Raw genomic sequence first — 63359 nt, 5'->3', positions numbered from 1 at the left:
TAAATTACTGAACTCTCCTTGTATCCCTCATTTTTTCCTTCAACAGAATAACAGATGCTAGTTTACTATATGCAGATAACTCACGTGTTCTCATGTTTTTGTTTCATACATTTCGTTTTTTCGTTTCTCGACCACAAATGTACAGAAAGGTACTTAGATATCAGGTCGTTAGATAAATACTAGGTTCCTTGTTTAGTCTTGTTTGTTTATTTGAGGGACTATATTGTTCTCTGCATTCTATTTATTGACTATATTTACCTTGTTTATTGACTACAGTTCATGTTCACTTATTCTGATTTATCACTTCCAAGTGTCTGCTATATGGTTAAATTCTAAATTGTAATTGAATTGGACATTGTTCTTAAAACCTGAAATAGTTTCCGTAATAACATAATACTGACTGATTGAAGTGACTTTCTATTCAGTAAAAATGCATAAAGCTCAGATGATCTAAAGTTATTTACTATTAATAGCAGACAAAACATCCACTGGAACAAAATCAGTGATTTCTCTTTTCCATTTCTGGGTTCAAATCCTTCTACATAATGTTGAGCATGTAGACATGTGAGCCAGCAGATGGCGATACAGGCCACACTGAGGAAATTGACAATCTGCAATGTTTTATTATGACTCTATACACATTCATAATCACTGGTGGAAGGTAACTAAGTACAGTTACTCAACTACTGTATTTAAGTATCTTTCTGATGAATTGAAAATGGAGGACCCACAAGTCGTACTGTAGCAGTTCTTGTATTGACTTAAAATAGAAAAAAATAGAGTTCTCAACAGAGAAATTAAGGCCCGGCCTTACCTTGGCCCTCATCAAACCCTATACAGTCAAGAGAATGTGCCCGCTACCACCCTTAGATCTCCATATACTGTATGGATCTGACCTGTTCTCTATGTTGATCTGACCTCATCAAATAGTGTACACTCATATGCTCCTTATATGGCCAGTACAGAATTCATTCCATGTTGTTCTGACCCCGGGCCCATGCCAAAGCGCCAGCGCTCGCTCGTCAACAAGGCGGATGCGTGCACGCGACCTCGCCCTTCTCGCCCTCAGGCGTCTTACTGGTAGCTTACAGGTATGCTATGTTCACTATTTTATTTTTATTCGTTTTTAAATGATAAAAAGTAAATGTGTTGGACATACAGTAGCAGGTTTCTATCAGTAAATGTGTTGGACATACAGTAGCAGGTTTCTACCAGTAAATGTGTTGGACATACAGTAGCAGGTTTCTACCAGTAAATGTGTTGGACATACAGTAGGAGGTTTCTACCAGTAAATGTGTTGGACATACAGTAGCAGGTTTCTACCAGTAAATGTGTTGGACATAGCAGGTTTCTACCAGAGTAAATGTGTTGGACATAGTAGCAGGTTTCTACCAGTAAATGTGTTGGACATACAGTAGCAGGTTTCTACCAGAGTAAATGTGTTGGACATACAGTAGCAGGTTTCTATCAGTAAATGTGTTGGACATACAGTAGCAGGTTTCTACCATTAAATGTGTTGGACATACAGTAGCAGGTTTCTATCAGTAAATGTGTTGGACATACAGTAGCAGGTTTCTACCATTAAATGTGTTGGACATACAGTAGCAGGTTTCTATCAGTAAATGTGTTGGACATACAGTAGCAGGTTTCTACCAGTAAATGTGTTGGACATACAGTAGCAGGTTTCTATCAGAGTAAATGTGTTGGACATACAGTAGCAGGTTTCTAACTAGAGTAAATGTGTTGGACATACAGTAGCAGGTTTCTACCAGAGTAAATGTGTTGGACATAGCAGGTTTCTTTATTTATATATTTTTTTATCCCATGATTTTGTAACCCATTTTTCACCCCTGTGTCAATTATCTAATGTGATCCTGGGCTCTACACACCCTCCACCAACCTAGTCCCCATATATGGGGGACATGGGGAGAGCAACGGACTTGAACTCATGCTTCCTTCATGCCTGAGTGTCCAAGTTGCTCCTTTGCACCTGACAGGGGGGAGTTTCCCTGGTTGGATGTAGCGTGTGGAAGGAACACGTTATTCCAACCAGTTCCTTTCCCCTCCATCAGGCGCCCCGGCTGGCCATGGGGAGGCAGTTTAGAGACCAGGATTACTGCCTTTTTTTTGTAAGGGTACCTACCCTAGGGGACACGGGGAGAACATGCAAACTCCACACAGAAAGGCCTTTTCGCCAAATAGCAGGTTTCTAACTAGAGTAAATGTGTTGGACATACAGACAGCGTTCATATTTAATGTAGAACATAATGACACACAGTGTTTCCCAAAAAGTGGGTCGGGACCCATTTGTGGGTCAGAGACACATTTCTATGGGCCACGACTTGAGTAAAAATCCCATCTTCTTTTCCTACATTCAAATACAAAATACATTTTTTAATGTAATAAAATATACATTTTAGAACAAGCAATAATGTATAATTAAGAACTAGTGAAAAGGCCTGAGCGGTCCAGGCGGTCCGGCAATCCAGCCTGACGGCGTGTCACGGGTTCGAGCCCGTCAGCCTTTGCCACATGTCCTCCCCTCATCTCTCTCCCCCTTTCCTGTCACGTTACTGTACCCTATCAAATAAAGGCAAAAAAGCCATACAAAATATTCTAAGAACTAGTGAAAATAGCTGATCTACAAGCTTGCAACACGGCGCAAAGCAACGTGTTGCGTGCTTGTAGATCTGCTATTTTCACTAGTTGGGGTCCCGGGACAAACATCTGATCTCTCCTTTCTCTCGACCTGAAAAGTTTGTGAACCTCTGAGAGATATCTGTACACAACGTTAGTTATATTTTATATCATTCTGCTCTGCATGACTGAGAGATATCTGTACACAACGTTAGTTATATTTTATATCATTCTGCTCTGCATGACAGAGAGATATCTGTACACAGCGTTAGTTATATTTTATATCATTCTTTATTTAATTCAGTGTTACATACAGTAAATTTGCTACTTGTATACATTATAAAACAAAAACAAATGGAATCGAGGAATTAAGGCACAAAATAGTACAGAAATGATGTTTTGGCATCATTTGGCATCCATGCGTTTTCTCTCGTATGCTATTGGTCAATATCTCTGAATAACATCAATAGAGACACACAGAGACTACACATTTCAGTCCCCACTTCTGGTCCGTTTCAACTGTGTACTGCAGCTGCCAATGCAATCCCTATGAGAGGCATCATAAAATACCCTAATTTCACTGGTTCATTACTGAGGCTGTAGCGATTTTTTTCTGTTCTAATAAAGTGTCCCATATGTTTGATTTGTCCTTTTCAATGTCACATACCTGCCATCTCAATATACATCCTACAATGTACTATAATATACTCCACCAGTTTGTAAAAAGTGCTAGCATTGTAAATCTCAAAGTCAATATAATATACCGTGCAACGACTTTGACTTTGAGATTTACAACCGTGACATATTATGTCACGTTGCATCCCTTGAGGTTTTCAATACCCAGATATATTTGTTGTATTTTGTTTTATATGCTTGTATTTGTTGAAAATGATCTAAACAGCATCTTGCAAGACTATTATTAATACTCATCTGGAGAATTCACTAGGTAGTTGAAAATGTCAGGATGTCACTCCTCCATTTAGCTGTGTTATTTTCCAATGCAACTATTCAGCAAAGTTAATTACACAAGTTGACAGCGGTAAAACACACCGTCGGAGCTCCGCGGTAGGTAGAACATATATAGTAAGCCCGTGACATGTTCAAAATATAGACATGAATAACAAAGTCAGTCGGGATCGGGATGTATATTGAGAATTCCACTCTTCAAAGTCGGCGCTCGTAGCCTCGTAAAGGCAGTGACGTCCCTTAAAAGCGACAGGTTCTCTGTCTGCCGTCTCCCCTCTGCTCCGTTAACATTATGGGTAACTCAATCAAGTGGTAAATTAAATGTGAAATACATCCTCTATTGAGAAGACAACAATATATGTTGACAAAGACACTTCATACATTTGGAAACATATTTGTATTCAAATCAATAGTCTTCAGTTAATTTCATATTCTTTTAAAAGTAGGCTAACTACAGTTGAATTTCAATGGACTTCTATGGGCTGGCCTGCAGTACACCGTGCCAACGGATCAGAAGTGGGGACGCTGTCTCATTTGGGGGCGTGAAACTTGTAGTCCCTGTGTGTCTCTATAGAATGCTGCTCTTTTAGTAACATCTGGTTTTAGCCGCAAAGCATTGTGGGACATGCAGTTTCTTGAGTTATAACCCTTTGGTTGGGGGCAATACAAAAATAAAAGTCTCAATTCAATGTCAATCTACGTTGTACAAATTAAATCAATATCAATAGACTGTATTAAATTAAATCAATCTCTTCATCTGTAAACAATCATATATGAATTTAGCAGCTTTCAATCAATCATATAATTATCTCCAGGGGTGCCCTGCACACTTTTTTGACTTGAGATCTACTTTTAAAATGACCAGTCCAGCTCTTCAAGATCTACCCAACAAAAATGTACTATCCCATTGCTAAAAATATGTAAAAAAAAATATATAACTGACGGAAATATACCTGAAAGACGGAGCTGGGGTTACACTGAATAATGCATTTTATTAACTGTACAATAATGTGAAGACATTGAGAGCTGGATAATGAGCCTATAGACCCAAGGAAGAGTACATGAATAGTCTGTGTGGAGGCAAGTGGAGTGCTGGTCCATCCTAGCAAACACACACCACGTCCACCCTATTCTGATTCTGGTTTAGTGGGATGAGGAGTTTTGTGATTTTTGTTATATATTTCGGGGAATGTCAAGTGTTCTACCTGCACAGCCTTTGTGATCTACTGGTAGATCGCGATCTACCTTTTGGGCAACCCATTAAGTTACAACAGGGAGAGTTTGCCCAGGGTGTCGTCCAAGCTGTGATTTGTTGACTTTGCTGGATAGAAATCTTCCAGGGTGATCCGTGTGTTCCAGCCTTGGTTCAGAGTGAACTTGTAGACACTTACGATGAGAGCAGGAAACATCTCCATCAGGTCAATGTCAGCAGCAGCCTCAGCACTGTAAACACACACAGCAGTGACCACTACATGTTATGATGAACACCCTGAACACTACATGTTATGATGGACACCCTGAACACTACATGTTATGATGGACACCCTGAACACTACATGGTATGATGGACACCCTGAACACTACATGTTATGATGAACACCCTGAACACTACATGTTATGATGGACACCCTGAGCACTACATGTTATGATGAACACCCTGAACACTACATGTTATGATGGACACCCTGAACACTACATGTTATGATGGACACCCTGAACACTACATGTTATGATGGACACCCTGAACACTACATGTTATGATGGACACCCTGAACAGTGCACTACATGTTATGATGGACACCCTGAACACTACATGTTATGATGGACACCCTGAACACTACATGTTATGATGGACACCCTGAACACTACATGTTATGATGGACACCCTGAACACTACATGTTATGATGGACACCCTGAACACTACATGTTATGATGGACACCCTGAACACTACATGTTATGATGAACACCCTGACATCTGTCTATACTGTAGTGTAACTGCTGCTTTATAAATGAGATCTGTCTGACTGGATCCACACCCAGAGAAGTGATCACACTGTAGGTAATAGAAATGGAAAATAGAATTTGACTGATCGTGCCCCTTTAAAGAGGTGATCACCACCGCTTCCTTTTTCCCCACTCTGTACATACTTTATTGATTTGTTTTTTCTGAAATGATATAGATTTTCGTTTGGTTATTTAATTGTTGTCATGTCTATGAAGTGATTGCATAGGGACTAAATGGAAACAAGACCGCAATAACTTTTTTCGAATAATCCCTTTTGGAATAAGTGTTTGACTGAACTCTGTTGCTGTTTTTACAGTTATGTCTAATTCAATCAATCAAAAAACTTAAAGAACCACTTTTTGTAACTATACCTTTCAAGACGGGAACCCATTTTTGGGTTTCTGTTGCTGTACACTTTGTACAGTATATATAACAACATACATTCATGGTAATTTTTTTAATAAACATTTGAACGTTTTCATTAAACTTTAGGTCAAGATTTAGAGGTTTTTAGAATCGGCCTCAGGTCTAAATGGGTTAAGAGAATGATTTTTAGCTGCACCACTTTGTGTTTTGTTGTGATCAAACTCAACGTACTGGTGCTGATGGAGATTGCGTATGAAGCGCAGCAGTCCAAACACATCATCATGGTAGGGAAACCTCTTCCTCCTGTTGTCCATCTCCTCAAACACCTCCTGTTGCAACTGGAAAAACACACAACTTCAACATGAAACGGACCTGTTGTCTAATATACACCTGAACCCTACATTATTTACTCTAATGGACACACCTGAACCCTACATGATTTAGTCTAATGGCCTACAGTATACATATGATTTAATCTGAAAACACTCCTCTTCAGACTCCATTTTAGCCCGTGACACTTGCCGTAGCACTTGCACTAGCCCCGATGACCTTACAGGCGTATACGCAAAGGCTAAACTTATGTAACTTAGATAGCATTTTATGTATGCATATTGTTTAATTAGATAGATATTAGCTTACATATGATTCTTGATGACTATTTTTATATAGGATGCATTACCATGTGTTGTTCTTGCTTAATGTATGTCGCTCTGGATTAAGAGCGCCTGATAAATGCCTGAAGTGTGAAGGACATATATATGTATATTATATAGATGATTTAGTCAACTGGACATATATGTGTATATTATAAACATGATTTCGTCTACTGGACATATGTGTATATTATAAACATGATTTAGTCACCTTGTGTTTCATGGTGTGTTTCCATGTGCTGAACAGTCCCTCCTCAGCACACTGGTTCCACACAGCCATGACGTTGTGGCGCCCAGGGTTTTCATAGTGCTTGTCGATTTCCTTCTCATTCGCAACCTTTTGCAGGAAATCAATTCTCCTAAGAATTCACAAAACAAAGACATATTGTGCAAAAAAGAAAACATCATGTTGGTAGAACACTTACTGTTGGATCAAATGGTTTACTTTAAAAATGGCATCCATGTTTTGGGCATGATATAAGTTACTGGCAGAACAAATAAATAAATAAACAAATTAACTGATCTACAAGCTCCCAACATGTCATAATGTGACACGTTGTGAGCTTGTAGATCGGCTATTTGCACTGTTGAAACTATAGAGCTTAAGATGTTAAAATGAGCTGTGGAGTCGTTGTGACTATAAGCTATGATATTAACTACAGATAACACACTACTACTACTACTACTACTACTACTATTGTATGTGTAATGGAAAACATTTACTTATTTCTTGTACGTTTTGTTTGTCCAGAAGTAGGGATGAGCCAAGCATTCCTCTACTTTAGGTCTTTCCTTTGGGTCTTCATGGATCATCCTCTCGATGAGATCCTTGGCAACCACATCCTGAACGTGATCCAGGTTGTAGAATCCTTTGTAGATGTTATATTCACATTCAACGCTGGTGCCAAATGGATGGTGACCTCCAGAAAGGATGTAATACGTCAACATCCCAGCCACCTAAAAAGGAGCATGACAATGAGTAAGATTATCATGGTTTCCGTTTTATTTATTACACTTTTTTCTCACACCCGCTCACAAAAAAAATACCTGGATATCAGTGCTTCTTTTATATGCAATATCACTGTCTTCATTCAAGGTCTCTTTTGCCTTCCAGCATTTCGTTCCTGCACTGCTTGTTCGTAGGGTTGTTTGTCCTTTGGGTAACCGGCGGCTTATTCCAAAATCTGCTAATCTTGCCCTTTTTTTAACATCTGCAGAGCAAATTGGGTAGATCAATATAATAAACAGTGTTTATTATAGATGGGAATTAAATTACATGTATTGTATGTCTTAATTCCGTCTGTATCTTACCAATCAAGACATTCTGGGGCTTGATATCTCGGTGGAGAATATGAGGATTCTGACAATGAAGAACACTTAAGCTATTGAGAACCTGCTTTGCAAGATCCCTCCTCATTTCACTAAGGATCTCTTCAGGAAAGTTATTGATTGATTCATTGATGTATTCTTCCAGTGTGTATTCACATAACTGAAGACCAAGGTATCCAAAGTCCCACTCCTCATGCTCTGCAAAGTCGACATATCGTACAATCGAAGGATCATCAAGCTCAGGAAGACGTAAAAAGCCTTCCTCATTCTTCAGCACATCGTAGTTGGATTTGGGAATTCTCTTAACTGCAACTTCAGTGCCGTCATCTCTTAACCCCAAGAAGACCACGGTTCCATCACTTCCCTTTGCGATGCGGAATTCATTATCTTTCACAAACACAAGACTCCCAACTTTGATCACTTTACTTTCATCTATGTCTGCAAGCTTCTCTAACTGTTGCTTCCATCTTTGACTGATTTGGAGCCATTTCCGTGGCTTTGGTGACACACTGGCTACGGGGTGGATAGGTTGTGGTTTTGGTGACACACTGGCTACGGGGTGGATAGGTTGCACATGTGAACATTCAGTCGGACCAGATTCTTCAACAGGAACAGTTGTTGGCTTATCTGCATCAACATGAACTTCATCTTTCAGCTCCTCTTGCTTTCCTGACTTTTTTCTCCTCCTGCTCTTCTTTTTGGATCCTGATGGCTCTGTGTTGGCAGTTGTGGAACCATCACGCTCTGAGATTGGCTTGTTTACATACTTTTCCAGTTCTCTAAGCTCTTCTTTTAGGATATTATCCATCCTCATTTCTGCATATGCAATAATATCCTCAGGCACATGATCTATTCCCACTGAGGCAAAGATGTCAGCAGCATGTTCACATGGAAGCAGGTTTGCCAGTATGCCATATGTATACATTCTCCCTTCAGGGGGGTGCTCTTTCTTCACAAAAGGAACAATCGTTTTGCATAATGTATGCATGAGGTTCCGATTCCAGTCATCTTTGAGTTTTGCTTTTTGTGCAATCACATATAGAGTTATCAATAAGTAATGCTTTGAAAGAAACGGTTGAGTGCTTGTGATCTTTCTGGAAAGGAGTTTCAGCAGCTTGGGGATAATAGACAGTGATACCTCACTGGGTATCTCTTTCATTGTGCAGAACATTGCTTGTAGACTATTCAAAACTAAAGTCTGCAGGGTGTTACTGCGTATTTTTGAGAGCCGCTTGGCTGCATTTTCAACATAGCAGTTCATTTTGTCATTGTCCTTCAACCATTTAATAGTTCCCTGACGATATTCTTCTGCTGAAGCTGAAGAACAGTCTTCTTCTGGGAGATTAAAGAGTACGTCAATCATGGTCAGATGGGTCTGAGGATTCTCCTCCAGCATGTAACGATCAAACATGCTGAACACTTCCTTTGGTGTTTTCTGTTGTACAGCAATGGCCAGATCTATAAAATGTTTAATTTTAGAATAAAACTCACCACCGCTCAATGCAAGCTTATGCATTGTTTCAGATATTCTTTCATTTAAATCATCATGTAGATAGATTATGCATCCGGCTTCGATTAGGACTTCAACAATATCATCCCTTTGCATGAAGACAGCAGCGTGAAGTGGCCGACTATGACTATCGTTGGGACCATTTGGATTTGCTCCTGCTTCAATCAGTCTCTGCACAAAATAAAGTGGCGTTTCTTTAAAGGAAGCATAATGCAGAGGGGTGAAGTCATTTGTGGATAACCGATTTGGTTTTGCACCCATACTCAGAAGAAACACACAGATGTCCTCCTTGTGAAATGCCACAGCAGCAGTCAAAGCACATATATGATCGTTGAGCTCCATGCATGGGTAACAGCGATTGATGTCTTTGCCTTTGATTGATTTCTTGAGCTTCTTTAGCTTGTCATCAATAATGAACTGTATTATAGGATGTGTTGTTTGGACATAGGGTATGGGCTCTGGTGGAGCCCTTTGCATCATGTACTGCACAACCAGATCCATTTCTTTGCTTCAGAGTAACTGCAGGGTGACAAAGGTTTTGTGTTTAATACATTTGAACAATGGCCTCTATTTTAGCAATTCTTCCAGGAATAGAAAGCCCACAGTTTATTATTATTAGCTTGGATTCCCCATCAATGATGTCATGTTTCTGAACTGTCCACAGCCCTCCTCTGAGATATAGATTGAGTAGACAGGTTTCTGAACTTCAATATAATTACTTTCTCTAGTAACTAGTAGTGTAACTCAGGTGTCGGCAACCTTTTTGACATTAAGTGCCAAGTTTTATTATGACACCATATCCAAATTAAATATTAATAATAGTTTGAATGAATGTATTATGTGCAGCGTGTAATTTGCATAGATACAGATGTGAGGGGACTTAATTTATATTTATATTTAATTTGTAAAGAAGACAAACTCTCACACATGTGACATGTATACCAGTGTGCCAGTTATCACCCTCCCCTGTGCCAATGTGGCACCCGTGCCTAAGGTTGCCTACCCCCAACTGTAACTTATTACAATTGCCAAAACAGTTATATTACAGTTATATATTTACATACTTCTTTCTTTCTTTCTTTCTTTTTGTAAACAAAAATATGATATGTTTATGTGACAGGGTCGGTTTTGATAGGCTAGTGCCTGAATGGTTTCTGAGGCCCAATCCCAATCCACTCCCTTGCTGACTCAATGAGCCCTCACTGACTTAGCTGCGCGTTCATGTGAAGTCTGCGAGGGCTTGAGGGATGTCCCATTTGAAATCGGTAAGTCAGTGAGGGCTCAGCCCGCCCCTTTGCCAAAGTCAGCATTGATACTGACATTGGCTGACTTTGGCAAAGAAATTACCCACAGTTCATAGCATTAACAGGGGAATGAGGGGGATCCTTAGAGTATATATGAATAGAGACGGCACCCGGAGGAAACCCTGAGGAGAAATGGACATAGTGGCCAAATTTGGTATTGCTGGGCCAAGCTCATGAACGCGCTGGTCCGTTGACTATCATTGTGCACGTTCACGATGACACGTGAACGCAGTTTCATACGTGAACGCTGCTGTTTCATACGTGAACGCGTGCAATGATAGTCAACGGCCAGCGCGTTCATGAGTTTGGGGCAAATCCATCCCAGAATGCACTCTGTTCCTTAGTGAAATCGCCTCATGCGCTTTTGAGCAACTTAATGCAAGTGGATGGGAGGAGATATCCGGTGCCGTCTCTATTCATATATACTCTAAGGGGGGATCCTCCGAACGTCAATCATTTAAGTATGCAAATTAGTTATGTACGGTTAGAATGTGCTTTCTCACTGTTCTCAAAGGGAGACGGAATGGAAGTGTAACGAAGACTCTGACTAGGACGTTGGGCTATATGATATATGACATGTTTAGTATGACAATCCCTATATTTGGGCCTGAGCCGACCTAGTGCTGATATCGATAGATATGGTAGAACCATATATGGATAGAACCATATATGGATAGATCTAACTGGCTTAGTCATCGTGACAAGCCTGGTCGGAGAATATATAGAGGGTCGGCTTCAGGGAGAAGGCAGAAGTCCAAGCATCCTGGTTTAAGTTCTAACCGGACACCACTGCGGGGGTCCTAACCTAAGTAATCAGCAATAGAGCCTTGAGCTATTTTATAGGAAGGATAGGCTATATATTTAATAACAATTTAATAATAATAAGGGAAACATGATGAGAAATGACTAATGAGCAATGTAAAAGAATATGGAAATGCAATTTATAATGAATATTATTATATATGAATATTACAACCCCTATCACACATAGGAAAGTGTATTTATGAATCTAATAATAAAACGATCAGCTTAAATACTAAAATAGGCCAAGCATAGTAGGCACTGGCTGTGAATAAGGACCGTTTTTATAAAGTGAAGTGTCATGAAAGTGCTGTCCCATTCCTATCACAACAATTTGGAGCCCTTGCAGCCTCTCACCCTCAAGCACTTACAGCTGACGTCACTAAAGTCAATGAGGGTTCAGGGCTCAGAGCTTGAGGGAGGCAATTGGGATTGGGCCTGAGAAGCTTAGGAAATCACCTGCACCTGCTTAATTGGGTGGAGCCTTAAAATGCTACCCAGGCTTTTATTTTTGTTATATTTTTTCTCACATTCTATTAAAATGCAGACTGCATGCAGTACAGAGACAGAGAGCAGTACATGCCCTGTCCGCCCGTGGCAGGACCCGTCTATGGCGGTGCTGAGAGACGATGCCAGGGGAGGGAAGTCCCGAGGCGGCAGATGGTGAAAGAGGGAGGGAGACGATTTTTTTCAATCTGAAATCTGATAGCATCACACACTACAGGTTAAACGGAGTGGGGCAGAGCAAATATCAAACATTCTTGATGTTGATCGGGCCGATCCCGATCGCGCTTTGAGTGGTCGGCACCCCCCGAGCGTCAAAAATGCCCGATTATCGGCTAGTGTAAGGCCACCTTAACTCAGCAGAGGGGAAATGTTGCGACTTGCCCCTCTTCAAGATAAGAACCCCCTCTGTGACCTTGAAGTTTATGTTGACAGCGTGTGCACCGTGCAGAAGGATCATTGTTTACCCCACGATTTTAATGACAGTTTTTGTCATCTTATTGTTGTCAGCCACAATTAATTCACTGTTTGGAACAATTCACTGGCCTGGCTTTTTAAGATTATATTTTAATGTAACTTTTATGTTATTTTCTCTTTGTGCAGTGATTGCGAGAAGTAGGCCATTATAGAGCACAAACTCATTTGAATTATTGCTTGCCTCTTAAGGTTTCCCCTGGGAATGGGAGAGAGAGAACAGAAGGCTGCTATATGGACTGTGCTCTACCCATGGACAAAATAACTGCATGGACATCTAGGACAGATGGGCTACAAAAGCATTATGTTTTCATCATGTTTGTGTTTGGCAATAAATCTGTTTTATACCCTTCATTCTCTTGTTTCACTCTGCTCAGCCCTGGGAAAAGAACCTGTGCATTTTGATGTAATTTATTAAGTGATTTTAAGAGACAGAGAGCAGTGCACAGAGAGAACGGAGCTGTGGAGAGGAACAGAGAGCAGAAGATGGAGCTGGCTGGAGGGAAGGAGGGTGGGCCATGGAGGGGGGCCGTAGTCTAGGCACTGAGGACAGGGACACCCCAGCCAGAGAAATGGTTGCTTGGCACCAGGTGGCGGGGTGTACATGCCATGTCCGCCCGTGGCAGGACCCGTCTATGGAGGTGCTGAGAGACGATGCCAGAGGAGGGAAGTTCCGAGGCGGCAGATGGTGAAAGAGGGAGGGAGGGGAGGCCAAACTAACTCAGCAGAGGGGAAAAGTTGCGACTTGCCCCGCTTCAAGATAAGAACCCCCTCTGTGACCTTGAAGTTGATGTTGACAGCGTGTGCACTGTGCAGAAGGATCATTGTTTAGCCCACGATTTTAATGATAGTTTTTGTCATCGTATTGTTGTCAGCCACCACCTTTTGGGACAATTAATTCACTGTTTGGAACAATTCACTTTTTAAGATGATATTTAATGTAACTTTTATGTTATTTTCTCTTTGTGCAGTGATTGCGAGAGGTAGGCCATTATAGAGCACAAACTCATTTGAATTATTGCTTGACTCTTAAGGTTTCCCCTGGGAATGGGAGAGAGAGGACAGAAGGATGCTATATGGACTGTGCTCTACCCATGGACAAAATAACTGCATGTGTAACTGGTGTAGTCTGTCTCTTTCTGCGTTGTGTTGAAGGAACTAGACGGACCCAGAACTCTAGAGACAACCTCCGTTTATTCTGACAAAGAATAACGTCTCCATGTTAGTTCTTAGTAGTGCAAGGACTCCTCTCTCGTTCCAAGACGGAAGTACAGAAGCAAGAGCAACAGTAACACAACAAATAATAAAACGTAACATACCTGACAAAGAATAACAACAGACACGTCTCCACGTTAGTTCTTAGTAGTGCAAGGACTCCTCTCTAAACAGAGTTAAACAAACAATGTATAAATCAATTTGCAAGTACAATTCTTATTATGTTATACAGAGAAGTCAACAAAGACACCCACCTCGTTCCAAGACGGAAGTACAGAAGGAAGAGGTGGAGGTGTGGCAGGACATTTATACAGGGGCAAAAGGAGGAGACTTAAAGGAGCTGTGACATCTAATGCACTAGGACTAGGCCCTCATTTATCAATTGAGTGTAAAATTTGCCCCAAATTCGAGTGTAGGTTTCGTAGTACACCCACGTCGCCACGGCATTTATAAAGTGATCGCAAACAGCTGATCCTTCCATAATTTCGTTCCGACGTTAATAAATGTGACGGCTGAAATCTATCTGGCACGCCCGATGAAATCAAGCCTCGCCCTCGTTTTTGCGACATGAACAACTGCAGTACGACCTTGGAAACCATAGTTAAATGACGAAAAAAGTAAATAAAAAGTTGCCTTGCAGTTGCTGCCCGCCTCACCCCCCCGCCTCTCATACAAACACAGACGCACGCACACGCAACTTGCAAGCCCAACGGCAACTGCAGTGTGTTGTATCTTAAATATATAAAGAACGAACGCCTGCATGAATTAAATAAAGCTGTATGCCTACCCTGTCTGTTCTCCTGTCGCCTCGCTTGCCTTTCTGGTTAGTAAACCACAGCATGCAAGCCTGAGCATCTAAACTTGCAACATTGTTTTAATTGCGCGATTTTAACTGCTTGTAAAGTTGGTAATTATCTCCTACCAATTTCATATAACACAGACACATCGTTGATGTAGGCCTATTGCTTTTTTTACATGTAGCCCATATAGGCCTACATACAGTTTTATATTAACATTTTAGGAGTGAATACATATGTTTAGATGCCTGTGACAGCCTCTCAGCTGGTCAAACAATGCTGCTCCGCTGTTCTACGACAGAAAAACAGGTGAGGACAAAGCGTACGACAGCTCCCGACCAGACGTGATTTTTGTCCTGGCGCACGGTCAAGTTCAAGGTTTTGCGGAAATGGTAAATGCCGGAAATTGCGGTTATTTCGGCGTGCACCCATATTTTGGTGTACGCACGGTTGATAAATGAGGGCCATATGTATTCCTATACACATGAACCATGGAGAATTGAGTCAGATAGAAGCACTTATTTGTATCATATTTTGTGTAATTATATAACACTGTTACACATGGACATTGCCTCTGGGACAGATGGGCTACAAGATCATTATGTTTTCATCATGTTTGTGTTTGGCAATAAATCTGTTTTATTGCACCCTTCATGCTCTCTTGTTTCACTCTGCTCAGCCCTGGTAAAATAACCTGTGCATTTTTATGTAATTTATTAAGTGATTTTAAGTGTCCTGGTCTCCACCGTAGTTGGCTACTTTAAATTATTATTAATGTTGTACTTTTTAACATTGCCACATTTACACAAAAAGTTGAAAATTGGGAAAGCATATACTGTACAGTTGGAAGAGGTACAGCATTCTGTAAACAGTATCACATTGCATCGATACTTACATGCTATACAGGTTATAAAGCTTTTTTGAAAGAAGTAGCAGCACTTTAGGACTCTAAAGTTATTTAAATAACTATAAAAAAGGTAGCAGCTCTGTTTACATGGTAGTCCTTAGGGTGGTTGTATTCCATTAGCTAACCACCTTTTGTCGCAACAGTTCACAAATCTTGCTGCTGTGTTTGCACATTGCTGTATTTCTCACAATAGGCCTAGTTATGGGATTTTTGTCGTTGGTCATAATAATAATAAACACATACTACAAGTCACAACAACTTTAAGAATAAGGTGGTAAATCAAACTTACAGTAATCTTGACAACACAGTTAAACACGTCTGTCTTTCAAATCCATAACACCTCAATCTGGTTACAACCTGAAAACCATGAAAACAATCTTACTTGGGACTTCCGATTTTCTCTCTCTCTCTAGGCTTCTAAGTTCTTCTAACTTTCACTATCGAGTAAGCTGCTTGAATTCCCACGAAAAAGAAAGTCTGAAAATTACTTTACTGTGCGTGTGTGCGCGCGCGCACGTGTGGGTTGAAAGCGGCCAATCAGAGGCTGTCATGTGCCCTGACACGTGACACCATGCAGATGTGAGCATAGTTTCATTGCAGCTGGAGCTGAACAAGTCTCTCTGCTTCTCTTCTCTCCAGACAAGCTAAAAGAAAAAACATCCTAATGTATTTATAGTCTTCAGTTCCACAAATGATGTCTGATGAAGACCTAAACACTGGAAACGTTGCCTTGTGAATTAATTTGTTATAGAGCTATAATCCAGAGTGTGGCTATTTTAACTTGTCATTGTTATTTGTTATAGAGCTACAATCCAGAGTGTGGATACTTTAACTTGTCATTGTTATTTGTTATAGAGCTACTGTTAGATACATTTTGACATGTTGTTTACACGTCATGTCAAGTTGGCCACTCCATCATATTCTGTTGGTCAACACATATAGAACTTTGGGCCCAGACCGTGTTCCATATAGGTCATATTTTGTCATCTTGCCCTTTTATCATAATTTTACTCTTAGCCTACTGCCTGTTTACTCCGGGTTGTTCTCTTTATCCTATTTATGTCATGTCACCATCCACGTGCCTAATCATCTCAGCCCTATATTATCCTTTATATTATTTTATCATACTTATATTATGGGTTTCCTGACGCCAAGTTCAGATTTACTGTCTCTATTAGACTTTCCCCAGTCAAGTTAACTCGCATACTGAGAGGCCTATTTTGATTTGAGACATGTATTTGACCTTGGTGCATAGTGAGAAAGTAGATAGGAGTATTTCTCTCTGTCGAAAGTTTACAGCTAGCAGGGAAAGAATGTTATCTTCAGGTTGCCATAGCAACGCCAGCCTCTGTGCTTTCCCGGTCTATGACCCTCAATGACGGAACCAAGGAAGATGTCACGATACCTGCAGTCTCATCATCCATGTGCTGGTCCAATGAGTGCTCGACAACCAGCACCACCGTGGGATATTGCGGAAATGAACTATCTATTCAGCCAATGAATGTTTATCAACAACTGACGTGATCTACAGTATTAATGCCTGGGACATACTGTGAAGGGGAGTTCAGGTTCAGTTCGGATCCATATTGGAACAATTGAATACTATCCACTCATTTGTAAGGTAAATACAGCACGGTATTTGGTCTCCCTGCTGGGTTATTGAAGGTATATATATATTTACAGTCCTTTCTAATTAGCATTACAGAATAGATATAATTTTTTAATTTTTAATTTTAGTGTGGATATTTTAACTTGTCATTGTTCTTTGCATTGTTGTCCAGCACCTGGGCAGCAGTGGCTCAGCGGTAGAGTGGCCGGTAGAACAGCCGGATGTGAACCCTGAGGTTCCCGGTTCGATCCCTGTGGGCTAAACTAAGTATGCCTCCCGAACCCCTAATTGCTCCCGATGTGCAGGTTGGTGCCTTGCATGGTTTCCTCCGCCATCGTCGTATGATTGTGTGTGTGTGTGTGTGTGTGTGTGTGTGTGTGTGTGTGTGTGTGTGTGTGGATGAATGTGCAGTGCACACACACATCTATGTAAAGGTGTATGAATGTGTGTGAATGATGGTGATTTAGCTCTTTATTCTGATTCATCAAAAATAATTGTCCCGTTCTATGCAAGTATAATTAAGTATTTGAGCTCATCTTTATGTACAGTAACTAGCCTACAGTAATGATGTTATATTGACTCTGAACTTTGAACTTCCTTATTAGACGTATTCTTATCGGACTGAGAGCACGACATTTACTGTACAAACACAGCACTCAATAATCAAACTGAACGTTTCACCAACTTGTACACAGACATAAAGCAGTGGTGAAGAATGTTTTACTTCAGTAATTATCAATATCACAGTGTAGAAATACTCTGTTGAAGTAAATTTCCATTATTCAACATTTACTTGAGTAAAAGTATAAAAGTATTGGCTTAACTCTTAGAGTGTACACCTGGAACCAGTTTTTTACAAAGAACATGTTGATGATAGTAAACAAATAGCACAAATCACAACTCCTCATCTGACAGCCTGTAGTGTAACAACACCACTGAGAATAAAATGATAAAATAAATGGTGAATTAAACTTACAGTTGCTGGGTTTAATCTTGACAGATGAACACGTCTGTCATTCAATCAATCCACATACAGTACGTCACAACTGTGTCTGTGTCAGTCTGGTTACAACCTGATGAATATCATATGGTCCTTTGGACTTCCCATTCCCTCTCCCTCTCTCTCTCTCGGTGGGAAGGGCAAGTTTTATTTTAATAGGGTAGTAGCTGAGCAGCAATGCCCCGTGCGCACACACACAGCCAAGTCTATGGACTTTTATTAGTTTGAAGCACTTTAAACAAACATTACCAGGAGCCCCTCTCTTCACACAAGTGTGATTTTTTATTTTTTATTTTTATTTTATAGTGATCTTAATAACAATTGTTTGGGCAAAAGAGTTATGTAGGCCTATTAGGAGGACAACATGAGTCACTGGAACCAAGGACTGGTGTTTTTATGAATCTAGCTATAGGTTAAAATGGAGTTTGAAGCTACAATGGGTTTGTAGTGATGTATATTTATGCACCATGTTACCCAAAATGTGTCTTTAGCAGTGATGGCCGTCGAGTGGAAGAAAGGAGTCAAGCAGGTTGTCGTCATATTCTGATCAGGTTTATTGAACAGAATAACTCAGTTACAAGGCACCACGGGCAGAATGCCCCGTGGACAGTAGTCACATCATAGCTAATCCGTGTGGACTCTCTAAGTTTCACAGCATCTGCAGTATTTACTAACTTCCCAGATCCCGCCTCCCTGGACACAACAAACTACCTCCGCTCCTATGGGAGCCAATCAAATGTTTACTCTCACAGGACTTTCCGGTTGGAGTAGGAGGGACATGACATGTAGCTCATGTAACGAACTATATGTTTTATACCAAATAGGACTAATTCAATATCTATACTATATATGAAGCATGCCGAACACATGTAATGAAATAGTTCAAACTATATTGTTAACCAGTCTAAATGATTTAAGCACACATACACAGTAGAATCATATCAGTTGGAAGAGCAGGGAGCAGGAAGCTCCCTGCACACACACACACACCCCCACAGCTGTTGTATAGCCGTTGGAGATAGGCACTGTCCTTAAGATTAGGCCAGGGACAGCACCCCCGACCCCCCCTGGGGTGTTTTAGCCGCATTCAACAGAAGGCTTTGTTTTTACGGACTGATTGTAAATAACTCTAAGCCGTTTACTCTGTGTTACCACAGTATTGCATGTCTCAACTTAAAGTTCTGTGTCCTATGCACAGTCTGTGTGTCAACTGTCTATAATATATCCATCAGTAGAAAGGGGGCGGGGCAGTTAAAATGAATATCAAGATCTAGTAAATGTACTGAATCGAGCAACTTTCTGGGGTGGGTTCACAAAAGCCTGAGTAGACGATACATTGACCCAATCATCTTTTTGAAAGTGAAATATCCCTTTAAGCCTTCAGAGACATGACCTGGCCTGTGTCTAAACCAAAGAAATATCACCACTTTACACTATAGCTATAACTGAGGTGAGGCCACTGGTGTAAAGTAACTAAGCACATTAAGTATAAGTAGGCTACACTAAGTACACACTGTACTTTAGTACAGTTTTAAGGTAGGCTATTTTTTTTCTTACTTTACGTGTGTATTTCCAATTTCCAATACTTTTACTAGGCTACTGATCAAATTAACTCACAGCCTGCTCCTTGCCCGTTTTTCCTGCCGGAATTTCCCCCAGTGAGGGGGACAACCACTAATATGCTTTTGGCATATATCATTTTACTTATATTGACCCTATAAACAATTTAGTAGCCTATAGTAGGCCTATGAGTTCAAACTACAACAACTTCCCGTGAACCGACTTGTTGTTGTTGTTGTTGTTGTTGTTGTTGTTGTTGTTGTTGTTGTTGTGAATTAGCAGACATTTTGGGTTTCCTTTTTCCTCGTGTTGGCTTCTGTTTTCGCCAAAGTTTTTTATTTTTGTTGTTTCTCATAAGCATGTTTCTCATAGGCCGTTGTCCTTCAAGTTCCACAGCCGTCTGCCATCCAGCTTCTCCCACATCTGAATCATGTACTGTAATTCTGCAAACTGCATTAATACATATTTCAATCAATCAATTAATATTCTGATGAATTGAAAATGGACAACCCTCGATGTAAACGAGTCTGGCTTTATCCTCTTAGTTTCTATATTGGCCTCATTTCGTCGGAAATGTACCCATTCTACATAATTAATTATTGTTGTAATGTGAACACAATCTTCAGCCAATCAATCGAGTTACTCCACCAGGTGGCGATGTAGGCAAAAGAAAGGAAGGGAAAAAACACGTGTCGATACGCCCCCCCCCCCCCCCCCCCCCCCCGATCGACGTCACTGACTAACAGCCAATCGCAGGACAGGTCGCGGCGACTACCCAGGAAGTAAAGTCATACTGTCAGACAGTGTGATCTGAAGAAGACAGAATAACAACAAACATCATGTCAGCCTCCTTCATGTTCAACTCCACACACAGGTCTGTATGGAGGACCCGATATGTGTCTGTCTAAAGATAGCAGATCTACAAGCTCACAACGCGTCGCCCCTGCCCCGCGTTGTGAGCTTGTAGATCTGCTATCATTAGACCACTCGCTCGCTGCTTAGAAGCGCTCGTCCTTCGCAAGTAGCCAGTCATGGCGGAACTATAATATAGCTCTGTTTCACGCACTTTTATCTCCGTTTACGACGTTTTAAACGTCCATATTTCAAATATAAAGGTCTCACCTCAGAGCCACGGGTCTTACAATCCTCCTCGGGTGGGTAGAAATACCTCTATCTTCACTAGTGTTTAATAAAAAGCATTTTAATCACATCGGTGGACATTTTATCATTAGTTATAATGCAATCCGAGTGCAGTACAGCTCTCGACCGATAGAGGCGCGTTGAAAACATAATGGTGAACAACCTGATAAAATGGCCATCGATGTGGTCAAAATGCGTTTTATGTAATAATAGTGAAGGTACGGGTACTGCTACCCACCCGAGGAGGATTGAAACATCCGTGGCTCTGAGGTGAGACCTTTACATTTTAAATATGGACGTTTATGTAGACGTTTATAACATATTAAAATGGAGAGAGTGCGTAAAACAGGGTGACGATGTGTCAGGGCTGTATAGGCCACTGTAGTGGGAATCACTTGCTATTATAAAGCAGTGGTTCCCAAAGTGGGGTCCGGGGATCCCTAGGGGTCCTTGAGGGAGTTCCAGGGGGTCCCCAGCTAATTGATAATTAGGAACCAAATGGACCCTTATGGGTCTGTAACTCAGAGAGTGTACAACGGGTCCATTTGGTTCCATTTGTACACTCAGAGTTAAATTAACTTTGATTTTACAATATACAATGGGGGAAATGCCATTCTCTTATGGTGGGGGTCCGCAGGCTAATGAGTATCAATTTGGGGGTCCTTGACATGAAAAGGTTTGGGAACCCCTTCTATAAAGGAAAGTCATTACTTGCGCAAGCAGAGCGTGCATGTATTGTGGTCGTGCTTGTACGAATGCACGTGTATGCCCGGAGGTATATATACTGATGTTGATGGTGACGTAATTATGATATGTTTCAGTGTCGGGCGAATTGAAGGTAATGTCTGTATGTAATCTGAAACCTATCTTTATTACGTCACCATCAAAAGCCAGTTATAACCCGGCATTGTTACATAATCTTAAACGTCACCATCAACACCAGTATATATACCTCCGAGCATACGCACATAAAAAAGACTGCCGACCACAGTATAGTACTTACAATTTACATACATGTATACATACATACGTTGAAACATATCGTAATTACGTCACCATTGACAGCCAGTTATAACCCGACTTTAGTATTTAATAGGGCTTGCAAACCTCGCACCTTTGGTATGCAAATTCGGGGGGTGCGCCATTTTGGCTGTGATGAGTCACTACTATACCTGGCCAACGGATAGGCATACAGTGGTGGAAAAAGTACTCAATTGTTTTACTTAAGTAAAATTACCAATACTGCAATTTAGAACTACTCCGTTACAAGTAAAAGTATGGAATTGAAAATGTACTCGAGTAAAAGTACAAAAGTATCTGCATCAAAATGTACTTAAAGTAAAAGTACTCATATTGCAGGGCCAGCAGACCACCATGGCCCATCACCATTACTTTTTTTAACCAATATTGATAACATCCTGCTTCTCAAGACCAATACCGATAACTGATAATACATTCAAATATATATAAAAAATTATAAAGATATAGGCTATTTGTAAATGTATATTAATCTGTGTAGTATTAACCTGAAGGTAACAAATACTAGTAGTGGGCAAAGATGGATATAACATAGCTTTGACTTAACCAAATACAGTATCATTATTCATTATCATGACTATTAAAACAAACCCCAGAATAGTTCTGACTGAATGAACATATTTATTTTTTCAAGTCCTATGACACTGGTTTCCCCACAAGCAGGACTAAAAACCTATGGGTGCTTTGTCACTTGTCAAGAAAATAAAATGGACAATACAAATATAGTACCTATAGCCTACCCTAATAATACTAGGGACTTTCTGAGAAGGGCACTTCTCATTGAGGTTTTTACACAAAATGGGATTGATTAAGCCTACTTGAGTAGCCTACTAGGTTTTTAGTCCTGCTTGTGGGGAAACCAGTGTCATAGGACTTGAAAAAATAAATATGTTCATTCAGTCAGAACTATTCTGTGTTTTGTTTTAATAGTCATGATAATGAATAATGATACTGTATTTGGTTAAGTCAAAGCTATGTTAAATCCATCTTTTCCCACTACTAGTATTTGTTACCTTCAAGTGTGCTAATACTATACAGATTAATATACATTTACAAATAGCCTATATCTTTATACATTTTTTATATTTGAATGTATTATCAGTTATCGGTATCGGTCTTGAGAAGCAGGATGTTATCAATATTGGTTAAAAAAAGTAATGGTGATGGGCCATGGTGGTCTGCTGGCCCTGCAATATGAGTACTTTTACTTGTAGTACTTTAAGTACATTTTGATGCCGATACTTTTGTACTTTTACTCAAGTACATTTTCAATTCCATACTTTTACTTGTAACGGAGTAGTTCTAAATTGCAGTATTGGTACTTTTACTTAAGTAAAACAATTGAGTACTTTTTCCACCACTGTATGCCTATCCGTTGGCCAGGTATAGTAGTGACTCATCACAGCCAAAATGGCGCACCCCCCGAATTTGCATACCAAAGGTGCGAGGTTTGCAAGCCCTATTCCAATGTTTTACAGAGGGGCTGAGATTTGAAAGTCCGTAGCAGCGAGCAGAGCGCGCAAGCAGGGACGAATAGTTTTCATAATCCTCAAGGGGGCCCTTGCCGCCCCGCCTCCCCGCACCAAGTATTGTGGTCGTGCTGGGACGTATGCACGTGTATGCTTGGTAGTATTGACGTAATTAAGATGTGTATCAATGCCGGGTTATAACTGGCTTTTGATGGTGACGTAATAAAGATAGGTTTCAGGTCACATACATGTATACATACAGACATTACCTTTAATTCACCCGACACTGAAACATATCCTAATTACGTCACCATCGACAGCCAGTTATAACCCGACATTGAAACATATCTTAACTAGAAAAAGTGCCCCTCGGGGCACAGGTCTCCACCAAGCCAGGTCAGGTTGTGGCCTCCTGGTGGCGCTATAATAGGTCAATGTGAAAAGGGTGGGATATATTCCTCAGCCGAGTAAGAAAATGTGTGAAAGATTTCACGTAAATTGCATGCTGCGTTCATGATTTGAGGCTTTTGTTCAAAACGGGGCAATCTTGCAAACTGTGAAAGCCAATTATAGCCAATTAGGATGGAATATGAAATATCGGACAGATCCGACTTGAGCACATGACCATAGAGATACTGTGTAACGATTTTTGGACAGAATCTAGAGGAGTAATATCAAAAAATGTGTTTTACAAAAGTCGGCCTCCTGGTGGCGCTATAAAAGGCAGATGTGGAAAATGCAGGTCAAAGGTTTGTCCTTGGCCTCTAGGGAGTGTGCATGCAACGTTTCACGCAGATCGGTGCAGTTTTAGGTAAAACATTTGAAAAGCTGCCTCATGGTGGCGCTATAACAGGCCGTTCTGGAAAATGTGGGGCAGAGGTTCATCGTTGGCATCCAGGGAGTGTGTGTGCAAAGTTTGGCATCGACCGGGTTAACGGTGCCGGAGATTAGCTGGTAACGGACGGACGGAAGGACGGACACACAAACACACACACGGACGGAGTGCAAAACATACTCTCTCCCCATGCCTTCGGCCTGGTGGAGACAATTACGTCACCATCAACATCAGTACCTCCAAGCATACGCACATAACAATGCCAGCCGACTACAGTATAGTACTTTCAACGTACAACTTACATACGTAATTACGTATACATACATACATTACATACGTTACCTGTTACCCAACCAATATTGTAACATATCGCAATTACGTCACCATTGACAGCCAGTTATAACCCGACTTTAGTATTTAATTTCAATGTTTCACAGAGAGGCTGAGATTTGAAAGTTCGTAGCGGTCGACAGTACCTGCGCGCTCTGCTTGCGCACTGGGCCTACTTGTGTGCAACGCGCAAGTAGGCACTCGACAGAGTGCAGTTCTAGTTTTAATCTGCAGTCTACTACTATTGTGCTATTATTATTATTACATGACACCTGATATCTCGTCTATTGTATTGTTTTCTAATTCATCACGGTCACAATGTAAAGTCTAATGGTCCCTGTTGTTGTCGAATGATGAACAATTGATGTAATGTTAATTAGGCGTTCTCCCTCACCTGTCACCTTACTTAAAGGACAACTTTAGTTTTTTTCAACCAAGGTTCATGTTTTAGGTTGTTGTTAGAGAAATTAAAAGATGAGTGTTAATTTCTTTTCATTTGTTGCTTTCTTTCGTTTTAGGGATTTTAGCTGTTTTTGACAGGGAGGCGGGGGCATTCGAGCAAGGGGCTAAATGTGTATTTTTTAACCACATTTTATAGCGATTTATTCTTATTTACTCATCTTTTACTTTCTCTAATAGCAACCTAAAACCTGAACCTTGGTTGAAAAAAACTAAAGTTGTCCTTTCACCCTCACTGCATATTTTTCTTTGTTGTTCTTCTATTATTATTATTATTATTATTATTATTATTATTATTATTATTATTATTATTATTATTATGTGTGAGTGAAAACAAACGATTAATGAACTGACCAGGTATTTGAAGCGGTATTATTTCATCCCATTCACATCATTGACATGAATGTGTTTTCCATTGATCAGACTGGGCTCCATCTGCAGACTGAGAAGAATTCAGGGACACATGGTACAGTTAACTCTTATCTTTCACTTCTTCTTGTCTATTCCAGTAGACTGTACATCTTTCATTCTTTCACTCTGTGTGTGTGTGTGCGTGCGTTGCGTGCGTGCGTGCGTGCGTGCGTTGCGTGCGTGCGTGCGTTGCGTGCGTGCGTGCGTTGCGTGCGTGCGTGCGTGCGTGCGTGCGTGCGTGCGTGCGTGCGAGACATCTTTACATCGTTGACAGCTAATAACTCACTCTTAATTGATGTGGTTGATTAAGAGTCCAGAGAAGTGTCTGTATTAGAGATAGCAGAGATAGCTTTGACCCTATAGCCTAGAGGAAGCCTTTATGACCAATGTCATTAAATACCAACCACTTCTAAATACCATCTCAGAGCTGGGCTAATAGGTTCAGACTATTTGTTTTTATATTCGGCAGCTTATAGGGCAAACCAGGGTTCCAACAACTAGGACATTATACCCACAGACTGGTTGTTAGAGGGTTTCAACAACTAGACATTATACCACAGACTGGTTGATAGAGGGTTCCAACAACTAGGACATTATACCCACAGACTGGTTGTTAGAGGGTTCCAACAACTCGGGATGCCCAAAAAGGGGGCAAATGGCTGGCAAAGTATTGTAGTGTCTCTGCTATAATTGGCATCGCGGAGACGCTGCTACTTATGCCCATAGATAGAGCAGGGGTTCTCAACCCGTGGGTCGCCAAATTATTTTGGGGGGTCCCCAAAATTAAAAAAGAATATTTCATTTTTTTAAAACTGGCTGGAAAATGGAAATGAAGAGTTTACATATACATAGTACACATAGTACACATAGTACATGCATACACCTTCCCTGATGATTATATCTGGTTTCAGTATTTATTTATGGTGTATTGTCTCTGTTATTAAGGTAAATGGTGCATTTATATAGCGCCTTTATCCAAGGCGCTTTACATAGATTGTGCATTACATTCACCCATTCACACACACATTCATACACCGATGGCGGCGGAAGCCATGCAAGGTACCAACCGCTGACCCATGGATCATTGGACGACCTGCTCTACCTCCTGAGCCACAGCCGCCCCAGGTTATTGTAGCAGTCAATTTATATTGGAGGGGGCGGGGCGGGGGTCCCGAGACATTGCCAAAGCATTTCCGGGGGTCCCCGGCCAAAAACGTTGAGAACCCCTGAGATAGAGTACTGAGTAACTGTTGAACCATGGAAACACATGCCCTGATTTTGTAAATGTAACACTAACTCTACTGCACCTATAATATTGTGTGTGTGTGTGTGTGTGTGTGTGTGTGTGTGTGTGTGTGTGTGTGTGTGTGTGTGTGTGTGTGTGTGTGTGTGTGTGTGTGTGTGTGTGTGTGTGTGTGTGTGTGTGTGTGTGTGTGTGTGTGTGTCACTGTGCGCGTGTGCGTATGTGTGTTTGTGTCTCGCTGTGCATGCATGCGTGCGGCGCGTGTGTCACTGTGCGTGTGCATATGTGTGTGTGTCACTGTGCGCGTGTGCGTATGTGCGTGCGTTCAGATGTCCAGCCAGGCGGGCCCAGAGGTGCTGCTACAGAGGGTGGGCTGTGCAGGAGTGATCACGCTGAACCGACCCCGAGCCCTGAACGCTCTGAACATCCACATGATCCGAACCATCTACCCCCAGCTGAAGGTACTGTACACCCCTAACCCAGGGGTTCTCAACCTGTGGGTTTTTTTGCAACTGAATGGCTGGAAAATGGAAATGAAGAGTTCACATATAGTACACATAGTACATGCATACACCTTCCCTAATGATTATATCTGGTTTCAGTATTTATTTATGGTGTATCGTCTCTATTATTAACACAATCGGTGCCGGGATACCTTCAAAATAGGAGCTCTGGGGTGCCGGCGGAAACCATGCAAGGCACCAACCAGCACATCAGGAGCAATTAGGGGTTCAGAGTCTTGCTCAACAACGTTTAACACTTTGACACTAACTCTGGGGGAGCCCACAGGGTTCGAACTGGCAACCTTGTGGCTCCCATCCGGTCACTCTACCCCTGAGCCACTGCTGCCCCTAGTATATATTTTGTCATAGTTTTAGTCATTATAGCTTAGATTTGGTTCTTATTTAAAAGTAGTGGAGTAATATTCTTTGTGCTAGGCAACACGTTACTTGACTAACAGTACAACATATTCGTAAGATGTACAAAAGTACTAGCACATTGAATTTTTCAAAAGTTGTCAATGCTTTTTTTCAGACACAGAAGATCTGCCAACTCTAAAGCATAGATCTGTATACATGATTCAAACAAATTACACTAACATATTCAATTTGAGTTTGCACCACTGTATTCTCCATGCATCGCATCTCGCATAGTTCAAAGTGCTTCTAAAACAGGTTAAAAACCTTCACCGTGGTGTCTCTCTTTTTGGGTGAAACTTCAATAAATTAAGCAATAATGGTGCTCTGCAGAAAGTTGCACAATCAGCAGGTCACTGGGTGACGGTTCAGGGACGACTCGTGTGTCTTTTAATAAGTCATCCTAAACACACCGATGTGACAAACTATTACATGACTTGAGAGGGGAACTACATTTAAGATGACAGAGTGCTCGTACTACTTTGAAAAGTCCTCCGTGTCATCAGCGCCCAAACCCTATAGGTGGGGTTGGCCAAAGGGCCTTTCTGTGTGGAGTTTGCATGTTCTCCCCTTGTCCCCTAGGGTAGGTACCCTCACATTCTCCCCGTGTCCCCTAGGGTAGGTACCCTCACATTCTCCCCGTGTCCCCTAGGGTAGGTACCCTCACATGTTCTCCCCGTGTCCCCTAGGGTAGGTACCCTCACATTCTCCCCGTGTCCCCTAGGGTAGGTACCCTCACATGTTCTCCCCGTGTCCCCTAGGGTATAGGATACCCTCACATGTTCTCCCCGTGTCCCCCTAGGGTAGATACCCTCACATGTTCTCCCCGTGTCCCCCTAGGGTAGGTACCCTCACATGTTCTTCCCGTGTCCCCCTAGGGTAGGTACCCTCACATGTTCTTCCCGTGTCCCCCTAGGGTAGATACCCTCACAAAAAAAACATGATGTTAGTCAAGATTTTAGTTGACTAAATCTACAGTGTTTTTTGTTCTTAACAATTCTTAAAATCTGTGGAAAAAAAGTTAGAAAACAACCGTTTTAATCAAATTAATCGAACTCTCTCTGTGTGTGTGTGCGTGCGTGCGTGCGTGTGTGCAGGCATGGCAGTCAGATGGTGACACAGACATAGTAATCATTAAAGGAGCGGGGGGGAAGGCCTTCTGCGCTGGAGGAGACATTAGAGGTGAGACACTATTATTATTATCATCATCTATCATGTACGCCAGGGGTTGGCAACTAAGTTCGTCCTCAGTAGGGGGATGGACTGACTGCGCTGCCTCCCGTAAATGTTTTAACGCATATTTGGAGTCTAAATTGATGTTAAGAATGAAAGGCCAAATTAGAGGAATATAACATTTTGACTGTTTTCACCCCCCATGCCTGCTGCTCTGGCGTATCAGTATATACGTATATTATATAAGTATAATAAACCTTCTTTGGGTGGGGATGGTTTCTGTATTTGCTCATATTAGCATATGGGTCCTAATGTTTGTCAGTGATAAACCCCTTATCCCTAAACTTGTTTGCCTTTTTTACTATTTGGAATAACAGTTTTTAATAGTTCAACTAGCCGATCTACATCGACATGTCGTGAGCTTGTAGATCTTTGAAGTATTCAAAGATCTAAATAGTAAAAAAAAATATCCCAATTTTCAATATCGTGTTTCTTCATCAAGTCCTCGGTTAAAATTGAGTAATTTATCGAAGTCATCTGTCTGTGACAGACATAGTGGACGACTGCAGTCCGTCTGTTGCACACCAGACAGTTCAAAACAACATTCCAAATGTCACTAATAGAAAGAGAAACGTTTTGGTCTGAATCTGTTGCAGAAGAGATTCTGCCTGTAGTTTAGTTGGCGCGCTGTTGCTTTCAGAGAGAGAGAGATAGTGTTGCACTGTTTTATGTGGGTAATGTGTGTTTTTAGATATTTTAGTATAGAGCACCGAAGTCTGACGTCACTTTCAGTAACACAAACTGTGTTTGAAAAATAAACCGACCACCCCGGCCTTTCTGTCAGGGGAGTGGCTGTGCGTCGTTAATGATGTCCATTCATATTTGATACAGCCAGTTTCTGGAGAAAATGGAATTAATGTGGCCGCAAAAGCCTTGAAACTACATATGAAGGCAATGTCGAATTTGTCGATGCTAATATACGTCACGCCCAGCTGTCAACACATTGCGTTCCTGAGATTCCTCGTTGACGCAAGCTCAGCTGGTGGTGACTCGACTCGTACTAACCACGAAACATTAATATATCAATACAATAAAAATAAACGTAATTAACATTCAGTTTCTGTTGTGCGACGGGCAGATGCAGCCACCCGCCTACCCGGAAATGTAGTCTCTGGGTCGTTTGACTCATTTCTAACGCTTATTTTGTTACTCTTTGGGTATATTTGTACATTTCCACCTTCAGTCGATGCTTCATATCCATATGAGTGAAAAGACCGGGGTGATCGGTTTATTTTTCAAACACAGTTCTTATATGAGGCGATCTAAAATCCCCCTATGGAGATTACAATGCAAATAAAAAATACACGAACCTGGGGACTGACGCCCTCTACTGACAGTGACGTCAGGACTTCGGTGCTCTATTTCAAAGTGTCCATGGGCTCCATGATGTCATGGACACTGCATGGGGCTCACTTCTTTCCTGGACTACAATTCCCATAATGCTTTGGTCCACTTCTCCTCCTTGTGGATAGGGGTGAGGGCTGTCTTACTGAGACAACATGTAGTCCAGGAAATAAGTGAGCCCAGTGTCCATGACATCATGGAGCCCATGGACACTTTGAAATACTGAAATATTTAAAAAATAAACTCGTATTACCCACATAAAAGCCCCCAGGAAAGTGTTTCTTGTCTCCCAAACATCATTAAAATAAGATCTGGTTGCAAAAAGGGTGAAGTGGCCCTTTAACACCTTACTAACAAGACCCTGACTTAAGTTAGAGCTCCACCTGGTGTCCAGTGACCGTTCCAGCTCCATGGGCTGCCTACCTGGGTGTAGCTCCTTGTGAATGTCCACAGACCATGCATGACGGCTTCCTAACAGTCATGAATGCATGAAAACTGTTCAGTGTCTCCAACAAACATTCAGTATTTTAGCCGTGACGTGAGCGTCCCCTCCAGAGATACTTCCGGGTCCTACTTTTGTGTCCCCATAGAGTTATACTGTGACGCTCCGTCGGACTAAATCTGAGACGAAAACAACCACGAAAGTCTAATTTTACCGCTTTCCTTGCAACAACAAAGCCACTGGTCTCCCAAATCTGGCTGTGAGGGGCCGTCTGCCCCACACTGAATACTATCGCCATTTTATTTCATTGTGTCAACTAAATCCTCATTAATGCAAACTAGATTCAACATACTCAACCCTGCACACATTCTAAATATGCCCCCGAAATATTGTACTGAGCAAATGGACTGTTACCACCTTCAATAATAATGATAACAATAGTCTTTGTTGTCTCCACATCATATATATATATTTACAATGAGATGTGGACGGGAGCTGGTGCCACTTGGACCCGGACGTAACTAGGACTACAAAATGACGTCGGACTTAAATACAGAATAGCCACATGTTATGTCCACACACTTTTGCAACACTGCAGAGAACTAGATTAAGGCGATGGGTATTGCAGTGCACATACACCTTTGCCTTCGGGGAAAGTGCGTTTCCCCGACATCGCAGAGGCACCATCAGAACAAAATCCGATACACAACAATAATGGATCCAAGTTGAATGGTGCCAACACTTGTAGGATTGTATCTGCAATTCACCCTTTGTCAAGTCCCGGCTGTGGTTGTGCCCCTCTTCGCACCCAATGGTTGCTGTTTCGTGGTTGGACAAAAATCCTTCCTCTCCATCCACTTTATTCAACGTTTCGGGACAGACAATTGATTGTCCCGAAACGTTGAATAAAGAGCAACGTTTTTGGCAAGTTTTCTGACAGTATGCGGGACCCTTCTTTGTTTTTCAAAGATAACCTTTTTAAGTATGCTTTATTGACCTACGCACCTGTCACTAGCCTTCTGAGGTGTGCATCGGCCTTTTGCTAAAAAAATAAACGTGTTCTATGAAATATAAATATCGGATCGGGGAAAAATTGGTAACGGCAGATGCTCAAAATCAAATGATTGGAATTGGATCCAATTATTTTTCCCAGAAATTTTTAGTCACTGTGGAAACCTTTTCATGTTGGGCTGTACTGGTGTGGCTCCTCCACAGCTGAGACTGAGTAGGACTTCTCCTCCTCCTGCTGCTGCTGCTGCTGTTGTGTCCATAGTTGCATCGGCTGAGGCTGGAAAATAATAGAGTGATGCTTATTACCCGTATTGTGCCGAATATAAGGGCCGATTCATACTCCTATTTTACCGCTGTTTCGGCGCTGTAGTGCCGAAATGATTTCGGCTCGTCAGAAATGTTCAGTAGCACCGAAGAGCCGACTTTAGGACAGTACCCGCCCCCCCGAACCTCAAATGACGTCACATAGTAGGCTCTACAGAGCCGAACCGACTTTTATTCGGCTCTAAAATAGGAGTATGAATCGGCCCTTAGACGACTCTGATTATAAGACGACCCCCATTCTTCAAGACTCCTTTGTGGAAAAAGAACAAAGGAGTGGACCGTTTTGTACAGCATGCCTCGGATCGCACGTCCCCACTAGGCCAAGGAAGGGTTCATTAAAAAAATCAAGTAATCAATAGCATAATTGCAGACAACTACAATAACAGCCCTAGTGATGATGAATGTATTAATAATGGTAATGTGTGTGTGTGTGTGTGTGTGTGTGTGTGTGTGTGTGTGTGTGTGTGTGTGTGTGTGTGTGTGTGTGTGTGTGTGTGTGTGTGTGTGTGTGTGTGTGTGTGTGTGTGTGTGTGTGTGTGTGTGTGTGTGTGTGTGCGCGTGCGTCAGCTGTGACGGAAGCAGGCAAGGTGGGAGATTCTCTGGCTCAGGACTTCTTCCGTGAGGAGTACATCCTGAACAGTGTTATCGGTAAGACAGACACACACACACACACACACACACACACACACACACACACACACACACACACACACATCCATACTAGTGCATTCTGAAGAGTGCTATCGGTAAGCTTGATCGGTTCACATACAACACGTCTTGTCCAGAATGACAGTATTGTTCAAATCCCTTTTCAGTGCTGATGTCTTTTTAATGTCATGTTTCAGGGGGATATACGAAGCCTTACGTCGCTCTTATCGATGGGATAACTATGGGAGGCGTGAGTATGATTTCATTCTGTATTGTTCTTTATCGATTCTCTATTCATGTCTTTTCTTTGTGAAAAGAAAAAGACGTTGTGTCTTATTAGTGTCTCGTTGGTGACAATTCTGTCAGAGGGAGATTTATGTTTTAACCCGTTCAGGGCGGGAACCCCTTTTGGTGTTTTAAGCATTATGTTGTACTTTCTATCTATTGAAAAACTCTACAAGCTCATAGCGCGGCAGCGAGTGCCGCGCTACGAGCTTGTAGATCTGCCTTTTTTTTTTAAGTCATGAAATGTGGCCCAAATCTTTGAATATATATTCTTTCAGAGCGAACGTTTTTAACTAAAATCTTTGCTTCTGGGGGGGTCCCTGGAACAACATATTTTCAGATGGGGGGGTGCGCAGCCAAAGACAAATCATTCTGGGGGTTCTTGACATGAAAAAGGTCGAGCACCACTGACATAGAATCATGTTTTTCAGATAACTTTTAGGATTTAGAAGACAAAGACATTTTGTTCAGAATCGGCCTCAGGTCCAAATTGATTAAACCACAGGAATGCAGGTGCAGAGAGAAATGAGGAGATGTATTTCTCTTTGGAGGGAGAGCACTCCGTTTTTTTAAGACAGGAAAAACAACAACAAGAACCTGTCACACAGGTGATTACGTAAGCACCTCTCTGGAGGTGTGTATTAACTCCTTAACCCATTTTGGGTGGGAACCCCTTTTGGTGTTTTAAGCATTATGTTATATTTTAGCTATTGAAAAATAGCAGATCTACAAGCTCATAGCGCGGCAACGAGTGCCACGCTATGAACTTGTAGTTCTGCTATTTTTGAAAAATCACACGTGGCACAAATCTTTGAATATATATTCTTTCAGAGCGAACATTTTTAACCACTATTTAATATAGGTAGGGTTTTGCCCACTCAATTCGTAATTAACGTTCCAATTTTGGAGCTCTGGCTCATGGACTAAGAATTGGGTCTGTGTGACCCCTGTGTGTGCCCGAGCATACAGAGCACACGTTGTTGATGTAGTGGTGTAAAGTAACTTGTACTTAAGTACTGTATACTTCAGTACAATTTTGTAGGCACTTTTACTTTGCTAGAGGGAGTATATCCGATCTGTCATTACTTTGACTTCTAGTCCCACTACATTTCAGAGGCAAATATTGTACTTTTACTCCACTACAATTATTTTAAAACTTTTAGTTATACTAATTACTTTGTAGATTGTTATTATTATTACAAAACATGCATTAACCACTTCAGCCAGGCATATATTTTGGCCAGATTTGAAAATAGCCGACCTTGGTGAGGTCGAGCTGCGCTCCCGCAGCTCTCCGTTCTTCGCGACCAAATCCTCCTCCTTTCTTCCGGCCAATCCTCGCCTCTCGTCCTCCCATCTCTCCTCCTTCTCCGCTGACCAACGGGCGTCTCTGCTTCCCAGTTCCTTTCTCCGCCGGCTCCAGTTGCTTCCGGAGTTCCGCGTTCGTCCGACGAGACGCCTCGTGGTCTCCAGCGAGTCGCCGCCTCTCCCTCCCCCATTTCTCCTGCTCCTCTGTCCAGTAGGCCGGTGGTTCCCAAAGTGGGGTCCGGGGACCCCCAAGGGTACTTGACCCAGCTAAATGATAATTTGTAACCAAATGGACCCTTATGGGTCTGTAACTCAGAGAGTGTACAAATGGAACCAAATGGACCTGTACACTCTCTGAGTAACAGTGATTTTACAATATAAATTGGGGTACCAGAGATGGGAACCACTGCAGTAGGCGGCCGAGGCGTACTCCACATTTGAGCAAGTCTTTAAATAATAGTGCCACCTCATAATAATTGTAAAGTGCATTTTCAATAATTGAATTAATGAATTTGTGTTTATTATGTACTTGGTTAGGTTAGTTATAATATAAGCATAATCTATGTCAGAAAAAAGGGGAAAAAAATTATATTAGGATCCGTTAAGGGAACCGGAACCGTTAAGAGAGATCCGGTAAGGATCCGGAACCGTTAAAATCCTAACGAATCCCAACCCTAGCCATGTATGGAGCGTGTCTTGAGTGTACAGGGTTTGATGAGGTCAGATCAACATATGGAATGTCAGAACAGGAAGGACAGGTGAGAAGGGATCAACATATGGAATGTCAAAACAGGTCAGCTCCATATATGGAGATCTAAGGGTTTGAGGTCAGATGTAGAGTTGCTGGCCGGCTCCAGATCGAGGTGATGATCCAGTCTTCTCCATGTATGGCTATCCAGGTTTTGATGAGGTCATGTGTCGTGATCTTCAGATCTGGAGATGGCCATATATATGGTGGCACGAGGTGTGACCATATATGGAGGTGTGATGTCACAAGACGTGACCATATAGACACACTGAAGGGAAATGCACGATTTCATAGTAACTGAAAAAATAATATTTTGTATACATTTGAAAACTTGAAATGGGACAATCTGCATAGTGAGTACTTTCTAACATTTGGTACTTTTTAAGTACATTTTCATGCCAATACTTTTGTACTTTGGCTCGAGTACATTTTGAATTCCGGACTTTTACTTGTTTTTTTACATTGCAGTATTGATGCTTTTACTTAAGTAAAACATTTGAGTACTTTTAGCCGGACCCCTTTATCAACCCCGGGTTTGTTTTTTGACATGCAATAACTCCAGTCTGCCTACGGGTGGCAGCAGAGTACCGTCTGTCCTTGACACTCACCTCTGATCTACTAGGACCAGGCCAGCAACCACAGGGCCTGTGATTGGTTGGGACGAGGAAGTGATGCAGTTGTGTAGTCCCGCCTCTTAACCCATTTAGACCTGAGGCCAATTCTAAAAAAAAAAGTCTTCTAAATCCTAACAGTTTTCTGAAAAACCCTATGTTTCTATATCTGTGGTGCTCAACCTTTTTCATGTCAAGGACCCCCAGAATTATATGTAATTGGCCGCCGACCCCCGTCTGAAAATATGTTGTTCCAGGGACCTCCCAGAAGCAAATATTTGAGTTAAGTGTCCCCTAGACAGAATATATATATATAAAAAGATTTGCACACATTTTCATAATTTTTTGAGTGGTGCAACCACTCCCTTACGGAGCTATGTGTGTGGGTGGCTGGCTGGCTGGGTGGGTGGGTGGGTGCGTCTGAGCACGAAAACAGCATGTTTGTACGCACCACCTGTGCGCAACCTAACACACACAAAAACACACATGCATTAACTACGTATATATGGTGATTTCAGGTGTGCCAGTACAGTACAGTGATAGTACAGTAGAGCGTAACTCTGTCATGCGTGCGTGCGTGCGTGCGTGCGTGCGTGCGTGCGTGCGTGCGTGTCTGCGTGTGTTGTGACTTTTGCTGAGTGGCCTCTGAGACATCTTAAGTTGAGTAGCCCGAGTCCTAAGCCATCATTCCTGTGTATTTCAGGGCGTGGGTCTGTCGGTTCACGGACAGTTTCGCGTCGCGACGGAGAAGACTCTCTTCGCCATGCCAGAGACGGCCATCGGTAAGCAGTGCTGTAAAGTGAATTGTTAAAGAATATTAACAATTTTCATTACTTATAGCTTATTTGCAGGCTTTGGTTGTACGTACAGCCTGTACGTCTCTTTTTCCACAAAAGAAATGTACACATAGTGCCTGAGATAATATGGTGAGCATAGCAGTGTGCTGTACGTTATACATACAGTAAATGAGAGCATTATTCAAGGAGCAGGACGTCATTCAAGGTTTGATTGATTGATTGATTGAAGAATGTATTAACAGTTTGCAGAATTACAGTACATTTCAAGCACAAACTCAATACAAAGGCTGTTAACTGTGAGTGGACGACCCAATTAAGCATTACACTTGTTTCCAATAGGGTCCACCATGTTCAAATCATCAAAACATTTAGAGACGTACAAATAGACACTTCTATAGACAGAACAGGAATTCATCATAAAGGAGGTAAAAAGGGAAAAGAAACATATACAGTGAGGGGAAAAAAAGGGGTGGGCGGTGGGGGGGATTCACGTTCAGCTCCGTTAATTTGTTTGTTTTCCTTGGAGGAGCTGCGTTGGGTCCCCAAGTCGGCTCCGTGGCCGTACCTTGAGTTGGCTGTGTGGCCGTGACCGTCTCTTGTGTTGTCCTTGCGTTGGGTCCCCAAGTTGGCTCAGTGGCCATACCTTGAGTTGGCTGTGTGGCCGCGACCGTCTCTTGTGTTGTCCTTGCGTTCGTGTTTGAGGGATTCCGATTTTACAGGGGCCAGTTTCGAATTGCAACCGTCCGTAGGTGCCCTTTGAGAGCGGTTTTGAAAGAGTCAAGGGATTCGCATGTCTTAATGACAGTTGGTAGGGCGTTCCACATTTTGGTGGCATAGGAGCGAAAAGAATTTAGTCCCTTGTTTGTGCCGAATCTGGGTTGTACATGGTTCGTTGCACTCCCTCTGGTGTTGTGGGTGTGGACTTCGTTAACATTAAGATGTTAACGAATGTTAACGATGTTAACGATGATTAAGGTGCAACGCTATTCAGTATTTAACCCATTTAGGCCCGATGTGGCCCGGGTGCTTACGTCACGGCTAAAATACTGAATTCAAGGTGCGTATGGTCCGCGTGTGGTTCACGGAAGCAGAAGGGTGAAGTAGGAAGCCTCGCTACAAATGAAACACAGTTTTCTTATATGAGGTGATCTAAGATCCCCCTATGGGGATTACAATGCAAATAAAAAAGTACACAAACCCGTGGACTTAGCGCCCTCTAGCGATATTGACGTCAGACTTCGGTGCACTATAGAGCGTCGCAGTCCCGCCCCCTTTCATGACGACGCCAGGCCCAGGAAATGAATCCCAATGCATTTTTCCTCATAGACATTTCAAAAAGTATTTATTTAAAGACCTTTTAAGCGTCGTACGAAGCCAACTCGAGTCGTGACAAATCATGACAACAAACACAATATTTTGGACCAAACAAATAATTACAAAGAAGAAAAACAACAAAAAAAAGTGTTGTGACCTGCCGTTTTTTTCTAACTTTCTAATTATTTGTTTGGCCCAAAACATTGTGTTTATTGTCATGATTTGTCACGACAAGAGTTGGCTTTGTCCGCGGCGTAAACGTCTTTAAATAAATGCTTTCTGAAAAGTCTATGAGGAAAATGAACGGATTTATACTATTTTAAAAAACCTTTTAAAATAGTTCAAATAGCCGATCTACAAGCTCACAATGTCTCGATGTAGTTGAACTATTTTAAAGTGTTTTTCAAAATAGTAAAAAAAATGCCCATAGTGCATGCATAAACATTCCTTAATGATTATATCTGGTTTCAGTATTTATTTATGATGTATTATTTATTTATGATGTATTGACTGCTGCAAAGGTTATTTTACAGTAGCAGTCAATTTGTATTGGGGGTGGAGAGGGGGGCGCGAGACATGGCCAAAGCCGTGATGTAAATAGGTTTTCAATGTAATTCAGATGAGTCCCAGGGACATTTTATGAGTCCCACTTCAACAACTTTAGGAGTCATATTTTGCCATTTTTTACAAAAATTGCAGCATTTAACTCCCATTTCATTTTATACGGTTATAATGTGGTTATAATCATGTAGAAAACAGAAGAAATGATTAGTATAACTAAAGCTAGCAAAATAAACCACCGCAATTTCTTTTCGCGATTTTCTTCTCCGACGTGGATTATTTTTTACTGTACAGTACATGCTGAGTACAGTAGTGCATCCCGTGGGTGCAGAGGTCATGTTTCGGGATGCAAAATGCACCCTATTTTAACCCATTTTGACCAGACCATTTGACCATTTTGATCAGATTCTAAAAATGTCTTCTACATCCTGACAGTTTTCTGAAAAAGCTATGTTTCTATGTCAGTCGTTCTTCAATTTTTCAAAAATAGCAGACCTACCATATCGCGGCACTCGGTACCGCGCTATGAGCTTGTAGATCTGCCATTTTTCAATAGCTAAAGCATAACATAATGCTAACACCAAAAGGGGTTCCCGCCCAAAATGGGTTAACAGTTTGACGGCCGATAATTGTTTAATCCAGGGTTCCACCGCGCGTAAAACGCTATACCCGACATTTGTTTAATGCGTTTAATTCGCCGTTTTAAAATAATTAAAAAGAAACGGCGGATTTATCCGGGACCTGGTGACGAGGCCGTCGGGTTATGATGACGAAACCGGAAATCAAGTCAACCTCTGGGCTGCTAGGGCTTCTGGGAAATTGAGCCCAATGCAAGTGGACGGGGGGTTTGTTTGGACTACAACTTGCTCTGCTCTGTGGTTTCGTTCGGCATTGACTCATGGCCGCTGGTGCGTCTGATCATAACAAGCCGACGGACCATTTTTCGCCGGATTTTCGTGGTTGAAAGCTGCAAATACTTCAGCGTATGCTCTAAAGGTAATACAACAATCTCGGCAGCGTAGAACATTTGATTATAATGCGGGTAAAGCGTTTTATGGAGTCAAACTGTTAATCTCTGGCCAAAGCATTTCCAGGGCTCCCCAGCCAAAAACGTTAAGGACCCCTGCTCTATAGCACTGATTTATGCAAAAATGGAGTTAGGTCAGGTAGTTCCCTCCCTAGTAGTTTTATGGCAGAAGCTTAGCTCTAAAGTAGCTATGTTACTAGCTGAACTACATTTCCCATCAGCCTGTGGGTAGAGTCATGTGACACAAACCTCACATACTGTTTAGTCATGTTAACCCTGTAGATGCTGGGATTAAGAGATTGAATCCATCAGAAATAATCTGTAGCCTTTATCATATTACACATTATGCCTGAAAGCAGGTCAGTCCAACTAAGTCCTGCGTGCACGCACGCACGCACGCACGCACGGTCACAACAGAACGTGTCGGAGATCACTGCAGTGTCACTATTGTGTCAACCAATGGGGCGGCGCGTTACATCCGCTCCCATCAGGAATGCTGAAATCTGTTCCAATTGGAAATGATCAGACTTTTAGTCAAATTGAGATGACAGATTATGGCTGTGGTTTGGATTGAACTGTAGGGTCCCATTACATAGCAATTAGTAATTACTTTATTTAAAAAATATATATATTTATTTTGGTGGTTTGTTTTGCCTTTATTGACGTGACAGTGAAAGACATCTTTAATTTCTTCGAAACAACACAGAAGTCTGCCTTTAGACTGTTTTGTTTGTTGGATTGTAATTTTTTAATGTAGTATCTTTCAGTTGTACTCTTCTGTGTGATGTACTTTGTAACATGAGTGATTTTCTACCTATGTTCTACCTATATAGCGTACGTATGATTCATGATGACTATTTCTATGTATTTGATGTACCGGTATTACCGTACACGACGATAATACCGGTATTATCGTCGACCTACTGCCTCCTAAAACTAATGTCAGATCTCTCAGGTCCTCCAACAAAGGTCTGCTAGAAAAAGCTGAAAACTAAGGGTGACCGGGCTTTCGCTGTGGTAGCTCCTACCCTATGGAATGCCTTGCCTCTGGCATTGAAAAATGCTGAGTCAGTTGACTGTTTTAAGAGACTCCTAAAGACTAATTTATTCCGTAAATATTTCTCCCATGTACCTTTGACCTGATTCATTTTTATAGCCCTATGTCTTTGTTCTGCCTTGTTTGTTTTTGTTCTGCTCATTTATATTGTCACAACTGTATATGTTCTGTGTGTTCTGTGCTTCTATTTGTTTTTACTGTGTCAATTGTTCAGCACCTTGTAGCTTTGCTTCGAAAGGTGCTTTATAAATAAAATGTACTTACTTACTTACTTACTTACCAACCATGTTTTTGTTCTTGCTTACTGTAAATCGCTCTGGATTAAGAGCGTCTGTTAAATGCCTAAATCATTTTTATCATTGATCGATACATTTCCCCAAGCATCTCTTTCTGAAAAATGTTCCTGAAACTATTGTTGTCGGTGCATGTCAATCAGTGTTGATTTCGTCGACTAAAACTATGACAAAGAAATGTTTGTCTACAACCTTTTTTTCACTGACGAAAACTAAATGGAAACTAAATTAAATCTAAGCTATGATGACTAAAACTAAGACTAAATATATTGGCAATTTCGTCAACAAATAAAAACTAGACTAAAATATTAGGAAGTGGACAAGACATCCAGTATAAGTCATTTTACACTTGGTTGCATGCTGAAAATAGCCAATCTACAAGTTGTCATCGGCTATTTTCAGCAAGTGTAATATTAACCATTGTAAAATAACCCAGTTAATAATAGTGTTTTTTCTGACGTGTCGTGACAGGGCTGTTTCCTGACGTGGGAGGCGGCTACTTCCTGCCCAGACTGCCGGGGAAGCTGGGACTGTTTTTGGCCTTGACGGGCTTCCGTCTGAAGGGGCGGGACGTCCAGAGAGCGGGCGTGGCCACACACTTCATAGAGTCGCACAAGGTCACTCTTTCATCTCTTCCTGTACCGTGTAGAATTCACCTTTAACCCATTTAGACCTGAGGACGATTCTACAAATGCCTTCTAGATCCTGACAGTTTTCTGAAAAACCCTATGTTTCTATGTGAGTCGTTCTCAAACATTTTCATGTCAAGAACCCCCAAAAATATATGTAATTGGCCACCAACCACCATCTGATAATAATGTTGTTCCAGGGACCCCCACTTCCAGAATGCAAAGATTTGAGTTAAAAACGCTCTGGGCCCAGGCGGTGGCGTAACCGTCTGGGCACCCGACTGGTAATCCAGTCGCAGTGTGCCGCGGGTTCGACTCCCGAGCCCGACACGGCCTTTACTGCATGTCTTCCCCCATCTCTCTCCCGTTTCCTGTCAGCCTACTGTCTGTCCCTTCAAAAACCAATAAAAGGCGTAAGCCGCAAAAGAAAATCTAAAAAAAAAAAAAAACGTTCGCTCTGAAAGAATATAATATTCAAAGATTACAAAGAACACATTTTCACAATTTTTCAAAAGTAGCAGATCTACAAGCTCGTAGCGCGGCACTCGGTGCCGCGCTATGAGCTTGTAGATCTGCTATTTTCCAATAGCTAAAGTATAACATAATGCTTAAAACACCAAAAGGGGTACCCGTCATGAATGGGTTAAATAATGAATGACCAAAAAATAGGGAAGCCACGATTAGAGCTGCTCCGATCAGGTTTTTTGGGACCGATCCCGATCGCCCCTTTGTTTTTCTCACAACGGGCCGATACCGATATTGTGCGTAAGGGGAACATTTCAAATATTCCCAAAAAGTATTATATGTCAAAACTCAAAATCCATGTCAAAACTGCTCTTGTGTGTGTGGGGAGGAAGGGGAGAATGTTTAGGCCTGTCACAAAGATGCAAAACGATATTATACCATATATCTGATTGACTTTTATACCACTTAAATGGTATAAATTAAAAGATCGGTTTCTCCTCCAGATCGGCTAAATCGCCGATCATAGATCGAGTCGTTTGGAGTGAAAATCGGCCGATCGATTGGAGTACCGCTGACGTTGACTTGGTGTTTCTGTCCGTGCATTTTTCTATAAATAAACCTGTGTTGTTGTGTGTGTAGATCCCAGACCTGGAGAATGAGCTGGTGGAACTGAAATCTCCCTCGAACGAAGCCGTCGCCAGTCTGCTAGAAAGTTATCACAACAAGGTAACAGTCTGCTAGGAAGTTATCACAACAAGGTAACAGTCTGCTAGAAAGTTATCACAACAAGGTAACGGTCTGCTAGAAAGTTATCACAACAAGGTAACAGTCTGCTAGAAAGTTATCACAACAAGGTAACGGTCTGCTAGAAAGTTATCACAACAAGGTAACGGTCTGCTAGAAAGTTATCACAACAAGGTAACACACATGGATTCAAGTTCTCAGTCGAAATGACTGATTTCAGTCATTTGGATCAGTCTTCATGTTGTGCACCGAAAATAGCCAATCTATAAGCTCACAACGCGTCAAAGACAAGACAGCTTATAGATGAGCTATTTTCGGTTAGTTATATTTAATATTAGCATATCAATGTTGCTATCGCTAGTGCACGATAGCCTGGCTAATAAGCCAGACTAATATCACACAACACTGTCGCGGTATATTAGTCTGGGCTGGCTCCACTTGGATTTCATTTCCCGGGGGGCGGGTTCAAACATTTTCTCTTTGACGCAATTGGTCAGAGCTACTGTCAGTCAAAAGTCTCAAGCATTGAACGTCACTGTACCAAAGCCCGCCCATATTGCATACCGTGTCCCGATTGGTCCGACCTGTTCTCGGTTGTAGGAAAGAGGCGTGCTACTGAGCCTCGCCAGACCGTAATCCGCTGGTAGGCAATTTTGTTTTGCCAACGGCTGATTCGGTCTGGTTTATTAACCAGGCTAAGTGCACGAGCCCTGGCTCGAAAAAAAGCAATACAGCATGGAATTGTGACAAAATATTCTTTCGTTTTGGGTCCGAGAGGCTAAATGTCATCACATGGTTGTACGCGGCTCAAATGCAGACTAAACTAGAACTGCACTCTGTCGAGTGCCAACTTGCGTGTTGCACACTAGTGCGCAAGCAGAGTGCGCAAGTAGTGCGTCGATTCTGTGTCGATGGTGACGTAATTACCTTAATTGCCCGGGGTTATTTAATCCATTAAATTATAGCGCCCAGTCGATTTATAGCAACAGAGCACTTTTACCGACGGACCGGATGTTGTTCCGGATGTGGCTGTATAGCAGCTAAGTGTAACCAAACCACTCTAGAGGCGATCGACAACAACGTAAAAATCACAGGATCGCGACTAGCGACCGGACAGCGGAGGGCCGTTGAACACAGGATCTTTTTTTTTATAATTATTAAATTAGTTATTAACGTTTTAAGATTTTCGTTGTCGTCGGCTAAACGGGGGGGGTGGCATTTTCGATGACGTCTCACTGTTGTGCAACATCGAGGATTGCACAACAGGCGCTCCCAGGCTGTGGAGCGATGCGATCCGTTTTCATATCAATAAACTTCGTCTTTTCGATAAAACTTCGTCTTGAGCGTCGGGCGTTACTAATAGAAAGGACAAAGAACTTCGTCCTGGGCGATGGGGGTGTTTTAATTACGTCACCATCAACAGCCGATTATAACCACGCCTACCATACATATAGAGGGTATGTGCATGACATCATCGTACCTGGAAGTTATGCGGGAACGCCCACTGAGTGGCAAAAAACTACTTTCTGGCCTTGACAGCCCATTCATCCAAACAGAAAAGTCTTGTCTGATTGCATTAAACAATGTTAAACTCACCAACATTGCAGCTGTACGAAAAGCTTGAAATGTTTTTGTTTCATAAAAATCCACCATAGAAACGTTATGAGCTACGTTCTGTCAAGAAATGCCCTGCATTTGATTATTTTTTCTAAGTGTCAGAGTTTGGAAGTGCTTGTTTTCAATAACACAACATTTTACTGCCTCCTGCATTACATGTGACATTTAGAAACAGGACAGTTGGAGTGATTTCCAACGAGCGCCTCCAAACTCCAACACTCCATGCTGCTCAATGTTTTGCCACTCACTCAGTCTAGATAAGGGGGGGGGGGGGGGGGGGGGTCCTGATGGGAAAACCATGCATGTGCATATACTCTCTATACCACTTCTGGTCCAGCCGACCACAATACTTGCGCGCTCTTCTTGCGCGAATAATAACGGGCCTTGATGTGAAACGGGTTGAAAAGCACTGACGTAAACAGCGTTGTGGTTCATCATGTGTTGTGTTTTATATTACAGACCAAAAATACTGATACCAGCAGTTGGTACCTTATGAATTCCTGAAGTCTTATGGACAAACTTTGACTTTTTTGTTAAACATTTATATGAATATGTAACTTAATTGTGTTTGCACTTTCGTTGTGTTGCTGCTTGCAGCATATATACTTAATACTGAATGGGTTTAGCCGGTTGTGGTGTGTATCTACCCGGACAGGGGAGGATGTCGGCACCGTCTGACAGTATAAATGTGACACTTTGCTCGGTTTACAACATTTACAACGCTCACGAAGGCCCCTGGCCAAAACGCGTTCGTTGTGTTGCTGCGTGCAGCATACCTTCCCATGTAAAGATGTAACAATAAAGTGCCTTAAAGGACTACTCCATGAGTGCTGGTATTCTCCTTCTTATATTTCAGACCAGCCTGGATGCTGACAAGCCCTTCGCCCTGGCACAGCACGTACAAGACATCGACAGGTAGAGAAACGACTGCACCGATACACCAGTGTTGATTTTGTCGACTAAAACTAAGAAAAATGTTCGTCGACTACCTTTTTTTCACTGACGAAAACTAATATGGAAACTAAGCTATGATGACTAAAACTAAGACTAACTATATTGACAATTTCATCAACAAATTAAAACTAGACTAAAATGTTAGGAAGGGACTAGTGGACAAGAGATCCAGTATAAGTCATTTTACAAGTGTATCAGTCATATAGGTCCGCCTGATGAAGGCTTAACGTGTTGAGTGGACCGACCCTGATGAAGGCTTAACGTGTTGAGTGGACCGACCCTGATGAAGGCTTAACGTGTTGAGTGGACCGACCCCGGTTGAAGGCTTAACGTGTTGAGTGGACCGACCCTGATGAAGGCTTAACGTGTTGAGTGGACCGACCCTGATGAAGGCTTAACGTGTTGAGTGGACCGACCCTGATGAAGGCTTAACGTGTTGAGTGGACCGACCCTGATGAAGGCTTACGGCCCAACTATACAGAGCTGCCTTCAAGACGTAGGGAAATGAAGAACACGTTTTTCACACTTTTAGAGCATTTCCAACTTGCATCGTTCCAAGTAGGCCAGTGCCCAACGGGCACTGCTCCAGTACGTATATAATCAGAGGTTCCCAAAGTGGGGTCCGGGGACCCCCAGGGGTCCTTGAGGGACCGTAAATCTGAGAGTCTGTAAATATGAGAGTGTACAAATGGAACCAAACGGACCCACTCTCAGAGTTAAATTAACGGTGATTTTACGATATAAATTGGGGGTCCCAGAGATAGAAATTCCATCAAATGAGGACCGTAGACCAATGAAGGTCAAACTGGGGGTCCTTGAAATTAAAAGGGTTGAGAATCACTGCTAGAGCTGTGCAAATCTACCCTTATGGGGGTCCCTGGTATATCTTTTCAAATGGGGGTGCGCTGGGCTAATTAGTGTCAATTTGGGGTCCTTGACATGAAAAAGTTTAAGAACCACTGCTAAATAATAATATAGCATGTATTCCTTCCAGGTTGTTCTATAATATGAATATTAATACATATGAATATATAATATATAGGGATGTCCAGATTTTTGCTCCCGATCCGATTCCGGTCATTTTGTTTTGAGACATACCGATACCGATCTTTCCCGATCCGATCTTTATATCTTTATATAACACTTATGCCATATCACAATAGCAAATATCCTAATGTATGTCACTCTAGTGTAGTCTGTTGTGTTGCCTTTCAATTATTGAAAGGCAAAATGTGACTATACTTTTATTAGAATGACTGTCATTGTGGGGTTTTTTTTCTTTCTATGAAAGCATGGAATCATACCAAATAATAATGATGTATCGGGGGTTGCATTTCCTTTGTTTTCATAATAGATGTTTTTCACGCCTCTGAGTGTGACTATAGTCTTTGTTTGATGACCTCTGACTGGGACCAGAAGGAAAACAACTAGCATAAACACAACAGTTTTTTTTGAGGGACAGACAGTAGGCTGACAGGAAACGGGGGGAGAGAGATGGGGGACATGCAGTGACAGTGTTGTAACAATCGCCCTTGTCACTTAAGGAAAACCATTAACTAAGGAAAAATAAACAACAGGATCGTAGGGTTATAGTTTAAGTTATTTATATAGAGATGCAGCAAATGTGCATTGTCAAACAAACGGTGTTCAAATAAACCAAGCACTTGGTAAAGTGCGTCTGTCCCTGTCGCTCTCCCTACAAAATGAAAGAAATAAACAGGTAAACAAACTGAAATAAACAAACACTACTCTCTTCAAAACCCCTCCCGCCCCAAACGAGTCCCGACGCTCTCTGTGGCGTCTAGTGTCACAACGTATTCAACAAACAAAACAATAAACAACCCCCCCCCAAAGTCAAGTGCGCAAAACCGCGCCAAGTATTAAATAAATAAATAAAGTCTGCGTCCTCTTCTTTAATTGAATGCGGCGCGCCCGCGATAGTCTTTAGCAGTTCCTTATCCAAAGAAAATGGGGTACCCCTTAAAGTTTACATATCCAAACGAAGGCTTTTGGTTCGACCTCACCGGTACGTTGTTAGTGTAGACTCCTGGCAGAAAACACCGACCGGACTCTGATCCAAACACCGGTCACCCCACGGCGGCGGCAATTAAGCGGTTGCTTAATTCCCCGACGGTCCCGACAGTTCTGATACTAAAGGCTGCAGATCAAACAGCGCGATCAAACTTGTACATTAATCCGACTGCTATCTGGCGCTCCTCTTCTCCCGTGTAGGCCTACACACTGTTTTTGATTTCCCCCCCCCCCCCCCTCCCCTGTGTGTCACTTCCTCTACAAGTAACATCAGTTTCTGTCACCTGTCAATCACCCCCAGGCTGCACAGATCCGTTACCTTTCTCATTGGGAAAGAGTACTATTTCACTAATCGTCAGCGCCACATGTTACATTTCTTTTCATAAATAATAACATGCACAGGAAAACAAAATAGAAAAACATTACAATGTGCTAATGTCACAGTGTGACATGCAGTAAAGGCCGTCGGGACCGGGAGTCGAACCCGCGGCACACTGCCAGACTCGGACTATACCGGCCAAGGTGCCTGGACCGCTGAGGCACGGCCCAGGCCAACACAACGTTTTCTTACATAATCTCATACATCTTTCTTTGAGATTTACATTAGACAATTAAAAATCCGATCTTTACTCTCTTTAGAAAATCATGAGATCGGTCGCCGATCGGGACAACCCTAATAATACAATACAATACAATATGTGAATACGGTAATATAATATATGAATGTATCATATATATAGCATGTATTCCTTCCAGGTTGTTCTCTGCCGGCAGCGTTGAGGAGATCCTTCTCAACCTGAACACGGACGGCTCTGCGTTCGCCTCCAAACAGGCCGAGGTCAGTCATATAGACAGACGTGTATATCCGGACGTCATTGTATTAAATGTTTTGATGAATTGAACATGGAGGACCCTGATGTTAAGTCTTAGTGCTTCTTTTCCCTGGTTTTATCCTCGTATAGCATATTTTGTATTGACCAGTGCTTTAGTTTGAACTGTAGCCACTCTACTAACTGTAGATGTGTGGATACATCAATCAATCAATCAATCAATCAATCAATCAATCAATCAATCAATCAGTTCTTCTGACAGCTCTGCTCAAAGTGGGGTCCGGGGACTCCCAGGGGTCCTTAAGGGGATCCTATAAAAACAAAACAAGGAGAGGCAGTGCACCAAAGCATTATGGTCATTGTGGGAATTCAGCAATGCAGTCAAAGATTATTTCTCTGGCCTCTCCTCTCCTCTCCTCTCCTCTCCTCCTCTCTCAGACGTTGTCCAAGATGTCTCCGACGTCCTTGAAGCTGACCTTCAGACAGCTGCAGGCCGGAGCCTCCCTCAGCCTGCAGGAGGTGCTGCGGATGGAGTACAGACTGACCCAGGCCTGCATGGTAACTATTAACCCATTTAGACCTGAGGACGTTTCTACAAATGAAAAGGAAGGGATGTCTGCACACTGTTTCTCTGCTCCCAGGAAAATTCTTCATTGAACAACGTTTCGACCCTTGTGGGTCTTCGTCAGGTATACGAGTACAAAACATCAAGTAGGCGTATTATATACAACAGCATATGGGCAGGTCAACATGGAACAAGCTCTGTTGCAATGAGGAAAATCAAGCAAGACACGCCCACCTCATCTGAATGTCAAGCTAAGGACTCTACTTTATTATGCTGTTGTATATAATACGCCTCTTGATGTTTTAAAATGGTGCATTTATATAGCGCCTTTATCCAAGGCGCTGTACATAGATTGTGCATTACATTCACCCATTCACACACACATTCACACACCGATTGCGGCGGAAGCCATGCAAGGTACCAACCAGCACATCGGGAGCAATTTGGGGTTCAGTGTCTTGCCCAAGGACACTTCGACATGTAGACAGGAGGAGCCGGGATTCGAACCGCCGACCCATGGGTCATTGGACGACCTGCTCTACCTCTTGAGCCACAGTTTTGTACTCATACCTGACGAAGACCCACAAGGGTCGGAAACGTTGTTCAATAAAGAATTGTCCCGGGAGCAGAGAAACGGTGTGCGGACATCCCTTCCTTTTCATTGTACGTACATTTTTGACCGTCACCTGTAGAATTTATGGAGATGTGCGACGTGCGTGCTTCCTGTTGGATCCTATCTCTGACGTTTCTACAAATGCCTTCCAAATCCTGGCGGTTTTCTTCTATGTCAGTCGTTCTCAAACCTTCTCATGTCAAGGACCCCCAAAAATTATTAAAATAGACCCCCGTCTGAAAACATGTAGCCCCCCCCCCACCCCCCCCAGAAGCAAAGATTTGAGTTGAAAACTGTTCGCTCTGAAAATAATATATTCAAACATTTGGGCCACATTTTCACGATTTTTCGAAAATAGCAGACTTACAAGCTTGTACGAGCTTGTAGATCTGCTATTTTTGAGTGGTGTAATCCACTCCTACAACTGGCTTTGTTAGTTTACATGTCTGTCCGTTTACGTGTCTGTCCGTTTAGTTTACGTCAGACATTACGTCAGACCACAGCTGATCAGTCTATATAAGACCTTACACCACTCAGTTCACACGGGTGTGATTTTTCAATAGCTAAAGCATAACATAATGCTTAAAGGGGAAAACCACCCATTTTCAACATTTTACTATGTCATTAATATACTTTAGAGCTGTTGTGTGGAAATAATAAAAAAATCCCCCCATTCTGTGTTTCCTAGAACTGTAATTGTGAAAAAAAAATCATTAACATGGTGAAACACATCTTGATGACATCATCAAGATGTGTTTCACCATGTTAATGATTTTTTTCAGACCTCTAGTTCTAGGAAACACAGAATGGGGGAACTTTTTTATTATTTCCACACAACAGCTCTAAGGTACATTAATGACATAGTAAAATGTTGAAAATGAGTGGAATGCCCCTTTAAGACACCAAAAAGGGGGTTCCCGTTCACGACGGGTCAACTAGTACTGATGGAGTACAGACTGACCCAGTCTGTACAGACTGACCCAGTCTGTTAATCTAACTGTCTGTGTTTGTTGTTAACAGCGGGGCAATGACTTCTACGAAGGAGTCAGAGCTGGTGAGTACACTGTGACTCTATTTCTCTACAAAAATTCCTATCGTCTAGTTCTACTTCTATGAAGGAGTCAGAGTTGGTGAGTACACTGTGACTCTATTTCTCTACAAAAAATCCTATAGTCTAGTTCTACTTATGAAGGAGTCAGAGCTGGTGAGTACACTGTGACTCTATTTCTCTACAAAAATTCCTATCGTCTAGTTCTACTTCTATGAAGGAGTCAGAGCTGGTGAGTACACTGTGACTCTATTTCTCTACAAAAATTCCTATAGTCTAGTTCTACTTATGAAGGAGTCAGAGCTGGTGAGTACACTGTGACTCTATTTCTGTACAGACATTCCTATCGTCTAGTTCTACTTCTATGAAGGAGTCAGAGCTGGTGAGTACACTGTGACTCTATTTTGTCTAGTGTGAGAAGGAAGTCCAACTGATGATGGGGAAGACATCGTGCGGGGCCTGTCGCTGTGCTTGTGAAACACGCATAAAGAACACACGTTCTGTGCTCTGCCCGTGTTTCGTGGGCGCCTCAATGCTTTTCCAATGGAAGTCACGTGGTTTGACCAAACACTTGTGTTTGATTGCCCCCCCCCCCCCCCCCCCCCCCGCATCAAGCAAAAATGTTTGGTCAAACCATGTGACTTCCATTTGGAAAAGCATTGAGGCGGCCATCAAACACAGGCAGAGCACAGAGCATTCGTTCTTAATGTGTGTACGACGCCTAATAAAACGATTCAAAACGAGACCCTCCTTTTACTTGCTTTTAATATAATCCACGATTCCATTCAAGAAACACAAACATATGGCTAAGACGAAAAACAATCAGCATAAAATAAGAACAGCGCACATCCTCCGATCTTGGTGCTGAGCCAAACTGTTCAATTATCACGAAGAAAAGCAACCACGCGCAACTCACTTTTGTAATGCTCCAAGTATTTATTCACAATCACAGCAGGCAGGACATACAATGTTTCGACCGGTATTGGTATTTTTCAAGTCTTTTTCAAATACTTGAAAAAGACTAATAGCCTAGTAGCCAAAAAGTGAACCCGGACATGTTGAGTACACCAACGTTTTATGTAGTAGCCAAAAAGTGAACCCGGACATGTTGAGTACACCAACGTTTTATGTTATAAATGTTTAGTATGGGTCCCCAGCATGTATAAACTGCCGGATGCTAACTTGCATATGTTGAGCAATTTTCATAATTGGCATAATATGTGACCATACCATTAACAACCTATAGAAGGCAAAATATTCAAAATGTCATTATGCTTTATCTAGCATGTGATGTGTCAAACTAGGGGGTTTTCATGATGCTGAATCCATTCCAGGCTTTAGTTTTGCAAAAAAAACACTCATTGGGCTTAAAACGGCTATGCCCAAATGTGCTGACATCATCAATTTGTGATGACGGCATTGGCCGTTTTTAGCTCAATGAGTGTTCTTTTGCAAAACTAATGCTTGGAATGGATTCAGCATCATGAAAACCCCCTAGTTTGACATGTCAACATGCTACATAAAGCTAGCCTGGCTTATAAGCCAGACTCAAATCACACTGTCGTGTGGTATTTGAGTCTGGAGATGCTGTGTATGGATCTTGTGTCCCGGGGGGCGGGTTCAAACATTTTCTCTTTGACGCAATTGGTTAGAGCTACTGTCAGTCAAAGGTCTCAAGCATTGAACGTCACTGTACCAAAGCCCGCCCATATTGCATACCGTGTCCCGATTGGCCACACCAGTTCTCTGGTGTAGGAAATGGGCGTACAATTGAGCCTCTCCAGACCGTAATCCGCCGGCAGGCAATTTCTTTTTTGCCAACGGCTGATTCGGTCTGGCTTAGGCTAACATAAAGCATGATGAAATTTTGAATATTTTGTCTTATAATAGGTTGTAATTGGTATGGTCACATATTATGCCAATTATGAAAATTGCTCAACATATGCAAGTTAGCATCCGGCAGTTTCTACATGCTGGGGATCCATACTAAACATTTATAACATAACACCTTGGTGTACTCAACAGTTCACAATGGTGCTCTATGGGCTGGCTACTAGACTATAAATAAATACAAAGGGAGTCTACCAACGCGCCTCAAGCCTGCGCCGGCTGGTCCGGTGCATCACAGGAACATACGTTGCAGAAGGAGGAGAGGACACTGGCGCAGCACGGACAGTTTAAGGCCTATTATTTATTATGACTCTGATGAAGACCGCATAGGTCGAAACGTTAGTCGTTCTGTATACTTAGCACTTAACCCATTTAGACCTGAGGACGATTCTACAAAATGTCTTCTAAATCCTGACAGTTTTCTGAAAAACCTCATGTTTCTGTGTCAGTCGTTCTCAAACATTTTCATGTCAAGGACCCCCAAAAAATATCTGCATTTGGCCGCCGCCGACCCCCATCAGAAAATATGTTGTTCCAGTGACGACGTTTGCTCTGAAAGAATATATATTCAAAGGTTTGCGCCACATTTCCACGTTTTTTTTCAAAAATAGCAGACCTACAAGTTCATAGCGTGGCACTCGATGCCGCGCTATGAGCTTGTAGATCTGCTATTTTTTTTCAATAGCTAAAGCATAACATAATGCTTAAAAACACCAACAGGGGTTCCCGCCCAAAATGGGTTTTAGAAGGCTTTAAATGTCCGTGCTGCTCTAAGTGTCCTCTCCTCCTTCTGCTAAAAACATGAGTGTAGCCCGTAGCGTATTCTGTACTATATTCTACTGTTAGACGGATATTAGGTTCTTAGCTTCCTTATGATTCTTCATGACTATGTCTATGTATGTGATGTATTACCATGTGTTGTTCTTGCTTACTGTAAATCACTGTGGATTGGATTGAGAGCGTCTGATAAATGCCTACATTGTAAATTGACTATCAGTAGACGGTTGGCTTCCTCTCTATGGTTTAACCCATTTAGACCTGAGCTCGATTCTATACATAATGTCTTCTAAATCCTGACACTTTTTCTGAAAAACCCATCTTTCTATGTCGGTCGTTCTCAAACATTTTCATGTCAAGGACCCCCAAGATTATATTGTAATTGGCCGCCGACCCCCATCTGAAAATGTGTTTTTCCAGGGAACCCACAGAAGCAAAGATTTGAGTTATAAACGTTCGCTCTGAAATAATACATATATTCAAAGATTTGCGCCACATTTTCACGATTTTTCAAAAATAGCAGACCTACAAGCTCGTTTTGAGCTTGTAGATCTGCTATTTTTCAATAGCTAAAGTATAACATAATGCTTAAAACACCAAAAGGGGTTCCCGCCCAGAATGGTTTAATAACAATAATAACTGTTTAGACTGCCACACATTAGGACTGAGGCCGTCAAATGGACAAGACGGTGAAATATTAATGAGACTGTGCAATGTGTCTGTGTGTGTGCACTGCGTGTACTGTGTGTGTGTGCGTGCGTGCATCCAGTGCTGATCGATAAGGACCACAGCCCCAAATGGAGTCCGTCTTCTCTACAGGAGGTGACGGACGAAAGCGTAGAACACAGCTTCTCATCTCTGGGAGAGAAAGACCTCCACCTCTGAACAAACCTGTCTGACCGTCTGACCGTCTGTCTGTCTGTCTGTCTGTCTGTCTGTCTGTCTGTCTGTCTGTCTGTCTCACCACCAAGCCTTCTATACCCACATTGGGAACCACTGGTGTACGCGATTAGGTCCGTCACAATGATTACATCATCGCAATTGTTTTTTTTGCATCGTCGTCAATCGTTTCCGTGTTGAGAAATGTCCATACATTTTCAAACTTTTTCTTCAAAAAATAGCAGATCTACAAGCTTACAACACAGTTTGTGATGTGTTGTGAGCTTGCAGATGTGCTATTTGAATCCAATGTTTCCAATGTTTGTGTTGCGTGTAAAACCGTGTATGTACAAAACCGTACAACGTTTCAGAGTTGTTCTTCCAACGGATCCAATGTAGATGTTGTTATTATTATTTACAAATAAAGTTATTCTGATTCAGTCACAAGCTCGCGTTGGAACTTTTCATTGTTTCAGTATCTATAACCCCCCCCCCCCCACACACACACACACACACACACATCCTCACATCATTTTTCGACCGCGGTCGAAAAAAGATCATGGATTTCACAATGTCACGCCAGACTTCCCGGTCCTTCATTGCCATCCCCAGTTCCTGCTTACTTACTTACTTACTGCATGTGTCCCTACTCCTAGCGATGACATCAGGGAACCACAGTTTTCTACCTCTGGTCTGCTTTGAGGCAAGAAGGGAAGATATAACCTCATTGTCAGCTCTGTATAGCAGTGGCCGGCAAAATGTGTTCTTCTGGATCGGACTAGTGAAGAAACACAGGGGAAGGTTTGCCGTATATTGGATCAGTCGATGAGTGGCTCTTCCAAGAGAGATGTTGCACTCTCATTAGAAGGCAGGTGTATAAGTGCCACACACACACACCTAACCACTTTCCCTTTAACGATTAATCAAACGGTTAGAGATGCGCGATGCGATCGGCCATAATATCGGGCATAAAGATGCCACGTCGCCGTCGGTATGGGACCGGTCTCGGAAGTAATCCCGATTGTTTTCACCGTCGATGGCTTTGTAACTCGCAGGGCAGCCATTCTGCCGGTCGCTGTCTCTTTTGAACCCATTTAGACCTGGGGACGATTCTACAAATACTGTGTACAAAAAAGCTATACGCACACCAAAGTCCTTGTGGCGGTGCCGGCACACGGGAGAAAACTGTAGAGGAAATCTTGAAAAAACAAGAAGGTGGCCGCACACGCCAATAGCCAGAGTGCCAATATTTTATTAGGACAGCAGGTAAGACAAAAATGAATCCAACGTTTCGGCGGTTAAGCCTTCATCAGGGAATACAGAGCACATAATGGTTCACACTTAAGTATGGTGCCAGAGAGTCATGCAACCAATCAGAAGGGGGTAGGGGAACACGGGTTAAGTAAGACCTGTCCCTGTGATATGAGAGGTAGGGATCAAGGTCATGTGGTGTCTCAAGTTCACATACAAAAGGAGTTTATCTCAAAGATGACTATAAGGCCTCATAAGAGGCTCTGGAATATACATTCCTTGTCATAGAGACACTAAAATGTATCTGAGAAATACAACAGATATACAATAAGCCTATCTCACAGAATTTCCCCGCCCCCCTAAATACGCCCCCTTTCGGGGTTAGTGGTGATAGCGTGACGTCACTCCATAGACGCTACATGTTAAAAGAGGTTATTTAAGAAGTCTACAACTTTTGTTTTCTCAAGGTAAGGTTTGTTCTATCTGCTCGACCTGATTTACCATCTTGTTTGCTTCATAATAATATTGGTCTGTCACATTTTTACATTAGAAAATGTACTTAGATTCTCCAGAGAAAAAAACGTGTAAATGCCCATGTTAAAGTCACCACTATTTACCGGAAGTGGGCGTGAAAAACGGGCTGTGAGATAGGCCTATTGTGAAATCTAGAACCATACAACAGCGAAATCTATACAAAATGTATACAAAATAAAATACATAATTAAACGATTCTACAAATGTATTCTAAATCAGTATTCTGAAAAATCTCATGTTTCTGTGTCAGTGGTGCTCAGCCTTTTTCACAACAAGGACCCCCAGTAATTATCTGTATTTGGCCACGGACCCCCATCTGAAAATATCTGAAAGAATTCAAAGATGTGTGCCACATTCCTCACGATTTTCAAAAAAAATAGCAGATCTACAAGCTCGTAGCGCGCCACCGAGTGGCGCGCTACGAGCTTGTAGATCTGCTATTTTTCAATAGCTAAAGTATAACATAATGCTTGAAACACCAAAAAGGGTTAAGAGCGTCAGCTGTTTGTGGCTTACCATCTGCTTTCACCAGCAAAACACACGAAAAAGAAGAAAAAAGTGGTGCCACTGATGGTGGTGGTGGTTCTGGAGCACTTCCATTTATATGTGCTCATAATTGCTGCTCGCCAAACACTTTACAATGCAGCCCTCGTGCTGTGTATGCATTGCATTCTGGGATAGCATTCTGGGAAACATGATCTCAGACAAGTGCGAGAGTGCTTTCATATAATAATATTTCCTGTTGCTGATGACGACTGTCGATGTGAAGTCTACCGACGCGCCTCGACCCTGGAGCGGCTGCTCTGCTGCATCACAGGAACGAGGTCATCAAAGGGGTCTTACTTTGTGGTACTTTAAGGCTTATTTAGCGTGTTTAGGGTTGTTATTTTTGCTCCAGACACATTGATATATATCGAGCAAATACTGCCAATCAAAATGTGGTCCTATTATATCTCATTCTATTCATATATGGCAACAAGCTGAACAAATTGGAAAATTGAATGTTAAATGGCACACATTTTTTAAAACATGTCATTGTGCTTAGAGCTCCATACTTTCTCTGACATATTCAATAATGAGGGTTTAAGATCATTTGAAGACCTTAGGAACAGCTATGGTTTACCAACAACAACAACCTCTTTCTTCTTCTATTTACAGTTAAGAGCAGTTCTTCGAGCACATGAGGTGCCGTGGAGAAATGCTCTACCTGTTCACCCACTTTTTGATTACATAACTCCCAAATCTGAAAGCTTTGTATCTTATTTGTATAAGAAGTTAAGAGAATCTACATGTCCGCCAATGGGTGTCTCTAGAGTCTAGAATGTCGATTTAAAGAGTTGGCAGCGGCCGACCAATTTGAAAAGAATTTGGGAAAATATTTCTCTCTCATCACAAAATTATAACCATCAAATGTTGAATTTCAAATTCTATTTGACTCCAAGGAAACGTTTTCAACTCCGGCTCTGTACGACACCCATTTGCACCCTATGCAACAGTAACAAACTGGGGACGTATATGCACATGATGTGGGAGTGTCCAGATGTCAAGAGTTTCAGAAGTACTATCTGAGGTAATGGGAATTAGTATTCCCCTCTTGCCTAATATTTTAATGATGATTCAGCGATTGGGTTGACATTGACAATGCCATTGCCACGTAGAAGACTCCCGCTCTTAGGGCTGACAGCTGCAAAAAAACTGCTCGTCCTAAGATGGAAACCTCCCCATAAACTTGAGGTCTCACAATGGATCCTCTCATTAATGGACATGAACCCCTTTTTTGACAAAAAATTAAAACTTGATCACAATACAGCACTATGTAGTGCTGTATTGATTTCTAGATTTTTAGCAGCGTCGACCGATTGTTCTGTTTTCTCATTCTTTGCTTTATTCTTATTATTAATATTACTATTGACATGTTTTGCTTTCATGTTCGCCGACTACCTTTTTTCACTGGCGGAAACTAAATGAAAACTAAGCTACGGTGACTAAAGCTAGGACTAAATATATTGACAATTTCGTCAACAAATAAAAACAAAAAATGTTAGGAAGGGTCTAGTGGACAAGAGATCCACTATAAGTCATTTTACACTTGGTTGCATGCTGAAAATAGCCGATCTACAAGCCGCAGCCCACACGGTAACTCTGTCATTTCTCGACCATTTCGAACGCGGGCGATTCGCCGGAACCGGGCCGGCACCCTGGGGCGTGTTCCTGCGGGTCTGGGAACTTCCGGGGGCCACCACATGGAGTTGCACCACTTACTTCACACGGGTGTGATTTTTGACAATATTAATGACCCAGACCCTAACATTATTGTCTTTGGCACTCTGCCAGTATGGAAGCTTCTCTGTTCCTTACAGAACCATGTTTGGTATTAAATGAGGGAGGGTGGGGTATGAAACGAGGCCTCTCGTAGAAGAGTTCCATCTTCTTTACGGTTTGTTTGTACAGCTGGGATCGAGGAGATGAATGTGGACTTCACAGATAAATGAATGCAAGTTGGTTACATTTGGTTGGTGTTGCTTTAATGGAACCCATTGTGCGTGCGTGAGTCTCTGTGTGTGTTTTTTTGATTGATTAAAAGTTTGCAGAATTACAGTACAATTCAAGTACAACTCAATAGTGGACGACACCATAAAGCATTACACTTGTTTACAATAGGGCCCACCATTTTCAATTCATCAAAACATTTAGAGACGTACACAACTATTATAGTCAAAACAGGAAAGTGTGTGTGTGTGTGTGTGTGTGTGTGTGTGTGTGTGTGTGTGTGTGTGTGTGTGTGTGTGTGTGTGTGTGTGTGTGTGTGTGTGTGTGTGTGTGTGTGTGTGTGTGTGTGTGTGCGTGCGTGCGTGCGTGCGTGCGTGCGTGCGTGCGTGCGTGCGTGCGTGCGTGCGTGCGTGCGTGCGTGCGTGCGTGCGCGTGCGTGCGTGCGTGCGTGCGTGTGTGTGCGCGCGTGCGTGCGTGCGACAGTACAGTAAAGCATAATTCTCCTTTTCGTCCTCCCTACCACACAGTATTTCTGTCATTAACCCATTAAGACCTGAGACCAGGTTCTACAAGAAACTAAATCATGACAGTTTTTTTGATATGTTTCTATGTTGGTGGTTCTCAAACTATTTCATGTCAAGGACCCCAAAACATATATTTGGCCGCCAACCCCTACATCTGAAAATATGTTGCTCCATGTAATCGCATTTCTATCTCTGAAAATGTTTTAAATGTATAATTGTAAAATCAATGTTAATTTAACTACAAATGTGTCCATTTGGTTCCTATAACTATCATTTAGCTGGGGACCGTGGCTCAAATGCAAAATAAATAATGGGCCTTGATATGAAAAAGGTTGAGAACCCCTGATCTATAGTAGTGACTCTCAAACTTTACTCCCACTGGAACATATTGTGTTCCAGCTATAGAGCGTCGCAGTCCCGCCCCCTTTCATGACGACAACAGGCCCAGGAAATAGTTCCCAATGCATTTTTCCCATAGACATTTCAAAAACGTATTTATTTAAAGACCTTATAAGCGTCGTACAAAGCCAACTCGAGTCGTGACAAATCATGACAACAAACACAATATTTTGGACCAAACGAATAATTACAAAGAAGAAAAACAACAAAAAAAGTGTTGTAACCTGCCGTTTTCTTCTTCTTTCTAATTATTTGTTCAGCCCGAAAAATTGTGTTTGTTGTCATGATTTGTCACGACTCGAGTTGGCTTTGTACGACGACGCTTATAAGGTCTTTAAATAAATACGTTTTGAAATGTCTATGGGAAAAATCACACATTTGTCACGACAAGAGTTGGCTTTGTCCGCGGCGTAAACGTCTTTAAATAAATACTTTCTGAAAAGTCTATGAGGAAAATGAACGGGGATTTATTTTCCGGGTCTCTCGAGGGGGCGGGACTGCGACGCTCTATAGGGAGCCCCATACAGTTTGGTGGTGTTTAAAGTGTTCCAAAGATATTCCAAAAATGTTAGATTTTGTTTTTCTTCTCCAAGGTTTCTTTTGACACGTTCTGAGCTTGTATGGCGGCGGTGGCGGTGGTCGCTCAGGGGTAGAGTGGCTAGATGGTAACCGCAAGGTTGCCAGTTCGAACCCGGGCTCCCCCAGAGTTAGTGTCGAAGTGTGAGCAAGACACTGAACCCCTAATTGCTCCTGATGTGCTGGTTGGTGCCTTGCATGGTTTCTGCCGCCATCGGTGTATGAATGTGTGTGTGAATGGGTGAATGTAATGCACAATCTATGCGCTATACAAATGCACCATTTACCATTTTGTATAGATCGGGTACTTTCAAATAGCTTGATGTGTATATAATGGTGGAAGTGGTTCAACTGACTTGGGGTCCATTTTGAGGCATTTGTTTTGCTGCATGGTAAACTATCCCTGTGGACACCCACTCTGAGAACCACAAATTAATGCGACCCAGCCTGACTGAGGGGGGCTACCATTGGATTTTGTTTTCATGTCAAATGAAAGCAGGGAATCATAGCTTCAAATTGACATACTGGTTGTTCAGTTTGACCCTCCAGTTTCGGAGATATGGCTTATAGAGTAATTGTCTTGCAGAGAAACAGCGAGTTGAGAAAACAGGCTTGACAGGTTCACTTATGTGGACTCTAACATTACACCTAGCTACATGTTTAAGCATTTATTTGATATTTACGTGTTGATTTCAGCTCTGACATTTATTTCAGACATGCTCTAGTATGTGAAGAGTCTGCCTGTGCTATAAACCCATTTAGGATAAAACCAAACAAAAAAGCTGGAGGTTGCACGATGGCAGGCCCCAAAGTCACTATATACTGTACTATTTTATTTGTATTAGCAACGGGCACACATATTATAGACAGTTCAAAAAAAGTAGTAGAATCAATAATGAATTGCATTTCCATAGCGCTTTTCCAAGTGCTCAAAGCGCTTTACAATGGTTCATTCATTCATTTCATTCATACATTGGGAGGTGAAGCGGTGAACAGTCGACGCCAGCGTCCTCACTTCCCACATTCACACACCAATGGTGGCGAGCTCACACAGACCGACTCATTGGAGACAGTGTGGGGTTCAGTGTCTTGCCCAAGGACACTTCGACATGTGGACAGGAGGAGGAGCTGGGATTCGAACCGCCGACCCCCAGGGGCGGCCCGTTAATATGAGGCCCCCATATATACCTATGACATAATTATTCTGTTGATACAGGCGTATTTGATAAAAATTGTTTTGACTGTTCAACATCGCGCGCAGCCATTACTCGCACCTCTCCTCATCCTGTCGTCCCTTCACAATAAAGTGTCTCCCCTTTCCCTCCCATGTAATGCCGCACATTTTACCCAGGTTTTTAACAGGAAATAGGTGTAACTTAACATTGTGGGAGAGAGTAAGGGAGTGAGAGAGAGAGAGGGCCAAGAGTGGCCCTCATTGTGGTTGACTGACGCCTGGTAGTCAGTCGGAGCTCGGAGGCCCCCCTAGAGGGTGGGCGCCCGTTTCAATCGAAACTGGTGAAACATAGCTAAGGCCTCCTATGGCCGACCCAGGCATCATTGGACGACCCGCTCTACCTCCCGAGCCACTAGCCGCCCTAAAGTCAAACATTAATGATTCAACAGAAGCATTAAGTGGTTCCTTGTTGGCCGTATGCCAGCGAATATCACCTGTTCTGTTCTGTGTCAGCAAATAAATCGTAAAGTTCCCAAAGCGCTGACGAACGAAGGGCCAACATCCTGTATGGCTTATCGAGATGCGTGTTTGCTTTAGAATGAGTCGATATGAGAACGATACGTTGACACAACAAACAATGCTGTTAGCACGCTGTTAGCACGTATAGGCTATTAAGCCGTTGTAAAGGCTAGATTAGGCAACGTGTAACCTTCAGTGGTGGGAAAATTGAGGCAGCCAAGTTGCCTGGACCACTGAGCCATGGCCCAGGCCAGCTTAATTTAGTTTTAGTTACATTTTAGTCACCTGGAATGTCTTGGTGTTAGTCTAGTTTTAGTCGACTAAATGTCATAAGATTTTAGTCGACTAAATCTACAGTTGATTTAGTCGACTAAAATGTATTTTGGCGGGCCTTGATGCTGTCTTAATGTGTGTTTTAACACTTGCTGAAAATAGCCGATCTACAAGCTCACAATGCGTCGCGCTGCGACACGTTGTGAGCTTGTAGATCAGCTATTTTCAGCATGCAACCAAGCGTAAAATTACTTAAGGTCTCCACACACCAGGCGCGAATCGGATGCAAATTCAGATTTTTTGCGACGTTTCTCCATCAGGTTTCCGAAAAACGTGGCTGGTGTGCAACCACCTTTATACTGGATCTCTTGTCCACTAGTCCCTTCCTAACATTTTATTCTAGTTTTTACTTGTCGACAAAATTGTCAGTATATTTAGTCTTAGTTTTAGTCATCGTAGCTTAGTTTTCATTTAGTTTCCATTCGTTTTTTGTCAGCGAAAAAAGGTAGTCGACGAGCATTTTTCGTCTTAGTTTTAGTCGACGAAAACAACACTGGGCAGGCGGCAGTGTTTCTCGGCGGCATCTGTCCGACACACTACCCCCAAAACCTAACCTTTAACCTTAACCCTATAACCGCAAGCACGACGCAACGCATGTCGGACCAAATGAACGCACTGCCGCGGAAGTGTGCTGCAGTCGAGTGTCATAATCCCCATAATACCTCAAATGTGCACTTGAAGGGACACTTAACTCACCCCCTTTGCAACCAGATCTTATTTTAATGATGTTTGGGAGACGAGAAACACTTTCCTGGGGGGTTTTTATGTGGGTAATATGTGTTTTTAGATATTTTTGTATTTCAAAGTGTCCATGAACATGTCATGGACACTGGGCTCACTTCCTTCCTGGACAACTACAAGCTGTCTCAGTAAGACAGCCCTCTCTCCCGCCGCACAAGACGGTGCGAACGCACGCAAGCATTTTGGTAATTGTAGTCCAGGAAGGAAGTGAGACCAGTTTCCATGACATCATGGAAACTGGTCTGAAAAGTGTTTCTTGTCTCCCAAACATCATTCAAATAAGATCTGGTTGCAAAAGGGGCAAAGTGTCCATTTAAGTACAGTACTTAAAGGACCACTGCACCACTTTTCAACCTATCTTCATATAATAGGTCCTCACTAATGATCATGATAACATGGCACGCTATTTTTCTACTCAGTCTGTGTCTCATAGGAGGGCTGTGGGCAGTTTAGAAACCGTCCTCCAGTGACATCATCATTAGGCATTAAACAAGAAAAAAATGTTTAGATTTTCATTATCGTGAGAACGATGCATTGCAACTTTTCAGGAAAGCCTGCTGGTTCTATTAGCTTGTATTCCCCATTGATGAGGTCACTGGTGGACGGGTCTCTGAACTGCCCACAGGCCTCCCACAGACCCAGTAGAAAAACATTGCGCCATTTTTTTTCGTGATTATTAGTGAAGGTAGGTTGAAAAGTGGTGAAGTGGTCCTTTAAGTGCATGTATACTTATAGTTACTTTCCACCTTGTTAACCTTGACTTCTAGAGAGCACAGTGTGACCTCATAGTCACCTCTGGGACTCCACTAGAGATATGACTGAAACAGAACAAACACACACACACTGTGACTGTACTAGATGAGATAGTGGCTTCATTCACATGTCAACACGTGTGTGTACGTTTGTGTGATTAAACCACTTAGTGCAGTGGTTTTCAACCCTTTTCATATGTCAAGGTACATTATTATTTATTTGGCATCTGAGCCACGGACCACCATTTGATGACATTTAGCCTCTCAGACCCATTTGAGCCACGGACCACCATTTTATGACATTTAGCCTCTCAGACCCATTTGAGCCACGGACCACCATTTGATGACATTTAGCCTCTCAGACCCATTTGAGCCACGGACCACCATTTGATGACATTTAGCCTCTCAGACCCATTTGAGCCACGGACCACCATTTGATGACATTTAGCCTCTCAGACCCATTTGAGCCACGGACCACCATTTGATGACATTTAGCCTCTCAGACCCATTTGAGCCACGGACCACCATTTGATGACATTT

General features: G+C 42.2%; 2 protein-coding genes across 3 annotated transcripts; one reads left to right on the top strand and one right to left on the bottom strand.

The window, feature by feature from the left end:
- Positions 1-4562: 4562 nt before the first annotated feature.
- LOC306935060 (uncharacterized protein) lies at positions 4563-18073 on the bottom strand. Its single transcript, XM_079517900.1, has 6 exons — positions 18056-18073; positions 7677-7840; positions 7366-7586; positions 6841-6988; positions 6208-6314; positions 4563-5046 (listed from the first exon to the last, which is right to left on the bottom strand). Exons 3-6 carry the CDS (start codon positions 7575-7577, stop codon positions 4869-4871), a joined length of 645 nt encoding a protein of 214 aa, XP_079374026.1. The 5' UTR covers positions 7578-7586; positions 7677-7840; positions 18056-18073; the 3' UTR covers positions 4563-4868.
- hibch (3-hydroxyisobutyryl-CoA hydrolase) lies at positions 17259-53967 on the top strand. Of its 2 annotated transcripts, none has more exons than XM_079517899.1 (14): positions 17259-17346; positions 25334-25376; positions 26894-27025; positions 28579-28663; positions 32403-32483; positions 32681-32733; positions 36139-36217; positions 40956-41101; positions 42218-42304; positions 44796-44854; positions 47681-47762; positions 48193-48312; positions 49953-49986; positions 53417-53967. In XM_079517899.1, the coding sequence occupies exons 2-14, from the start codon at positions 25374-25376 to the stop codon at positions 53530-53532; spliced, it is 1077 nt and encodes a 358-aa protein (XP_079374025.1). In that variant the 5' UTR covers positions 17259-17346; positions 25334-25373; the 3' UTR covers positions 53533-53967. The 2 variants fall into 2 exon arrangements, with proteins under 2 accessions (XP_079374025.1, XP_079374024.1); XM_079517898.1 differs by lacking the exon at positions 17259-17346 and adding an exon at positions 20379-20513.
- Positions 53968-63359: the final 9392 nt, after the last annotated feature.

This window comes from Electrona antarctica (assembly GCF_951216825.1).
Source record: "Electrona antarctica genome assembly, chromosome: 13".
NCBI lineage: Eukaryota > Metazoa > Chordata > Actinopteri > Myctophiformes > Myctophidae > Electrona > Electrona antarctica.
This window is presented reverse-complemented; position numbering and strand designations above follow the sequence as displayed.

What these genes read in the sequence shown, in the direction of transcription:
- LOC306935060 (XM_079517900.1), bottom strand. Translation starts at nt 7,577, where the DNA reads ATGTTGACGTATTACATCCTTTCTGGAGGTCACCATCCATTTGGCACC. An exon ending in TACTTCTGGACAAACAAAAC is followed by an intron (nt 6,989 to 7,365) that starts GTACAAGAAATA and finishes GTGAATTCTTAG; the next exon opens with GAGAATTGATTTCCTGCAAA. An exon ending in CGCAATCTCCATCAGCACCA is followed by an intron (nt 5,047 to 6,207) that starts GTACGTTGAGTT and finishes GTGTGTTTACAG; the next exon opens with TGCTGAGGCTGCTGCTGACA.
- hibch (XM_079517898.1), top strand. Translation starts at nt 20,479, where the DNA reads ATGTCAGCCTCCTTCATGTTCAACTCCACACACAG. An exon ending in ATGTTCAACTCCACACACAG is followed by an intron (nt 20,514 to 25,333) that starts GTCTGTATGGAG and finishes TCCATTGATCAG; the next exon opens with ACTGGGCTCCATCTGCAGAC. An exon ending in TCGCCTCCAAACAGGCCGAG is followed by an intron (nt 47,763 to 48,192) that starts GTCAGTCATATA and finishes CTCCTCTCTCAG; the next exon opens with ACGTTGTCCAAGATGTCTCC.